Raw genomic sequence first — 72,089 nt, 5'->3', positions numbered from 1 at the left:
ATAGAATTATAAAGAATCATCATAGACTGTGATATTTCGAAGGTAAATTCTTCTCATCAAAACCGAACAGCAGCCAACAAATATATTTAAAAAAAAAACAGCAATAAGAAGATTAGCCTAGAAATAAAATCAGAACAGTTTATATTACCAGTGTGATTATAGAGTAAAGAATTAGGATAAATTGAAGAAATATACAAAAGAAGATGGAAGATGTAGAGATGGAAATACATGAAAAAAAATAATCAAAGTTCAAATCATATTTACTTATATACATCTCTCTCTCTCTCTCTCTCTCTATATATATATATATATATTATTATTTTAATATATATTAAAATAATAATAATAATAATAATAATAATAATAATAATAATAATAATATTTATTAAGTAATTAATTATAAATGTTTACAACAGATTAGTAATCGGACAATTTTAATGATTTGTGTTAACTTAAACCTGTCGAATTATAACCAACATTTATGAATACATCCCCTAAGATTTCGTCTTTAAGGTTTAAGAGAATGTGCTTACTGTCATTATATTTTTTATATATTAAAGGCTTCATATCTACAAAGTGTACAAAATTTGTTACCCGGCATGTACGCTTTATAAGACCCTAGTGTTTTCCATTTTAAATCGAAGGGAATATCTCTATCATTAAGGTGCAAAATATATTTTGATAAAGGTGTCTGGTTTTTCAAAGATAGATTTTTGAAGGAGTGCTTATGTGTGGAGATTATGTGTTTTATTAGCTCATTTGTGGACCCGAAGTAAATCGCATTTAGTTTAATACATTTATAATAATTGTTTACTATTTAGGAGTGGTATTAGTATGTAATACGTTTGGTTGTATTTCAGTGGGCGATGGGTTACTGGGGATGTTGACATTGATTAATTGTGTGCTGGAATTAGTCTGCAGTAAAATATTTATATAGTTGCTACTATCATAATTTACATTTGAGATTTTTGATACTGTGCAACTATAAATTACACGTTTCACTTTGCAGGTACTTTGTAAAGGACATATATTTTCCCTTCTACAGTTACAGCCTGCCATGGGTTTGCGTATTTGCATTTTGTATTTTCCTATTTTTTTTTATTGTTGGAACTAATCATTTTTTATGCAGATTGGCATTGTTGAGCAAGAAACTTTAAAGATTTTACTGTACCTAGGAGCAGCTTTACATGCTCTTTCTCATATTTTAAAAATTATCTGGCTATGTCTGTTTTAAGATTTTTAGAGTATGGAGGGTTAAACTATAGGATTTTCCTATGTCTGTTTTTACGGTTAATGATTTTGCTTGGCGGTTTATTTGTGTTAATGGCTAATGTGTGTGGTTTAATTTGTTTGGAATTGTGGTCAGATTATTTTTTGCCATTCTTTTGTTGGGTGACATAGACATGTTCTAGGTTATTATGTTTTTACAATTATTGTAGTTCTCTATGTAATTTGTGGTTTTATCATTTTATTTTGGTATTTAATTTGTGATTTGTGTCCTGAGTCTTTCAAGGTCTCATTGTAGTATTTTGTGTTTTTATTTAATATAGATTTGTTAGAAGATAATTTAGAAATTCTTAAAAAGATATTGGGAACTATTAATTTCAATATACTCAGGAAGATTTGATTCATTATGATCATATAGTGCAGATTATCATAGGATTCAAAAGTCGAGTTTTCAAGATTTATGGTTACATCCAAGAAATTAACATTTTTTATTAGGGTCAATTTTTATTGTAAGTCCATAGTTTTAAAGGCCCTCACCTCTAATTTTAATTGTTTGTGGAGTATATCATGGATTTACTCCAAGAGGAAAAGGCTAACCAGATCAGTGATTTGAGCTGAGTCGGTCAAACTTATTAAAATGTTGAAATGGTCAGGGGTATTGTTTCTGGTCCAATATTTGTTGTCAAAGGTTATTATAGACTTTATCGCTAATAGTATTAGATTAATTTCGCCTGGTGTTATGTCAGTTACTTTATGTGCCATCTAGAGGGGCTTATTTAATAAGATTGGTAATATCGATTGCTAATAGGAATCTATGTCGAAAGAGAGAAATTGAAGATTCTTTTATAGTGAATGTTTGAAAACCATTCAATTACTTGGGTAGATGAATGTCATAGTGAATATTTTATTACGGATTTAATCTTAGGGATAATTTTATCAAGGATATGTTTACGAACTAACCCTTATCTGATTTGTAGGGACAAATGAGTCTAATTGTGGGGTTATATTAAAGTATTTTATGTGATCTTTTTAAGAACATCTTAGGGTACCTGATACTGTTATTTCTGTGTGTTTACCTATTTCAGTTTAATTAAGATATTTTTTGCATCTTTATTCATTCTATGTAGTGCTGACTTATTTGTAGTTTTATAGGTTTTGTTATATTTCGTTACATATTAGATTTTTATGCTGCATAAAATCTACGGCATAAACATTTCTACTTTTATCTGCCGGGACTATCAATTTATTTTGGTGGCTTTTTTATATTAATTTTGAATTTTTTAAAAAAAGTTTTGTGTGACATATTTTTTTAAAATTTAATATGTTAAATTAGGTTAAGTTAGTCTTTTTCCATATTTTCAATATTCTTTTCTTTTTGAGGTTCATATATGTTTATAATCTTTAGTACTTGGTCGCTTTTCTTTGTGTTTCATCCTCTTTGAGATTGGTATTTTCAATTTCTTGGGGTTGCAAATCAACTGGTTGATTGATCTCAGGTGGTTATCTGATTGGACGATGCTAATAGTTGTCGATGTTGATAAAATTACAGATTCTGATTCCAATTAATTATAAATCTCTAAAGATTCAACTGAAAATTGTTACATTCTCCCGTTTACAGTAGAATAACGCATGTTACATGTGCAGATAATCTTCGCAAACGTAAAACACACTTGGAGGCAATAAAATTTATTATTAATTTTCATAGTAGTTTTAATTAATAAATATTGTTTTGTTTTTTTTATTACTACCAAGAGTGGAATATTTTTGTTTGAAACCAAATGACATTAAAAAACTCTAAAAATTACCGTTCTTTGTATCGCAAAATATGTACACATATTTCTGATTTCGATGGGTTATTTTAAAATTCAATTTACACCCCAAGCAAGCAACTGTGCCACTCTGATATAGGGGACTACTATCGTGGACATAACGTTCAAGGATACTATATAGGGAGTTGAGTAGCAAGATATCTGTTCACATTACACTCGAACTTCCGCATGATAATACAGTTAGGACAACAGGAACCCAGAAGGAATCCCAGAGTCTAGCAGTTCTGGCGAAGAAAGTATTAGAGAAGAAGTCTTTTTTTACATCTAGGTATCTGTGTACAGGTGGCATTTTGCTGATGTTCGCGTTTTCAAAGGTATTAACCTCGAGGGGATACAATAGCTTGTAATTCTTCAGAGCATTCACCATTAACATACTTATATAACAAGCATAGGGATTAACCAGTTCGTCGATGGGATAGAGACTAAAGCTTGGCGACTCTCTTTTGAACTCTGTCCAGAAGCGAAAGACTAGTTGCAGATGCTCGAATCCAAATGTGCCAACAATTCTCATTTACATGGGCAAATGGTTGACTTGCAGACGCACAGAATACTTTCAAGCGTTCCTAGCACAGTGGAGAGAGCCGGCCTTCCTCGCAGCAGCCCTTGAAATGCTCTCAATTTATCTGTTCCAATTCATGTTCCCTGTGAACGTTAAGTCGAGAAGTTTAAACGAAGTACTTTTAGTTAATATATCTTTAGCCATAGCGATTAGTGCTCGAAAAGTTTATGGTAGTTGTTGAAGGAAACAAGCTAGTTTTTGTCAGCATTGGATGTGACCATCCATTGTTGTCTCCATTCCATTACAGATGAGAAGTCCTCTTCTAGTATCCCTGCCATTTCCTAAGATACATGTTTATTTGCTTTCTCCTCGGTCCTGTTATAAGGCGTGATGTCATCAGTAAATATACCAATCTCAGGGATAAAATTGTCAAGGGGATTATTTATGAATATTAGGAATAATAACAGTCCCGGGATAGACCCCTGGGGTACAGCCGCATCTCTATCATATTGTTTTGAAGTACGACGTTGAAGGCAACGTGGATTCTTCTCTTATGTAAGAAAGATTTAACTGTGTTAAGAATTCGTCCATTGATAGCACATGATCTGATTTCTTTTAGAAGACTATCCTTCCATACCCTGTCAAAAGCCTTAAATATATACAGGGCTACACTCCACCTTCCCCTGTTTTGTTAGGGTATGGTATATACTTTCAGAGATTACAGTTAGGATATCTGCTGTAGAACGGGCTTGCCTAAACCCATATTGTTGGTCAGTCAGAAGTAGCTGCTGTAAGGTAATGTACTCGAGCTGTATTAATTATGGACTCAAATATTTTGGTGAAAAGCGGAAGGAAGCTAATAGAGCGATAATTTAATGCGTTAAATCTTTTTCGCCGGATTTCATGTAAACTAGTATCACTGAAGCAGTTTTCCAGCAGCCATGAAAGTAAGATTTGTTAAGGCATTTGTTGTAAAGTTTAAAGAGGACCGGAAATCTTCAGTACAGCCGGGGTGATATCGAGTCCATATGCTTTTAAGGTGTCTAATTTTTTTAAATAATATTATGTACCTGAGAAGGGGTCATTTTCAGATCATCCAGTGTCGCGTAAATTAGCAAAGGAAAGTCAGTTAGGGTCTGGTTTATTGGGTCCAATAGGGAGTTTAAGGCAAACCGACTCGCAAACATGTTAGCCTTCACAATTGCCGTGCAAACAACCTCATAGTTGTTGGATAGTGGTGGAATTGTTGATTGCTCATCATTTACTACATTGTTGTCGATTTTCCAGAAATCAAGATTTCCTAATTTCTGTGCTTCGATGTGTTTTCTTGTAGTTTCGGTATATTCTCCCTTAGCCGTCTCTCTAACAATTACGTCTCGCTTCTATATACTTTTGTCTGTATTTGCTGGACTTATGTCGTATACTTGCTGCCTTTGCGCAATGGCAGATGCACAAGTAGAAGTAAACGATTCAGAAAAATGAGATTTGCTATAGAATTTCCGCGTGAGAACATGTGATTCGATTGCCGCGTTGAATAATTCAGTGGTTTTATTTGCGCCCTGTTCAGCGGAAAGAGAAAAAGATATTTCCCCACGGGGCATATCTGAAGAGATCCATGATCCAAATCAGGCTTCTTGCAATGCATTGTAATTTGGAGCAATAGCTCTTCAGTTTTGGGTCGCGAATTAAGAGCGATTTCTACCATTATCGTAGCGTGATTAGTATTTCTGAGTAGGCTATGGGCATTCGTAAACAATTATCGGTAACCGTGGTCAGAAATAGATCTAGGTGAGTCTTGTTGACGTTATTGATCTGCGAAACGTATCGAAAACGTAAAGGTCTGTCCTTGTGATATAGAGAAGCTATATGTATAGCTCCGTGTTGCGGCTGTGTAAATAAAGCTTCCAATCCAATTATTGTTGTTGACATTGAAGTCACCAAATTAGTGTAATTGTCCGCTAGTTTTCGATACCCTTTATAGTATCGGTATTTTTTATTCTCGATACCAAATCACAAATAGTCATATCAATACTAGTATGCATATATATATATATATATATATATATATATATATATACACACACACACATATATATATATATATATATATATATATATATATATATATATACAGGGTGACCCCCCCCCAAAAAAAAACGGCATTCAATTGTTTTTCTGAGCATTTTACAGTCAACGGAGAAAAAAAGGCCAAAGCCCTAGTGTTTTGATGTGATGTTATGAGCAAATTTTCATTACATTCGGACAAAACACTAAGAAACGGGGCCTAATTAGAGTTGGGTCCGTTTTTTTGGGGGGTGGGGGTCACCCTGTATATATATGCAATACTATTTCGCTCTTTGGCGAGACAAGCCCCTTCTTCTAGCCAGGGATTGTACCTAAAACAATTGTCGGCAGTCGAACCCCTGTCACATATAAATGCAGAACAATATACAAAGGTGACACATGTAAATTAAACTTTGAAAAACCGTGTAGAGCAGTAAATAGGGTGATATATAAATGTTGGTTATCGTTAATTATACATAGAGAGAAGAGAGAAAACCATGTGCGTTTATTGGACAGGGAGAACGCTGGAGTGTAAAGTGACTAAAAAGAAGTGTATATGATGTGCGATTTTCACTTACTAAGAAAACAAATTATAGAATTAATAAAATAGCGGAACTATTAAATTCAAATATAATCGTAGCAAAATGTAGTAGGTAAAAATCAAGAACAAAGATAAGAAATAATCAGTTTCATCCTGCACCGCCCACCTCCAGAAAAGAGGGATTTCTTGGCTGTAATGGCCGTAGAGAAAGAAGAAGGAGACAGAAAAAAAAAGGCAGGAGAAAACTCGCTTCTCGCAAAAGGACAAGCCAACCGCCAGAGGTACCTACGTACAATCTGCACAACATTCGCTGACTGCTTCCCAGCGTCCTGTCTTTATAGCGGCCGGGAATTATATATTTGCATAATCACGCGAAGCACACGGGAGAGCACACACCAATACAAAACCATGGACGCCATCTTGGAACTCTCTTCCGCTCAGCCCGCAACACAACAACAACAGAAGTACCCGAGATAATCTCTTTATTTCCCTCCCATTTCGGTAATTGCCAATTCCGCTACAATAATGTACAAAAAACCTTAACGGACTCCCTTTCACCAACATCTGATCATTATTTAATAGTTGGTTAAAGCAAGAGAACGAATTAAATTGTCACACAAGAAATGTACGCGTAAACATAACAAGCGAATGGGAATTCGTACAAAATATTAATACATTAATATAAATTATATCTCCAAGCATGTCTAATGACATTACAAATTCTTTCTGTCGAAAATGTGAAGGCTTGATTAAAAAAAATTGAGGCTGACTCCAAAACCTTGACATGACTTGGAGAGTCAGCCCGCTGTAATACTCTGAAACATTCAAATTCATAGGCATTGGCACAAGTTAGATTTGCAATTGAAAAGATTCCAAAACAGAAGAGGGGTGAAAACGATGTGCCTTTCCCAGTTATATTTCTGCCGTAATATACTGGTTGACGCGGGTCTGCAAGTTTACAGAAGTTCGCCACGCATAGCCTGAAACACAGTAGCAATTAAAATCATAAAAATCATAAATAACATTTGTTAGTGTGATTTGTGCAAACTGAATAAAAAATACTAATACAAATATTAAATACTGCCATGTTAAACAATATATATATATATATATATATATATATATATATATATATATATATATATATATATATATATATATATATATATATATATATATATATATATTCCCCCAAAAGTCAGACCTTTTAGGAGAGGAGACTGAAATTGCCGCTATAATTTCAAATGTTCTGAAATAACAGAGGAGACTTGATTCCAAATATTTCTTATATGTTATATACCCCCTCTTTTAGGAATAGTGTACGATTATGAATATATCAAATATCAACTAATGTTATACACTGTCAAATTTACTTTATGTATGAAAACCAAAGGGGAGATATAACACATGACAAATATTTTGGAATCAAGTCTTCTCTTGGTGTTATTCTAGATCATTTGAAAGCATAGTAGTACGTGTTAGTCCCCGCTCCATCGAAACTAGAGGTTTTGGGGAAATATCACATATTTTAATTCGAATATCAAACTAAAGAAACTAATAACTATGATTGGAATACTGGTAGAGGTGCAGTATATTTGTTATATAGGGGTTTCGTTTTTATTAAGAGGGATGTTGATGTAAGAGAGAGATGTTGTTGTATAAGACTTAGAGAGATTGTTCGTTTATAAAGATTCTTATATATTAAATGTTCATTCCTTAATTGTGTTGAATGGAAGAAGAATAAGAAAGCTCTTTGAATGAGGACATAGTGTTCACTGTTCGGATATTGTGTAGACATGATGATGTTGAGACGTGTATGTAAATACATTTTATAACACACATATATAATACAATTTCACTTTACCTTTTTGTAAGAATCATAAGACAAGACGAGCTTTACAAAACACATGATGGTTTATTTCGTCACACGGCCGTGTTTCCATCACCAAGAATTCAAGTTTCACATTTTAGTTTCAACGTGACGTCTCGCTTCCTAGACGACTGTCTCCCTCCGAGTTCCTTCCCTGACTGACTAACTCTCAAGTTTTTTCTCTATTCCTAGAACTGTCTATTTTCCGTGACATCATACACATGATAAAAAAGTGCCTTCTTTCACGTGTTCTGGACATACGTGTCCAAAATTTTCCTATTTCTACAAAAGGAATTTTAACCTATATTCAATATGTTAAAAACATTATCTTATAAGCTGCATTCTTTCAATTTAAAATTTCATAACAACCTTGAGAGTTCACATTCTTTCCTTGAAATATTAATCTATATTCTAAACAAATGTTTGTTTTACATTTTTAAATTCTCACACGTAATCTATTTCTAAACTAAATTACGAGGTTCGAATTTGTCTATTGCTATTTCATTTTCATTTTAAACTAAATTCTCCATTTTTATACTTACATGAAAAGGGGACAGCCCTTATCATGTAACATATTTAAACTTACATTTTTTTTTATATTGCCACTATTAAAGGTTTCGAAAGTGCTAATTATATATTTAAGAAGTGGAGGATCAATTTTCTATATAAATTGTACGTAAAATAAACACCCACTTCATAGCCACCTCTTTTAGAGGGAGGCGTATGCTATTTTTTTAGGGGTGCTGTTTATTTGGTAATCGTACCAGGTAGATTAACACAAAACCTACATTAAGAAATTATTTTCTTTAGTTTTCCGGGTGTGCTGAAAATGATTATTGCATTAACATTTTCCGCAAAGAAGAATTTTATGGGTATTAAGCAATGTAATTTTTATGTTATGAGTAGCAACAGTTGTTGTACGCGCAAGGTCGCATATTTTTGCTTAATACCTAGAAAATTACATATCTGTGGAAAATTTAAATGCGATATTCGTTTCAAGAACAACCGAAAACCTATAGAAAACATGTTTTTTTAATGTAGGTTTTGTTGATCTACCAGGCACAATTACCAAATAAACATCACCCCTTAAAAGATAACATACACCCCCTCTCAAAAAGCACCCGAATACCTATAGAAAACAAGTATTTTAAGGTGGGTTTTGTTGGTATATCACGATACAATAAAATCTACTTTAATAAAAAATATAACAGACCCCCTAAAAGCTGGCCATAAAGTGGGTACTCATTTTAAGTTGAATTAACAAGGAAAAATGATACCTCACAATTGTATACAATGTGCGACCTTCACGGCAATGCCACATAACCCCCTACACAATTCAAGTCTATAGCTTCCAAAGAGCATTCATTTATTTAATTCATATCAATAGTTGCCGAGATTTCAAACCTATAATAATGCTAACAATATAGTATATCTATATACGGATATATCCCTACTCAGTGGCATATTGAATATTGGAATGCTCATATCTTTGGTGCTATGAAACGAAACTACATGAAAATTTGAAGGATTCTTGCAAATTATAATATATTCTATCGTTAAAATTGTATGACAATTGTTTGTTTATCTTATATTTCAAACCAATAAATATGTAAAAATTTTCCTACATCCGTATATATAATGTCCTGTCAAGCTAGCTTAAAAAACTCCGTTATAACTGACAGTTACCAACAGTGCCCGCAACTGGATAAAAAAAAACTATTCAATAGATGAGAGTGCATGTATATTGTAAATCGGCGATTTCATGTTATTGCACTAATGAGTCTCGACACCGGCAATTATTGATAGTGACTCACAAAGACAAGTAACCGCCTATATACGGCTCCAACATTTGCCATTTGGGACAGACAATTTAATTCCGGAGTAGACTAATTGAATTCGATACTGGTCATGGCCGAGAGTAAACGCCGCTAACCGCCGATGGTAGTCGTTAAAGACGCTAGTGTTCACCAGTAAACGCAAGTAACAGGCTCAAAAATGACTGAGAGTTGAAGATACGCTTTCAGGTCGGAGCAGTCCAATGAACTTATGATAGCCGCAAGTGACTGCCAGCTTAAAAAGCAGTTAGTATTCAATAGTACCCGCAAGAAATAGCGCCTAACCAACACTAAGCGTCAGTAAACCAATATATAATGAGAGCCAGTGATTTCTACTACCTACCACTGCCGAAAAATGCACAATCGTCGAATTTATATGAAATAATTTGGACACCAGCATTCGGTGCCCGCAGTTAAACAGGGCTTAAAAATGTATTTTAATCAATGTTCGAGAGCCGTGGAATTCCCAAATCTGTTCTGGCTTTCTGACATAGGCCTTACTGGCAAACCCGGTACACGGGTCCTGCTAGTATATATATATATATATATATATATATATATATATATATATATATATATATATATAGAGAGAGAGAGAGAGAGAGAGAGAGAGAGAGAGAGTGTGTGTTCTTGCAGAGCAGTCAAAGTTTTACTGGTTTTGGATCAATTTTTCTTAGGTTTTTTTATGTCTTCCCCTCAGTGGTCTTGCCAGGAAAATTATATATATATATATATATATATATATATATATATATATATATATATATATATATATATATATATATAGCAAAACAAGAAAAACACCTAAGCAAAATTTGTCCAAAAGCATTAAAACTGAAACTGGTCTGCAAGAACACTGTATATATATATATATATATATATATATATATATATATATATATATATATATATATATAAATGTAGCTAGACTTTTGCATATTTTATTGGTTTTAAAAAATATAGTATTCCTTGCCGATTATAAGAAAATATTAAACATAAAATAGTATTATAATCTTCAAAAAGCTTTCAAATGTTCATGTAGTTTCGTCAGAGAGTACCAAAGATATAAACATTTCAATATTCAATTTGGCTATATATATATATATATATATATATATATATATAAAGCTGAACGTCTGTCTTTGTGTCTGGTCACGAATAGGCTCCTACATGGTTGACTATTATAGAAAACTGATCACATATAATGATAGAACATGTATCGAGACAGAGGGATGGCTATGTTTGATCTAGCATAATGGTGATTCATTAAAATTGTGGGGCCTGCGTACGCGCCTGGTCAACAAAGTATGGAAATAAAAAATAAAAATGAAAAAAAAGTTTACAAGTGTTTTTGATATAGATGTACATAATAATAATTTTATAACTTAAATATGGATGGAATAATAAAATTGTGGTGTCTGCGTTCGCGTCTGGCCTCCATGGAATGGAAATAGGCACACATTTAATAAAGACTTTTCATATGTCTGCGTAAGTATACTTTGATAATTATGTTTCAGTTTGAAGAAATATGGTATAATAAAATTATGGGGTGTTTGTTCGCGCCTGCCGTCCATAGAATGGAAATATGTCACAACGTTTAACAAGGTTTTTTAATATAGATTCACACAATATTGTGATAAGTGTTTCAGTGTGAACGGGTATGGTATAATAAATTATGTGGTTTATCTATTTTATGTTTACTTTCATCATATTTTGCTTTGGTTTTGATACCCCCAAATTCGAAGCTATCTCTTTACAATCATTTCTTTTCATAATCTATCATACTTTCATAAATTAGAGTCCGTTTTCTGTAGACTGTTTTTGAAACCGGTCAACGACTGGTACTTTTGCTAGTATATATATATATATATATATATATATATATATATATATATATATATATATATATATATATTCATCAATACATTCATCATCAAGCTTTTTGGCAATTTAAAAGTTTCAAATCTCAGCGATTATTTGTCAAAATTTAACAAAGGAAGATTCGTTGGAAAGGTAATGAGTAGCATTGTGTTTTTATGGTCGAACACTAAGAGGATAATCCAGAGCCTATTTTGTGAACTTTTTAAATCTGTTTTAAACAAGCAACCAAACATTAAACTTTGAACAACGTTTTTGTATTTGCTTTTGAAGTACAAAATATCTGATATTTTCCCCCGAACCCCCTGATCTTTATAAAGGGGAGATTAAAACTTGTAAATATAATTTCAAATGATTCTTGAATATCAGCAAGGAGATACTTGAATAAAAGTTTATAGATTTGGTTAAATAAATATATGTGTCATTATTTCTCTATTTCAGTTGTATATTTAGCATATATATATTTTACCAAATATATATATATGTATGTATGTATGTGTGTATATGTATGCATACATATTTATGTATATATATATGTGTGGGTGTGCGTGTGTATGTGTGTGTGTGTCTGGTTGAGGTCTGGTGTGGACGTGTGTTTAAAGCACGCAGATGCCTTAGCGTCATACTGTGCTTCTCCCAGACAAATCAAGCCCCATGCATGTCGTGACAACTATCACACAGACGGGGCTCCGATGAACTTCGGGTCTCCTGCGCCGGATAACTGGACCTCCACTGCCTTGTGCACCAATGCTCTTTTAACCAAAAGCTTAGGGTGAGGTAACCCTGACAGAAACCTCCAGAGAAGCTTAGGGCCTGTCAGCTGCGGCATACATTATCCAGCAGCGTGTGGAGTATGTTCTGCTACTCAGCATCCTATGTTCCAGTCATGGATCAAATGGCATGATGGGTGGAGAGGGTTCCTGTAAGTCGTGGTGAAGGCGACCTCTCTAGGAAAAGGAAAACCCAGATATAAAACCTGCGGCGACTGCTACTTTCAACAATGTTGACTTGCTCTTCTTTTTGGTTCAATGTGGCAGTTGTTCAGAGAGTGGGATGTCTCGGTGCAAAGTCTTTCCTCACTATAAAAAGCTTCAAGCACAGGCATTACTTGATATGTAATGAAATACACATTTTACCAACAGTGTGTACGTTGATAACAAAAAGGCTGGATGTAGCCTAAAACGGCAAACGGACACTCAATGAGGACTGATGCGTTAATGAAAATAAAGGGTCCGTAACATCCAAGTTCTGATCCAGCAGGTGTTCAGGGCACCGCAGCCTGGACCCGGACATCGGCAGATTTGTAGGACTGTAGAAGGTGCATAGAAATGACCGTCTGGCACGTGCTAGTGGCGCTCATTTCTGCCTCATTTGAGCCAGAGATGTAATAAGTAATGACAACATTCGAGAACGAGTTAGCTTCCATCATATATATATATATATATATATATATATATATGTGTGTGTGTGTGTGTGTGTGTTAGTGTGTGTGTGTGTGCGTGTGTGTAGTATATAATGTCCTTATTGTAGTATAGTGGATTTTTCAAATAGAAAAATGATTCCTTATTTTGAAACATACTGTAATGGACGTCGTGTTGAATTTACGAACACTAAAACCATTAAGCTTGGAATTCCTTTTTTGTTATTAAATCGTTCTAAAATTAGTACATGTTGTTTGACATTTATTATTATATCAATCACAAAAAGCTTTTGGTATAAATGTACCGTGTTGAAAGCCAACAATACTTGAACAAAAAGGATAAAACGTTGTTTTGACAGTTTGTCATATTAATCTAAAGGTTAGAACGTTGACCTTTTCAATTTGAATATTATCTGCGTCTTTTGGTGCGGTCAGCTGAACGCCATCTATCAAACGGTTAACCGACTGGCTCAAAAAACAACCACACGCTGGTAAACCACAACAGCAGACGCTAATACGCAATCTAGTTTTAATTAACTTGCGTTTATTCTGTCGCATCTTGTTTTTTTTTTCTTTTCTACGTTTCTTAATATCTTCATTAAATTTACATACATTTCACACACTATATTTTCTTTATTCTCCTTTGCGTTATGTCTTTCTTATGTATTGTAGTTTTCTTTATAATATGTTTAATTATTTTTTAGTTGTTTTATTTGTTTATGTATTTTTCATTCGCGCCGTTCTTAATCAGCAGAGCGTTACCACAGTTCGCATATGGATATCTCCACCAGAGATATGTATGCCGAGTAACAATGGACAGTTAAACTTGCGGACATGCGTTGCAAAGATAGACATAACAGTTGTATTATACGATTTTTAAAACAAGCTTAATTCCGATGATTTCAGAAGATTTAATCTGAACATTATACAGATATGTTTGGAAAAGAGTAGATTTCAATGATATTGCGGCACTATATCTTAATGCCCAGATTGTGGTAGTTGTTAACGCACCCTCCCCCTGCATGGCCAGGTTGTGATTTGGCCGTAGGCGGAGGAAAAACAGAAATAAATTCCATAATACCCTTCCTTTTCTCTCTCTCTCACACTCTCTCTCTCTCTTTCTCTTTCTGTCTGGACCGTCATGAGTTGAGCACGCATATTTTTGTCTCTCCGTAAATGAAAGGGGGCATCCCCTCTCCTCCAACACTAGTTAAGATTGGTTGGTTAGATTTAAGTAAGTAATGGTGAAAATCAATTGTAAATTGTATGTTAATATTTATATATATATATATATATATATATCCAAAAAATAGTTAATTATATTTCATATATATTGCTATTGTGTCGTGTTGTGTGTTTTTTTGTGTCTGCCATAAATGTCTGCATTAAAGAATGAAGCGGGCCTGAGGCAAAGGAAGGTTCCACCCCAATTGCCGCCAAAGGTCAAGACGTTTTCCAGGGAGAAGAAGGAGCCACACAGCCAGATCCAACATCTCAGATATGCTTTTCCTCTTGATACTGAGACCCTAATGAGTGTCCTATCTTCACACCACCATGGGGCCGTTTCTAAGATATTATGTGTAACATGTGGGTCGGTCACACACCACTGACCGGCTGATCGTGTTATAATATTGTAACGCAAGAAATGAAGAATGCCTGTCCTTGCGTTGGTGAATGTGCAAGGATTGGGATTTTGCTTACAAGGTAAGGTTAAGTAAAACATGAGAAGAAGTTATAAAAATTATTAGAAATGCATTTTAGAAATTTGGTAATTAAAAATGTTATTTTTTCATATAAACAACACGCCTACTTCAGTCATATACACAACATGATCAATAATAAACATGTCATGGTTTTGGCCCATATTTATTAAAGGCATTAAACAATCAGAAAAATCTAAATATGCACAATAGTATTACTAGATTCAAAATATGAAAACGTTGTTCCGTGTAACGGCACTGTGCATAAACAACCTGTTGCAAACGTTTGGTTACTCCTTTACACGAGTAATGAATGATTTTATGTAGGGTTTTGGCCAATTCATCACTTTATTTCTTCTTCAGGACCTCCAAATTTGTATGGTAGGAAGCTGAGGTATAACTCTCCAAGATAGAACGTCTATCTTGATCTCACCAGTTTGATTTTCTACGTTTTAGTGCTCTCTAGGTTCATATTTAATGTCTCTTGCAGATCCCCGGGTTGGAATGCTATACAATGGTAATTCCTTTCGCCAAATCATGGCACATTTGTCAAAACTAAACTTCAAGTTAAACCTTAAATATATATAAACATACAAACGAAAATAAATTATAATTCAGAAACATACATAATAATAGAAAGTTTTAGCGGTAAATATTGAACACTCTGTAGAAATAATGAGAGAAAATAAGACCTCATTGATATCAACGAACATTTAGATTATAAATGAATGACTGTTTTCTTTCAGAAATCCTACGTTCTACTGCCTTCCTGTATTACAGATGTATTAAAAGAAATCATTCAAGTATTTTATTTACAAGAACATGGCTTATATATACGTACTAAATTGCACGAAGGTAGCGCACTCTTGCGATGATATCAATTATTTCTCAGGGAAATAAACCTTATTCTTACATATGTAACGACCATAAAAGCTTTATGAAAGTCAAATGAATATATTTCGATAAACTATAATATTACGGAATAACATAATTGTAAAATAACGTGTATCTAAAAGGGCAATATGTCGGTTTTATTGTTATGTCATGTGATTTATATTTCTCGTTTGAATCGCACCTCCTATATGAAAATAAAAATCCAATCACGAATTGTCATGATCAATAATATCCTTCTAGGGGGTCCACATCTTTTAGTGTTGTAAATGGTTAGTTTAAACGATCCAATGTCTGTACTAATACAATTTTTCGGACTATTTTGCTCATCTTAAATGTTGTTTTCACAAGCTTTCGGTTGATGTAACTTCTAATGTATCGAATGCGAAAATCTTCCTACATGGAATCATTCTTTTCTATCCTAACTTTCCCTCCATTTTTCCTACTTTCTTTTTCCCTTGTGTTGACATTTTTATTACTTTAAATATTTTCTGTGTTCGTTCCTATTATATTTTTCGTTTGCTAATTCCCCTTTATTTAATTTACAGAGAGAGCATGTTCTCATTTCGTTTGCAATAACTGGGTAGACACGATCTGTAATATACAATGTTATTTTGTGTGTCGTCCGCATTGTTCTTTAGAAAAAATGTGTCTTCTAATAAAATTAGTAGACTATGGCATTGTTTCCAAAAAAGTATACATCTTAAGTTATATTTTTTGCCCGAAGCATTTGTTCTGATGATAGGCATACTATATTGTGTTGTCGATTACTGAAGAAAAGTCTTTCCTGCTTGATACAATTTATTTATTCATTTATTTTCGGTACCCCTACAAAAGGCGGGTTGACCTGTAAATTTACCCTTGTCTGTTCGTCCGTTTATCCGTCCAAACTTTTCTGTATAACTAAGCCTTGGAATTTTTTGAAATTTTTCACGAACATGATACGAAAAAAAAAAAGTAACAGAACAGATTTTCCGGGAAAACTCCGACCCCTAGGGGTGCCTTTATGCCTACACTTTACACTTTTTTACTTTTTTAAATACATTGATATCTTTGAGTTTTATAAAACGTTCTATAAATTGTAACTAACTGATTTAAATATACTTTTATTTGCTTATACTTCGCGATAACACTTGGGTGTGCACCAGAGGCTATTTAGAGCCTATAAAACACTCCATTTTGGGGACTGATTTACCACATATGTCCAAAATCTTCTGTGTATGTCTATTTAGCAGTTTTGCATGGTACTGAACCCAACATTTTAGTATGTAAAGGCTTGGGGACTTTGGGGCCTAAATGGGAGTGAGGCAAATGATGATCTTAGTCATTTCTTTTCTAGCATGGTGTAGAACTCAAATTGACATATGGTAATGTCTAAAACTGCACCGTTTGTTCATTTTTACCAGGATTTGACGTCCCCGGAGGAGTTTTGGGGCTTAGGGTGAGGAAGGGCAAATGTTGAACTTCATTTTTATGCCTCGTTCACTGTGCACTTACGCGTGCCGATCCATGCTAAACTTGTTATTAAATAGTATCACTCCTATTTCTGTAAGCCATGTTGTCTTACATAGGAACTTGTCGTTCCGAGTGATTTTCCTCTTTGAACGTACGCGAGACTATTTTGTTTCTATGTAATTGCGTCTCCAAGACGCCTGAGTTATGCACAAGGTAAAGTTTAAGAAACTTAAACTCCCTAGCAATGTGACAAAAGAATAGGTACTGTATTAATCCTTATCATGGAGTGACTTTACGAGGCTTATCTTAATTATTTCTTCCCCTCCTTTAAAACTCATTTTTCTTTTTCCTTGTTTTCTTCTTTCTTTTTCCAATGAGGGTTTCTCGTTGTATTCTCTCTTTTTTCTAACGTAAGTTTCTCTCCAATTTTTCTGCTATTCCTTTTGCCTGTTTTCCTATCATCCAAGTTTTCTTTTGTTATTCCTTTTAATATTTATAGTGTTAGTTTCCACCATAAGGTTTCCTTTTTTAAATCTACCTTCTATTCTTATATTTCTTTCGTTTTCCCCCTCTTCTATTCCCTCCCTTTTTTTTCTTTCTTTGTCTTCAGTTATTTTCATTTTTCAGTTCTGATTTTATATATTTCTTTCATTCATATTTTCTCCTATGTGTAACAGCTTTCTTCCATCCATCCAAATTGGCTAATCTCCACCTGTTGCCAACCACCCACTGGCCTGGTCTCCGTTTATCGAACAAATATCACTAATTAACCATTATATCAATTAGTCTACCAAATTGACCATTTATAATCCGTAGACCGTGATATCAAGCTCAATTGTTCCAACAGATTGAACATCCAGTAATGTCGGTGCATGCCCAGTGCAACCATCATTCTTTTGTTTCAAACTACAAATCAACAGACGTTTTCTTTTTTATGTTGAGTTTAATCTAGAGATGCATCTAAAGAAAAAAAATAATAAAAAAAAAAACTTTAATGTCTCTGTTTTATGAAACTGAGCATGACGTCATAGGATGATTCTTTCATAACTTGGACTTCTTATATGTAGATATTTTATCACTTTTCTTTAATGCATTTTTCGCGGTTAACTATTTTATTTTAATTCTATTTTCAAGATTTATAGATATACTAGCTGACCGTCCACCGTTGCCCGATGGTACAATATGCTTAAACATGGTATTTTAGTTCAAGCAGATTGTATATTATTAGAGAGCCAAGGTGTTATTGATTATTATAAATTACAAGGAATGATTTGGCCGTTGAACATATTCTAAAAAAATAAATAAATAAACATAATAATAATGATAATGCCGCTCATTACATTCCGTCTGTGTGTGTTTACAATATTAGGTCATCTGATATTTGGGCTTGGAGATGTTTAAGTAATCATTCTTCTCTTATAAATAAAAACACATTTTTATAGGTGAATATTTCACGTTACACCGCATAGGTTACACTGCTGTTATGAAAAACACTCCCTTGTATATATTAATATTAAACTATAAAAGTAGAAATAGTATTTTTATCATCGGATGTTTTCGATTTTCGATACTTATCGGATGTACCCTGTACAAAACACATCTAAGAACATTGTCAAGCATATAAATTACCTTTTATGTGAAATTTGTAAGAGACAGGATCAGCCGTTTAGGAACCTATCAGAAAATAATTCACAGACACACACTAAGTGCCTTTCACAGAATAGTATATATTTTCTTGAAAAAGATGTCTGCCCCGATATAAAAATGTTCAACAAAGTGTTTAACTGGAAAAATTATTTTAACGAAAATTATTAATATTAAACTATAAAAAGGAAGATACTAGAATTAAAAAGAAATACTATTTTATTTATACTCAATCAGATGTGCCTTATACCTAACTTTTTTAAATTATATTTATCAACAACATAAACAAGAACAGAGATAATAGCGTTATATTTATTAATAAAACGTGCTAAGGATCACATGAAAAGTATCACATATATCAATATTTACAAAAATTATTAAACATTTCTGAGTTTTAATGATTCATAGGTTTTTCTTATGATTTAAAATTGTTCTTTTTATGTTTTATATGTAATTCATTTTATTTCTGCTGTCCAAAAATTATAATCACTATAATAAACGTTTTTTATAATGAGAAAATTTTTAATATATAAACTCTTCTAAAGTGCAACAAAATGCCAATTACATTTTTATCAGTGCATAAGGCACATGAGTGTAAATAAAATATGGCTTTTTACTTCTAGTATCTTCCTTTTCATAGTTTAATATTAATAGTTTTCGGTAAAAGGATTTTCCAGTTAAACATTTTGCTTAACATTTTTCTATTGACATCTTTTTCAAGAAAATACCTTTTTAAAATTAGATTTATAAACAAAATTAACAACAACAGAAATAATAGCGTTATATTTATTAATAAAACGTGCTAAGGATCACATGAAAAGTATCACATATGTCAATATTTACAAAAAATATTAAACATTTCTGAGTTTAAATGATTCATAGACGTGCCATCGTTCGCCTGCAGGGATGCAGTTACAAACCTATACTATGCTGAGGTAGTGGTGGAATTTTAAGGGAGAAGGCCAGCACTAATGTTTTTGCTATTTCTATTGGATATATGGCGTTATGTTTCTCAATTATTTGTTCCTGTTATATTTTTCAAAAGAAATGCCAATATTGTTGGATATTTGTGAATGAAAATTAAAATCATGGGAAATATTAGTGTCACTGATAATATTCCAATTGTTATTATTATTCCTAACAATTCAAGTATAATGCCCAAAATAAACTTTAATAAAGGTGTGCACAATAGCTGTTTTTGCATTGAAATTTGTGCAATCTTTTTGTATTTAAATTCATGGTACCCTTGCATAATTTGACGCGAATTCTCGTGATTTCCCGTCAAGCTCGGATCGGGCGAGACCGACAATCATCGCTGTCAGCCTAGCGTTGTTCAAATGTTGAAATACTAATTCGACTTTAAAAAGTGATTTTTCTTAATGTTTTTAGCAATTTTGTGATTTATGATTAGTAATTTTTAATGATTTATTTATTTACAAAATTTGAAAACGATCCCTTTGTCTCCATCATAAATTACATTTCCGAAAGCTACCCGGCTTCCTTCTACTTCCCTCTACCCATATCATCTCCCCCTTTGCTGTCGATGACCGATCAACAGTCGACCGAAGTAAAAGATTCTTATGGAAATATCCTCATCTTAAGAAAGTTCTTCCGCCGGCAATTAACAACAGTTAAAAAAAAAAACTTTTTTTAAATAAATTAAAAAAAAATCACTATTTCCTGAAAATAAAACATGTTTTTCTATTTCTGTGTTATCTCCCCCAACTAAAAAAACAATAAAAAAAAACAACCTGACTGAACAAAAGGCGTTGAAAATTAAAAAAAAAACGAGAAAAATATGGTTACAGAAAAACAAAACAATAGCACTTACAACTAACACTTATATGAGTAAACGACCTTTTCTTGAGGAGAACATATTTTTAAATAACTTGCTGTGGTAAATATTTTGCAATAAAATAAAATAAATACTAAAATAAATTAAATAAACATATTTGATTTTTTCAAGGTAGCTGTTTTGTTATTTTTTATAATTTGCATTTTTATTTTTTTTTTCGGTTTGTTTTGCTTTTTTCCTTAGTCTGAGTTTGTAACGCCGCTCGGCTGTCACCAATGATTGCCTGTCTCGCCCGATCCGGGCTTGACAGGAAATCATGAGAATTCGGGTCAAATTATGCAAGAGTACCAAATTCATAATTTCAGAATTAATTTGCAGAGGATTGTAATTTTCAAATATAAATCTACTTATTTGAACACACAACTATTTCATTGCAGTAGAAAAGTTCTTTTTTTTTTCTATTTTATTGACATTCATTACAATCTTCGAGAATTGAACAGTCAGTTTGGAGCAAACTTTTGAATTGTTTGAGTGTAAATAGTTTTTTTTAACTCTAGTATCTTCCTTTTTAAAGTTTAATATTGATCAATAGTTTCAGTAAAATAATTTTCCGGTTAAACATTTTATTGCACATTTATCTGTTGAAGCAAGAATCTGTTTTTCAATGTATAATGATTAAACGGTGCCATTGTTTGCCTGCAGTGATACAGTTACAACCCCATGCCACTCCTAGGTGAATGTTAAAGGAGAAAGCCACCACTATTTTTTTTTCTATTTAGATTGGATATATGACCTGTTTTTTGTCAAATTTTTATTTCCTTCATAATCTAAAAATAATCCCAACAATGGTGAACATTTCGGAAGGAAAATTGACATTAGAAATGTTTGTGTGACTGATAATATTCCACTTGTAATTATTTCTAACAATGCAAGTATAATGCCCAAAATCAATTTTAATCAAAGTGTGCAGAATAGCTGATTTTACTTTGAAATTTGTGCCAGAATTATATTTTTTATTCAAGTTTTCATCCAAAACAAGGCACAGTGCAACTTTGAAGTAGGGGTCTACTATCAGGGACCTAAGTTGCAGGAGTATTATGAAGGGAGATAAGTAGCAAGATGTTTGTTCACATTACACTTGAACTTCTGCATGTCATTACAGTTGGGAAAACAGAATCCCGGAAGCGAGTTCCAAAGTTGTGCAGTTCTGGGCAAGGAACTATTGGAGTACAAGGTTTTCTTACACCTAAGGATCTCTACTGTGAAGGGGTGAGATTTAGCTGTTGGTCGGTTTGCCAGGAGTGTTGACATCGAAGGTGTACAGGTACTTGTAGTTCGTCAGAGTATTCACCATTAAAATACTTGTAAGAATAGGCAGAGAGATACAACATTTCCTCGATGGGAGAGAGGCTGAAGCCTAGATGGCAGTTCACGAACAATCAGGTTGGCGTCTCTCTTTTTAATGCTGCCAACAAGTGAGAGAAAAGTAGCAGGTGCACCAGCACAAATGTGATAAAGGTACTTCATAGATGGGCGAATGGTGGCCTTATAGAGGTACATAATACTTTCAGGCGTAAGTAGTTTTCTAGTGCAGTAGAGAGAGCTCACCTTCTTCGCAGCAGCCTTGACAATGCTCTCAGTATATATATATATATATTCCAGTCCATGTTCCCTGTAAACGTTAGGCCGAGGAGTTTAAAGGAAGTACTTTCGGGTAATGTGTTCTTGGCTATTGCTATTACTGTTAGAGAAGGTTTCTTGTAATTATTGAAGGAAACAAGCTTAGTCTTGGCAGTATTGAATGTACCCCTCCATTTTTGTCACCAGTCCACTACAGATTGGAGGTCATCCTCTCGTGTTTCTGCCGTTTCCTTAGATAGGTGTTCATTTATTTCCCCCTCGTGTAGACCTCTTCAAAATTGACCTTTTTCTTCAAACATATAGAAACTGATATTATTCACATTCTCCAAGGTCTAAATTAGCTAAATATACCAGTTATTGTAATCTTGGACCTTGGCTATGCCTGCCTCAAGAGCCATGTAATTTTATTGTTGACGTTTTTCAAAAACGCTGCAAAATTTGGGATATCATGCCCTTATTTTCATTGTAGCTTTCTAGAGGGTGATGCTATAGCATTGAAAGTGGTACCAAATGAAAACTAATAAAATGTTCTTGCATATGGTAGTAAACACATGAACACCTGTGTAAATTTTAACTAATTTTAATGCACAAACATATATATTTTTATGCTTGGAAAGGATGTCATCATATAATACATAACTTTATCTCAAAAATGTTACTATTAATGCATGTATATAATTTATTATCACTAAGTATGGTTTATCTCTGCATTTCAGATTGTAAGTTAAAGCTGATTTGTTAAGATTTGTGAACTGCTGACAACATGGCATCTGGAAGACAACTACGCTGTCGGAAAGTGGTCAGCGATACGGGATGAACCAACTGAAAAGAGAAGAAAGGTGGCAACTCCTGCCACAAGGTCATTCAGTGATGTGAATCTCATTGGGAAACCCAGCTCCAGCATCAGGGGCTCTCAACTTCCTACTAATCGCCAGGTGTTCCAGTATTTCTTGCATTTGAGGAATGATACTCCCAACAGTGACAATAGGTCTTTAGCCCATGATACAGTGGATGTCGTTTTGCCATTCTGGAATATGGCAAGGATTAAAACACTGACTATACCAAATGCAGTCAACCGTTTCATGATCCTCCATGAAAAGTACAGGAAAATTGTTAAAAACGAGGGAAGAAATAACAAACCTGAGAAAGAGAAACGAGCTAACTTTCTGAAGGACTTAAACAAGTTATTTGATATTGGAGCAAAGAATGTTGTGGAGGGGATAATAAGCAACAGGCTGTTCACAAAGGAGACCACGGAAGAGGACATCAATTTCTACTTGGAACAACAGACCAATCGCCTGGCACACATGTCAGGTCATGATAAGGTATAAGGAGAATAGCTTCCGAGAAGAAAGAGAAGAGAGAATGTTATCATCAGTGACTGCTGCAGCAGCAGAAGTTGGGAAAATTTCAAGTGATGAAGACCCAGAACAGTCAAGTCTCTGGTACTAGTGAGAGTTCAGAATACACTGAGACAACACCAAGCTGTTCATCAAAACCAAGTACGATAACCTTACACTTTCCACACTCAGTTATGACCAGTGAAGAGATTTGTAGCACTGCAGATCGGTTGTCACTCTCTGACAACCAGACTACAGCCATGGTGTCTGCTATGGTGAAGGCAGGATGCGCAGATCTTGATGACTTTGTTATATCAGCCTCTACTACAAGACGACATAGGATAAACACTCGTCATAACTTGTGCCAAAGTTACATGAATAACTTCAAGGAAAGTCTGCCAGATTACTGCACACTACACTGGGATGGAAAACTTCTACGGGATGTTCTTGGTGAAAGATACCCAGTGGAAAGTCTTGCAGCGCTCGTCTCTGGTACTCCACATTATGAAGAAAGGAAGCTGCTTGGTTTGCCCTTCATAGGAAGTTACACAGGAATCCAACAGTGTAATGCTACATTGAAACTGATAGAAGCATGGGGTCTCACAGACAACATTGTAGGTTTGGTATTTGATACCACAGCAAGCAACAGTGGCATCAACAAGGGTGCAGCGAAGCTTATTGAAGAAAAACTAGGCAAAAAGGCATTCTACTTCGCTTGTCGGCATCACATATCAGAGGTAATAATTAGAAGTGTATGGGAGGCTGTGTTCAGCAAGGTCAAGAGTCCTGACAACCCAATGTTCAGCAATGGGAAAAAGAAGTGGGACAAGTTGGTTAAGGACTTCCCAAGAGTTCTGGGCCTAGTTGAACAAGACTTGAAACAGAAGAAAAGCACAATTGCAGTCTTAAGCAATTTCCTTGAGGAAGCAAGTCCGAGGGCAGATTACAGAGAGGTGCCAGAGATGTGCCTGATCCTGCTTGGTGAGGAACCTCCTCGAGGTATCCACTGGGCCAAGCCAGGTTCCATTCACCAAGCCCGCTGGATGGCCAGGAACATTTACTGTATGAAGATGCTCATATTTTCCAAGGAACTAAAATACAACACGGACACTATCTTCAAGCTGAAGAGGATGAATAAGTTCCTGGCCTTATTCTACACCAGCCACTGGGTGATCACAACATCTGCAGCTGATGCACCTATCCATGACCTCTAGCTTATGAAGCACATGCTGCAATACAAGCAGTATGACTATGAACTGGCAACCTCTGTTCTCAATAAAAGGAAGAAGCACCGCTGGTATCTGACCCAGGTACTAGTGCCATTCACCTTGTTCAGTTCACATGCCAGCATGACCAAATCTGCAAAAGAGAGCTCGCAGTCAAGCTGTCAGAAACAGAGAAACCTGAGAGTTACAGGAAAGGAAATACAGTGTTTCCTTTCATAAATGCAGCTACAGTCCTCACATACCTGGTAGGGCCAGAGTCTCACTTTCTGTTTGATGCTCTTCGAGTGAAATGTGACTGGCTCACTACTCCTGCTGACACCTGGGAAGACAATGACAGCTACCGGAATGCACAGAAGTTTGTGAGGTCAGTGAAAGTGACCAATGGTGTGGCTGAGAAAGGTGTGAAACTAATGAGTGACTTTGCAACTCAGATCACAAGTGACCCAGAGCAAAGAAGCTGCTTACTACAAGTTGTGGAGTACCACAGGAAAAAAAATTGACAGCTTCAAAAAAGCCAAATCGAACAAGTGATAATACATGTATCAGTAACATCCTATCTGACATTTTCTCATGCAATATATGTGTCGGTGTAGTGCTATCATACTACCAAACTGATTTTTTGTAGTGTCCCAGCTGTTTGTGCATTAAAATTAGTTAAAAATTACACAGGCGTTCATGTGTTTTATTGTGCGTACTACCATATGCAAGGACATTTTATTAGCTTTCATTTGGTACCACTTTCAATGCTATAGCATCAAGATCTGGAAAGCTACAATGAGAATAAGGACATAACATCCCATATTTTGCAGCGTTTTTGAAAAACGTCAAAAATAAAATTACATGGCTCTTGAGGCAGGCATAACCAAGGTCCAAGATCACAATAACTGGTATATTTAGCGAATTTAGACCTTGGAGAATGTGAATAATAGCAGTTTCTATATGTTTGAAGAAAAGGGTCAATTTTGAAGCGGTCTACCCTCGTGCCTGCTATAGAATGTGGTGTCATCAGCAAATATACCCATCTCAGTAAAAATTTTATCATGGATGCCATTTATGAATATCCAGAATAATAACGGTCCAAAGATAGTCCCCTGAGATACTCCCCGATTTATATATTATTGTTTAGATATACGACCATCGAGGACATCTTGGATCTTTCTCTAAAGAAGAGTTTAATTACATTATTTATTATCCAGTGATACCATACGATCTAATTTTTCTTAAAAGACCATCGTGCCATACCATGTAAAAAGCGATAGATATATCAAGGGCTACCGCTCTATCCTCCCCTATTTTGGCCAGTGAATGGTATATATGTTCAGAGATTACAATTAGGATATCTGTTGTGGAACGGGCTTGCCTAAATCCATATTGATTGTCGGTCAGGAGTTTAGCAGCTGTAAGGTGATGGACTAGAGCTTGTTTATTTAAGGACTCAAATATTTTGGCGAAAAGCGGGAGAAGGCTAATGGGGCGAAAATTTAAGGGGTCAGTTCTCTCGCCAGAATTCTTGAAAACTAGTATCACAGAAGCTGTTTCCAGCAGTCACGAAAACCATATTCGTTGGAGCATTTGTTGTAAAGTTTGGAGAGAACTGGAGCTACCTGAGCGAAGCATTTTTTAATAGTCCAGCCAGTTTCACATTTTTTTTTAAATACTATATTTTGTTCTGTTAAGACAATAAAAGTTTCTGGAAATTGTTTCTTTTTTTCTGTTAAATAAATAGTTATAAATATACGCACGCCAAGACACACACACACACACACACACACACGATACAACAAGTGGTCTAAAAAGAAAGAAAATAAAAACACGCTGTGATGTATTGCAACTATTTATACTACCATAACATACAATTTATCTGTCGGCTAAAACCATTACTACTACTACTAATACTACTACTATTTCTACCACTACTACTCTGTATTTCTATAACAGCGTCACTGCTAGAATTAAAGAGAGAAAGAGAGAGAGAAAGATAGAGAGAGAGGTGAGCGAGGAAAAAGCAGTATGTTCATATATACTCTCTCTCTCACAATCTCACTATATATAATATATAAACATACTATCTTTTCCTCGCTCACATATCTCTCTCTTTATTTCTCTCTCTCTTTCTCTCTTGCAAGCAGTGAGTGACGCTGTTATAGAGATAAAGACAAGTAGTAGTAGTAGTAGTAGTAGTAGTAGTAGTTTTAGCAGAGAGTTAAATGTTATGTTATGGTAGTATAAATAGTCCTCGGAAAACTCTTAAGACTTGATTTTGTAAAAAAAGATTTTGTACATCGATATTATATGAAATCATATAAAATAATATCTGAAATGAAACAGAATGACATGGAGATTATTATTATTACTATTCGAAAAAAAAAATCGTTAAATATTTGGCAAGGAAATTAAACATTTGTTTTTCAAGCAGTACCCAGAGTGTCATTACGCAATTGTAGTCTTGCAAGTATTTTGTTGTTGAGTAGTCACTTGCTTGTCTAATATATATATATATATATATATATATATATATATATATATATATATATATATATATATATATATATATGGCGTCACAAGCGATTCAAGAACGTTGCCTCCCTTCTGCCATTGATGAGGCATCTGTACGTCAAGTTGAGGCTGCCATTATGGAAAATCGGCGCATTACTATAACGCGTCGAGTCAGGAAGATGAGACAAAGTTTTTCAAAGACTGATTATGCAGAATGAAACCTGGGTCCATCACTATGACCAAATCCTAGTCAATGCAGTGGACGCACTTTGACATACCACTTCCAAAGAAAACAAGGTCATACTCACAGTCTTCTGGAACCAGGACGGAGTAGTGATGACAGATTTCCTGGCAAAGGGTACCACAATTACAGGAGCCTATTATGCTTCACTTTTGAGGAAATTAAGGGAATCTATCAAAATCAAGAGGGGGGGCAAGATCAGCAAAGGTACCCTCCTCCTGCAGGACAACGCTCCGGTCCACAACTCACATGTCACCAAATCATAAGCACGGGCGTTTGGTTATGAAAACCTTCCCTCATCCTCCCTACTCTCCTAACCTTTCACCCTCTGACTTTCACTTCTTCCAAGCCATGAAGTTGTTTTTGAAACGAAAGCGTTTCCCAGATGATGCCGCCTTGATTTCTGAAGTCACGTCTTGGTTGGAGGACCAGTCTGGGGTGTTCTACAAAAACGGTGTTCAGAGCTGCATAAAACTATGAGAGAAATGCATTACTCTGGGTGGTTCTTATACAGAGAAAGTCGAATAACTGTGCCAAGTCTCGTTGCTCTACTGCTATGGGAAGTGGGTCAGGGGCATTACTTATTGCACACCCCTCGTATTATTGGAACATGGTTTGATCATTCTATCGCTCCAGAACTTATCTCACTCCCGACGAAATCATTTATCTGTACAAGTAGTCCATAGATGGAGTATGTTGTCACATCTGGGGAGGGGTTCTGCTAAGATTACAGTTTCCTTTATTGATAGAGTATGAAAACCAGCTTCGAATTTTAGTCGGCTGCGTCATTTACGGCTTTGTACTTCGAGTTCCCCACAGAAAACAGGTTATATGTTCTCTCCTTCAATCTATGGCTCCTGTAACATTCACAGCAAATACTCGTCCAATTACAACATTTCTAAACAATTTCGCTACCCTCCATATGTGCCCAAAACGTAACGAAATTTACATGAGTTAAGTTACATTCCTAAAATATTCCGTCAGTGGAACACAATACGGTTAGGCTGCTTCCTAGCTGACTATAACACGATCGTTTTCAATCTAATGCATACACATCCTTAATAAATCAAATTCCACCACAATTATTCACGACGGTGTTGTCTCACCTCCACCAAACATTCATTAAATTTTAACTTTGGGTTGATTTTGCGTTGTAGCAAATGGTCATCGCTAAAGAAAAAAAAAATAATAATAATGAAGATCGAACGAAACGTTTTGAAAATAACAATCTAAAATTAGAATAAGAGTTCAATTAATGGCATTGGTTATTTATATTTATGGAAAACGATCAAGACAATGCATGACGCCACTTGATGTAATATAGACAACGAAAAATGCCAGACGGACAGATTTCAAACCGGACAATAGAATTCTTCACCCTTTGTAAGAAGCATATGATTATGGACTGTGAGGTTGTAAATAAGAGATAAGGAAACCGAGGGATGAGGAAGCTGATAGTAAAAAAGGACCTATTTCTACATAACTCCTAGTAATAACACTAACTATAAACCTTAACCCTAACAGTTACCCTATAAATATCATCATATCAATTAAAACATTGTATATTTCCTTAAAATTACTGTACGATCCTTAAAAAACAAAATAAAATAAAAATACTCGACTACCTACAACCACTATATATCGTTTCTCACATTATATATCTAATTTTAAACGCAGAGTCAACTGACAAAGCTTCTTTCCCAGAATTATCCGCATATGGAGCAGAGTTCTTCTCATCTACTTTCTGCATGAATACAACGGGTTAGCTGTTAAATCCAATATAAACAAGTGTGGTTGAGCCGTCCACATAAATAATCAAAGTCTACCGGATTTGCACTATAAACGATTACTACACTACCACCTTATATTTATTAATCCTTATCGTAGAATAAAGATTTGGTAAGCTGTTACTCCCAAGTAAAAATAAAAACAATACCAACAATACAATAATATTATGTATAAGTGGCATTCATCGGTTGCAATATTTTTTTCAAAAATTTTCCAAAAAATATTGCGCCACACGAGTTCCACTCTTCCCTGCAACCTCTTCCCGCAGAAGAGACATTGCGAGCTTGTCTCTGCTTTATCGTTATTTCCATGGAAGGTGTTCATCTGAGCTTCAATCTATTCCCCTCCCCCACCAAACTTTCACAAAAAAACACTCGTCTAGCCAGAACCACAACCAATAGTTTCACACACTCTTTTTTTATGTGCCTAAACCTAATTGAAGTTTCCATGAGCGGAGCTTTTTTTTTTACAAGGTGATCACCACTTATAAAGGCCCGGAAGTCACTCAGGGATAAGGGTTATTGCATGTACAGTACGTTAGTGTGGGGGTTTAATAAAAAGGTCTACTTAAGGGGGCGGTTCATCAGGAATTTGTTCACGTTGGACTTGAAGACATCCTGGTTGTAGTCAGGTGGGAAGCAAGCAGACGGAACAGAGTTCCACAGGCGTGCAGTTCTAAGAAAGAAGCTTTGTTCATGGAATCTACGTTTTGATTTAGGCACAGATAAAGAGTGGGGAAAATTTTTGACAGGGGTTTAAGCTAGACGGGTGTTTTTCGTAAAATATTTGCGAGGGGGGCTAGAGCTTCTTTCTTAGAACTGCACGCTCGTTAAACTCGCTTCCGTTGGCCTGCTTTCCAGCTGACTACAATCTGATTGTCTTCAAGTCCAACCTAAACAAGGTTTTGATGAACCGTCTGCCTATGTAAACCAACTTACAAAAATTCCATTACTTATGTTAACTACGCTATAATTACATTGACTAATGTGTACTCATACACCCTTATACTCGAGTGGCTCCGGACCTTTATAAGTGATGATACCTGTGTAAAAAATAATTAATTCTATGTTCTTAAAAAGTAGTCTAAACGTAATTTTGAGATACTGCAGAAGAAACAAGGAGGCGTATGTGTCTCGTATACGTATAGAGATCCGACGAGATGAATACCCTAGCGCTTCTGCTATTTGAGTATGACCCAAGCTGACGTATTTTGATAGTTTTAGCCGTCCGTATTTGGACAGGAACCATTTCGTCCAGCGTTGGTGCTGCCAAAAACATGATGTAATTGTGTAATTTCGCCTTTCCGTACGGCGTGAGCAACGCCGGAAATATTCCCTTCGCGGAGAATTACGATGGAGATGCTCCAAGAATAAGAACTAATAATGGCAAATCATTTCGCTCGGCTGCTGCATTGTAACGCCACATGGAAACATGATCGCACGCAAAATTATAGACACACTAGCACATATAAGAATACGTATATACATACAGTCACACGCACGGACACACCAATATATATATATATATATATATATATATATATATATATATACATATATATATGTATATATACATATATATATATATATATATATATATATATATATATATATATATATATATATATATATATATATATATATATATATTAGTATCATTTGGATTCTACGGACTACTGTATCCATATTGAGTGTCATTTTCGCAATGTTGCAGACGATGCAACCTCCGACCTTCTTCAGGTGTATCGTGTTGAACTTGGGAATCTTTCTGCCATACTCATGAATCCGCGCGGAATTACAAACGGAATATATGTTTTACTCTATTCGCAGTTTTAATCGTAGGTCACCAAAAGTGAAGATTAAAACGCTAGAAAGTGTAATTTTCCAATCAACATTTTCAAGTACCTGATCCATTATGCTCAAATTAGTAAGGATTTCTACTCAGTTATAGGCCGAGAGCATACTATCCCCGGGATTAATAACAGGTTTTCATATGAAATTCGGTACCGGTGTTGGAGATTCACAAAAAGATTCAAGAATCCCAGAGAAATATCTTAAGTGTGACCGGATTTAATCGATCGAATATTTGTGAGAAATTAGAATAGTAATCTTCAGAATCCAAATCATACTTACAATCCACCTTTTTTCCCAAATTTATATTCGTAATATCTCTCTCTCTATCTATCTATGTATCTATCTATCTATATCTATCTCTCTCTCTCTCTCTCTCTCTATATATATATATATATATATATATATATATATATATATATGTATATATATATAATTTAATGGGGATTTGAACGACAGTCTAAAGAGCAAAGTATATTTTAATGCATTAGTAAATTCATTAATACAATTGAAATAAAAGAAAACAGTGCTCGTTGTAATGTACATATATAATAAGCTCGATAGGCATGTATATCCTAGATCTATTTTAATATGTATTTAGATGATTGATAATTTTAAAATTAAAATTAAAAATTAAAAGTCGGTTTCACAAGGAAGAACAAACAATTTTTTTTCATCTTTGTGAAACCGATTTTTAATTTTAATTATAAATTACCAATCATCTTACTCAATATATATATATATATATATATATATATATATATATATATATATATATATATATATATATATATAGACAGAGAGAGACAGAGAGACAGAGAGACAGAGAGACAATAGGAATGGGAAATGAAGTCACAAAAACTATATATTGGTAAATATAGATTGGTTCATTTATTCAATAAGGGAATACAAATAATTAGTTAGGGGATAGAAGGGACTCTTTTTGCAAAGGCATTTAGAAACCTAATGCTTCTCATCAGAAGAGTAGAGCAGATGCTAGATACCGTAGTTGGGATGCGACGTCTACCGTGAGATTCATTAGGAACGAACTATATATATATATATATATATATATATATATATATATATATATATATATATATATATATACATAAACAAAATGTTGAAGTGTTCGTCTGTTCCGTGGGTTTTATCAAACAACTATTTTCAAATCTAACGTATATTTCTCCACCTTCAAGTTTATGTCGGATATTAAGAATAGAAACATGGATCGTTTGTCACCTTATAATTTTAGTTATCCTCTTCTTAAATTAGATGTATACTGTTGTTTTTTTTTGTGAAGTACTATAGTTCGGTTTCCAGATAGTGTTATGTCATCAGGAGAGAATACGCACTGTTCCAGGACCAAACTTTCGACAGCATTTCATGCATACGACTCCCCCTTTGCAGTGTAAAACTAATATTATCTTAATTCTAATAAAACGGACTCTTCAAACTTATAAAATTGGTCGTCTAATATATATATATATATATATATATATACATATATATATATATATATACATATATATATATATATATAGACGGAGAGAGAGAGAGAGGGGCTTTATATTCCAGATTTCGAAATGTTTACAACCTTAGCATATGTTTCTTTTAGTATTTATAAACGGTAAGATGATCTTAATATTTTGAATGTAGACGTTTATATTTCTTTGGAATATACTTCACAAATTAATACATTAGTATAAATAAAAGGGTAAACATAAAAACATAATTGAATAGTAATATTATATATATATATATATATATTACTTTTTGAGTTTTAGGATTACATATATATATATATATATATATATATATATATATATATATATATATATGTAATCCTATGACTTTCTCTGATGTTTTTGAGTGGTTTCTAAAATTCTTAAAGTTTAAAGAATCTACATAAACTCATAAACTGTATTGATAGATACGTTTAATTAGGAAAGAAACTAGAAATGTTTCTACGTGAACTAAATAGGAACTATATTAGAATAAACCATAAGGGCTACTTATAAAATATCCATTTTTATGAAATTTAAATCATTTGTATATAATTTCCTAGAAAACCCAATGGATGGAGGGCTGATTCTTAAAGTGTCTTATCTAGAAAGCTATGGTTGCCGCATCTCTTTCTTTAGAAAGCTTTGATTGCCGAATCTCCTCTAAAACTCCAAAAAGTATTCTTATTTTATGAAATTCATAAAAATGTATATAATAATATGTAGGGAAAACAATGGAAGTTGTTTGGAATATATGTGTGGATTTTTATCTATCGAATACAACTTTTAGGTTGTCCCTGGCGATAGCAGCTTTTAGACCTTTAAATAAAGATATTCGGGTTTTGATGAAATTTGCCTATAAATGATGTGACGTTATAGAAATTGTGGAAACGTGCACAGAAGTGATCGCAATTCACCATATATATATATATATATATATATATATATATATATATATATATATATATATATATATACTAGCTAGGCACCCGACATTGCCCGGTCGTAAAATACGCTTAAATAGTATGTTTTTATTCATGCAGATTTCGTATTTATTATTATACTATATTGGTTCCAATGATTTAAAAATTAAAGCAAATAAATGACTCATGCGTCATAATAGAGAATCGAAACTAAATCTTTTATGTTTTTCCTCAGTCCTTAATGACTGAGCTATGAAGACACGTTTTCTGCACGGATAACAATTAAAACATGAATTAATAGGATGCATATTCATGCATGCATATTCGTAATGCTGGCGTTTGATTTTTAATTTGTAAATTTCATTTTTTTTTTAGTTTTCACACTTTTTACCAGTTTTTTCTCGGGGTAAAACTTAAATATAAAGTTTTGCGTGTGTTCAAAGACCTTATATATGAAGTTTTATGCATGTAGATCAAAAACTCTAAAAGGAGTTTTGTAGGTAATATTTTTAAAACAAAAATATATACGTATACATAAATACATATGAAAAGGGTTGTGTGTTTACTATAACGTTTTTACCCAAATATTTAGTATTTATATATTATATATATATATATATATATATATATATGTATATATATATATATATATATATATATATATATATATATTATTAAATATGGTCATCTCATGAGAAAACCGAAAGAACTAATAGGGAATTAATTAAAATGATTGTTTAAGAGAATATGCAAATTTGCTAGATCTGTTGCTAGTGAATACAATTCCACGACCTCTAAATGAGAAAGTTGTATTCTTTTAATAAAAAAAAAACGCTTTTTTAATATGAATAGCAATACACAAAAACAAACATTTATAGGAGTATGTGTGTGTGTGTGTGTGTGTGTGTGTGTGTGGGTGTGTAAAATTGCCTTGTTTTTTTTCTTTTCTGTTGAATTAATTCTATCAAACTCCTCTGTCAATTTTAGATTTATAGACGTGATACTTACTTAAGGTATCCATTGGAAATGTAATGGATTTGAACTTGTTGAACAAATTAATTTTTTTTTCGCTAGAAAAATATTTAAGGGGTACAAATGATAAATAGCATGCGAATTAGAATTCTGCACACGCGCAAGTATACATTTTTATATTTAACAGCGTTAGTTTTTTTAGTATTTATTTGAAATTTGTATGGACGTAGCCCAAGGGGATATTAATAATGCTAGAGCGATATATGATATAGTTTCGATTCTAGCTGATGGGATCTGAAACATATTATCTGAAACTTGTGCATTTCACCCCTATATGGTCACAATGATTTTAAGCGTGACAATTGCCTGTGGATATTACACGTGAAAGGCTCTGCGTTGCTTAATTGCCATATATTGTAATTAATTACAATTACCCATAAAAACTTCTGGCACAAATTGTTATGAATAATATACTGGTGTCGTGCACGTGGGCGTAAATTGATTTTAGAACAATTTATTTTGAAATAAAAATAAAGCAATTTTTGTCTTCAGGAGCATGAGAATATTTTTTCGGACTATTATGCTAATCTTCATTGTTGTTTCACCACGTTTCGGCCAACTAATCCTCTGGCCTTCTTTCAGTTGCGACGGGATGAAAATGCTAAGTCTTGTAAATTATCCATAGTAATTACTGCCTTCCATAACTGCGTTTTGGCAAACTAATCCTGTTTGAATAAGATTGAAACCTCTATTTTCCAACAACGCTTAGCTGGAACCATAGTTACTAAACGCTCTATATCCTGCACCATGAGCCCCAAGAGATATTCATCCTCCTGCTTTCTTAACCGCAACTAGATTGGGATAATGAGTCTTGTAACTTACCCCCAGCAATTACTGACTGCCATAGCTGTTGTCTCATCACGTTTTCGCCAACTAATACCCTGACCGGTTTGGGTAGGATTGAAATCGCTATCTTTAGACAATGCTAACGTGAATGCGTAGAGACTCAACGTCTCTAGTCACTACGCCACGGTAATAGAATTGCCAGAGAAGTAGTTGACCGAAACGTGGTGTAACAAAAACAAGGAAGATGGGGATAACAGTTCGAAAAATAAATAAATAAATGCACAAAATAAAGCCTTATTTGAAAATGTTCGAAATATAAAATAACAAGGATATTAATGTCTGGTTAAGTATAATTCCTATTAAATAAAGACCAATCAGATTTATTTAGACAATCACATAATTCCAGGTCCATAACTTTAATACGTAATTTAGGTTATTGTGGTGTACCTGGAAAAAAGCCTAAATTTGTCTAACTAGCTTTTGATATCATAATAGATTATGTTATTAATCAATAAGTTCTTGTTGATACAAGAGACCAATTAAAATGTATCTAGCAAAATCGATAGGATAACTACTTCCAAATAACTTTTAGCAAACAACTTAATGTACGTATTCGTATTGGCGATTCAAAATCACAAGCTATTTTGATAATCACGTTCAATATTCACTAATCATTTAAACGAAACTATATCGATTACCGATTATCGATGAAAATTAACGTCTAGATTATAAATAAGGAAAATCCATTCAGCACTTAACCGTCCTGTGTATACTCAGTCCAAGTTTACTTAACCTTATCTAATGTTATAGTTGAACCGAACATATTTTCATGAAGAGAAGACGCGTTACAGCAAATATTTTTGTTATCTAAATATTAATTTACCTGTCCGTACGTTCAATATCGCAAAAAACATCATTATTGGAACACTAATTAATGTGAAACTAATTAGCTTTCATTTACAGGCGCTCTTCATAAGTTTAAGATAATTCAAGCCATTTGCTCTCTAAAAATTAAACAAAGCAAGTGAAGCATGCATGATACCCTACGAGTGCACAGTGGACGAGGCATAAGAAATGACAGTTAAGCATTTGTCTCCATCCAGTAAACCCCAAAGTTCCCTAGGGGACGTCAAATCCTGAAAATGAACAAACGGTGCAGTTTTAGGCCTTAACATATGTAAATTTGAGTTCTGTACCATTCAAAAAAAGAAGTCCATCAGTTGCCCCCCCCATTATGACCCCAAAGTCCCCAAGGCATATTTAAATTTGAGTTCGGCACCAAGCAAAACTGCTAAATAGACATACACAGAAAATGTTGGATTAATACAGTAAAATACTCCCAAAAATAAAGTATTTTTATTAGCCCTAAAAGAACCCCTGGGACAGACCCAAGAGTTAGCGCGAAGTACAGACAAATAAATTATAGAGAAATGAGTTAGTTACAACTTTTCAGAAAGTTTTATAAAAATCCAAGTCATCAATTTTGTTTAATAAGCACGAAAAGTGTCAATTTAGTCCATTTTAACAAACCTCCCCAGATATCCAGCACTCTCCACTTCCTTATACAGCATTTGCAAATAAATGTGCGTTATCACAACAGCCTTTCGCCATTTATTTATCACTGGCAGTGGGCATTGGTCTATATTGGAATTTGAGTGGCACTAAGCCTCTCCAAGGCCAAAATTCTCTTCTCTCTTGTCCAGCGAAGGTCTGGTCAGCGCTCTCTCCTCGATCTTTCCACCCACCTTGACCTTTCTCGGCTATTTGGTATCACTTTTTTTGTGAGGGGGGCGGTGATGGGACAATGAGAGGGAATGTGTGATAGGGATGTAGAACTTGTTAATATGCAGCTTCAGTGTTCTTCATTCCCTGTAACGCTCCTTCCTGTTTTGCCTCTGTAGCACTTTGTCTGGCTCACGCATGTAGTTCATGTGCATTATTCTACGCATTCAAGGGTTTCTTTAATATTTCAACCGTATTCAATATCGTTAATCGTTGCATCGTTGCAGCCATTTATCTAATTTAAATTTCTCCCATTTTTTTTCAAAGATTTTCGGAAGTGTTACTAGTGCTCCTACTATTATAGGTATCATTTTGATTTTCTTCATCTCCCATATCCATTTTAACTCTCTGGCAAACTCTGTGTATTTTATCCGTTTCTCTTTTTCTTTCAAACTCACTCTGTGGTCAGCAGGGACAGCCAAAACTACGATGTGGCAGGATTATTCTTCTTGCTTGGATGTGTTTGTCCGTATGTATGTTCATGCCCCACCGGATTTTGTGGTTCTCGTTTTCAAGTACTGTTGCGGGCTTCTGCTTGTACCATTTGTATGTACGTTCAAAATCCAGTTGTGTGCACAATCCCCTAATGTACTAGTCTCCGCACTTGGCCGTGCCTGTTTTTTTATTCCTTTTGCTGCATTTACATACTACTATATGGTTTATCGTTTCGTCTCTTTGTCTACATAGTCTGCATTTGCTTTTTGTTGTTTTATCGATCTTTTCATATCGGGTTATCTTGTGCTGCAGTTATTAGGAATTCAGTTTCTCGGTTTACATGTCCTTTTCGCATCCATGTTCAAGTGTTTTCGTTATTCTCATATTTTGTCATTCTTATGAATCTTCCGTTTAATTGTTTCTCTTCCCATTTTTCTTTTCTTTTGTCATTTGTCTCTCTGTTTTCTGTTTTTTTTCTAAATATGTTCAGTGTCTCTTTCTGCCATAATTATCTTTTCAGTATTTTGTATTATGTATTTATCTAGTTCTTGTTTTGTGTTATTCACACAGTCTTCTATGCTGCCCATTCCCCTCCTGCCGTCTTTCCTTTTCACGTAAGGTCTGACAATGTCATCCTTTGTGTGTAGTGCATTGTTTCCTGGTCTTCTGATCGAGCTGTCTCAGTTCTTCTTTTGTCCAGCCTATGAACGGTCCAGAGTATCTTACTAGTAATACTGGCCATGTATTTATACCTTTTATAAGGTTTGTGCTACATAATTTCGTTTCCAGTAGTTTTCTTGTTATCCTGAGGTATACCTTTCAAATTTTCTCTTTCATTTCTGCTGATTAAATGGTGTCCGCTTCTAGAATCCCCAAGTATTTATAATCGTATTGTTCCCCTAGTGCCCTAATTTCTGTTTGGTTGGGTAGTTCCATGCCTTCTGTCGTTTCCAGTTTTCCAGCTATATATATAAAAGCGAAAATGTGTGTATGTATGTTTGGATGTCTGCTAAAAACTTTCGACAGCCGCGACGAAAATTCACAAACTATGTATCAGAACGAAGCCCTATCCTTTGCTCGAAAAATATCGAACAATTGGCTAAAAACCTTAACATTTTCACCCCGAAATCGACAATTTTCGACAAGGGGGATCAGCAAAAACGGTCCCCTCGTGACAATGACCGATTCTACGAATGCGTCAGATGACCTCGAGTCCTGATTTACTTTAAATAGTTGGTTAAGGCGTTGGTTCATTATCTACACTTTTTGGGTTCGAATCGTGGTGTGATATGCTTTTTTTCGATTTTTTAAATTTTAATATCGAAAAAGGCTTAATAAAACCTTTTTTCACGCGTTCGTTTTTCTGTTTTTATCGTTCATTTGCCTTACGTTAGTTTTTTTAATGTTTTTTCTCCCGCTTAGTGTTAACGTTGTTTTCTTTTTTTACTTCCCTTATAATAAAAAACCTACGTCGTCGTCGTAACGCTCGACGACTTTTGGCCGCGCACCTGTCAACTTGGTTCTTAAATAAATTCAAACATCTTTCACTAACTCATTCTGGCTGACCGATTTTATTTTCAAACTTCGCCTCAGGGCTTCGGGTTCGATCCCCCCGGGTTCTTTTTTATTTAACACCACACACACCTGCAAACTCCCGGGCATCGTCGGGTACCCCCTTAGTTTCTAAGAAATAGTAGTGCGCACTTTTCCATTTCAAATTCCATTTGCATATGCTGGCTGAAGATTCTGATAGTATTGATTAGTGTCTCTAGGTTCTTGTTGATCCTTGCAAAAGGTTTTAACTCATCCATGTACATCAGGTGGATCATTTTCCCCTCTGTATGGGAGAAATTGTCTCCGGCGTCGCACTTTCTCAGAATACTATTCAGAGGCATCATGGCTATGATGAACACTAATAGTGATAAGAAAGTGCCTCTTTGTATGTTAATTTCGGTTATGTCTTGTCCATCAGCTGTCACCTCCAGGCTCCATGTTCCCATTGCATTTTCTATTACGTTGATGACCCCGCATGGTATTTTATACAATTTTTAAGTTTCGGAACTTGTCGTATGCTTTTTGTAGTCGATCCATGCCATGGCTAAATTCTTTCTCTTTCTTTTCACCTCCAATAGGATCTTTTGATCTATATATAGCAGATCATTTATTCCTATTTTTCCTTTTTTGTATCCTTTTTCCTCTTCGGGAAGGAGTCCACGATTAATCAGCGAGTGATAGATTTGGCCTCTCAGTTGTGCTGTCAATATTTTAAACATAGTGGTTATGTACATGATCGGCCCATAGTTGTTGGGGGCAGTTACCCTCTCTGTATCCTTCTGTAGCAGTGTAGTTCTTCCTTTTGTCATCCAAGCTGGCACGCTTGCTTTCTGTACACATATTCTCAGGTTTTGAGTTAGCCTTTTGTGTAAGGTTGTGAAGTTTTGGAACCAGTATACATGTATCCCGTCGTGCCCTGTTGCTCTCCAGTTTGCCATTTTTCTATGTTTTTTTTTTACGGTTTCTTTGCTGATTTCATTCACTCTTCCTTCTCTTTGTTGTAACTCTTCTTTCATACATTTCAGCCATTCGGCATTTCTATTGTAATCTCGTCGTTATTCCCATATTTTACTTCATCAGAGTTTTGTTTCTGTCGGGTTTAGTTATTCTTTTTTTGTGTTTCCTCCGTTCACATTTTGGTAGAATTGACTTTCATTATTTTAAAATGTCCTGTTTTGTTTGAATTGTTCAGATTTATGCCTATATCGTCTCAATCTCGCTCCTATTGCTTTTATTTTTTGGTCCAGTTATGCGTTTTCTTATTTAGTCTCTTCCTGCCAGTCACTTTTCCAATATTCCATCTTCTCCACATGACATTCCTCCAACTGATCATTTTGGCTTCTTTTTTATGTTTGTGTATTTGAGTTTCTAGTTTCATTTCCAATCCAACTTTTTTGTCGGTCCACTTTTCCCCCGTTGTTTTTCTGATTTGAAATTTACACTCACCATTTTGGCGGCTGCGTAAATTAAGTTGTTTTAATCTGTGATTGTATCTGTTGGGATGTGTGGGGGAGCTTATTAGCCTTCTCCGTTGCCGTTTTTAATTTTTTTGCCCTTAATTCCTTAACGATGGGAGCTTTATTTTTTCCTCGTTCATGAACTTTATTATTTTATTTCTTTCATCTACTTCCTTCTCTGTTAGTACCGTTTCCTTGTTTTCGGCTTGCACGTTTGTAGAGTTCGGTCTTCGTCGGAGATTTTACTTGTGGGGCTTCCTCTTGTAGGGTTTCTCTTGTTCAATTTCATCATTTATTTATCGCTGTGTTTCTGTTAGTTCTAGTTTAGAAAGCCAGCCTCTCTTGAGTATCAGTCTTGCTTAGTCCGAAATTCTTTGTTCTGTCGCATGGTAGTCATTGGACAAGTCCCATAGTTCTTTCATTCGTTTCCGATAATCTCCATATCTATATTTAGGTTGACTTCTATAATAGCATTCCATTACGAGTCTATTCTCTTTTGTTGTCTACTTTTTTCTTTGGTTTTTTTTTTCTATTTTGATGGTTATCATGGCGTTGCTGTCTTTGGTTGGTATCATTCTGTTCCTTGAAATTAGCGGTTATGATCACCTGTTCAGCGTCCGTGTTATTTGAGTTTCTGAAGTGAGAATGTTGGTCCACATTCGCAGGATGACGACCAGGTCCCTGGCTACCGAAGGTGCATCTGGCGATCATGACATTCAGATCTTTCTTCTGGGTCCCACAGTTTGGGTTATTTGTAATTGACAGTTTTTATATTATGGTGTGTGTGGCAAAACCGGACCCAAAACTATTTTACTTGTGGCTCTCATGCAGGGATAGTGTATAGCTCTCATGTATACAAGAGGTATCGGTCGCTATCACACATACATAAAGAACATAAGCAGACACAAACAAGACATGGAAAAAAGAACAAACAAAAAAGAAACAAACAAAAAGAAACAAAAAAAATAAAAATCAATAAAAAACATATTATTATTATTATTACTATTAGGAGGAGGATGAGGAGGAGGAGGAATTCTAATGGAAAAAAAGAACAAAAAAAAGAAACAAACAAAAATAAACAAACAAAATAAAAATAAATAAAAAAATTATTATTATTATTATTATTATTAGGAGGAGGAGGAGGAGGAGGAGGAGGAGGAATTCTAATTAAATGGTAGATGAATGCGCTGGCAATGTTTGGAGGAACGATGCGGGAATTTTCGTATGGCCTGACAAGGAGGTATATGGCATAAGGCAAGAAAATGGCAATGCGTTGTATATTCAACATTCAAAATAATGCAGGTAGATTATAGCAGAAGGAGAGAAGACGTTGGAATAAGTGTGAATGATTGAGTTAAGGAGATGTTGTTGAAGGAGCATGTGGTTAGAATTAAGACCTGGAGTCTCACTTTGTATCCAATGAAGTTGAAATCGATGAAACAAAGCCTAGTATGTGAAACGTATGTACAAAGAAAGACCAGAGAAATTGGCTGGTGAGGAAATTCATACAGAATATAGCAGACGTGGCGGATGAAAAATAATAACGATGGCTTAGAGCTGAGTATCTGGTTAAGAGTACTGAAACTTTTATTTGCGGAACACAGGAACACACACTGGGAATACGACTGTTCAAGGAAGTCCTTAAAGGCGACGATGGTGCCGGATTTGTAAAAAGTCTTCTGAGTCAGTTGACCATCTGGCAGCAAAGTATAGTCGGTTGGATCAAAGCGAGTACCTCAGAATGCACAACCGCATATACATAACATATACTGAGATGTTTGTGAGAAATTTTGCGGGTCAAGTTTGCGGAAAAGTTTTTTGAGAAAGAATCTAATCAAGTGACAATAAGTGAAAATCTCAATGTAAATGATGGGACAATATGATCTTGGAAACTGGAACATAATCGTCCGGGTTTGGTACTAATGATAAGGTATCAAACAATTGTCAAATCGTAGACTTTTCAGTACTTGGTGACAAGAATATGACAGAGAAAGAGGTCGAGAAGTGTGGCATTTATGATTGGTTAGATTTGGGGGAACGACGTATGCATGGAATTAATACCCAAGTAATCTCTGCATTCCTACTAGGCGTAGTATACAGTCCTCCGGAAGGAAATTTGACATAAAAACTACGAATAGCCGACGTGTTGGGTGGCCTTCAAACCGATGTTATTGTAGGTACCACTAATACTTTTTTTAAAAAACGCTTGATCTCTTAAGCTCCTGCTTTCCAGCAGGGATTGTATCAGGGTGTTCGGGGAATGGATTTCATCTTTTTTCAAGGACTGTTTCTTAAACGAAATTATGGTTTATTATTATTATTTTATTATTATCATTTTATTATTATTATTATTATTATTATTATTATTATTATAAATGTCTTTATTATTATTATTATTATTATTATTATTATTGTACTATGTGTTATATGTGCAGCATGTCAAATTAACTTGTCGTCTCGTCAGAACTGGAGATTTCATATTGAACTTGGTAAAGAGAACATAATTCTAGTTTGTTAAAGGATGTTTTTCTGTTAGACTAGACATTAAGTATGCCACCCACACATTAACAAATAAAATATCATATATCATAGAAAGAGACTCTGCTGGTATAGAACAACACGAGCAGGGAGGGGACAGTTGTGTAATGAAAACAGGGTAAGAGATACCGTAATATTTATTCAAGAGCTTCGCCTCTATATGTTCTACCTCAACTACCAAGGTGTAACGTGCATGTCGTCTCAGAAATACAGTACTAGGTCGAGAAAGCCAATATAGAAGCGAAACTCCCGCCGAATACCGTTGCTGAAAATGTAAAAATCTTTTCGTGTGGGGTGGCATTCCTGGCGGTGCACACTAAGGGTCGAATGGCGTATAATGCCAATGGAACGAGATTTTCTCAATTATCAATCGAACCTCCGTTATTTGAGTGAGCCTGTTGATCTGTCTTTCCAAAATTGCCGTTACATATTTCTCACTGATCATCACATTTAGCATTGTTGGGAGTTGTCCGGTTTATAACTGCTGTTCGTTTCTGTAGAAATTGCCGAAGCTGCTCTGACATGAAAGAAACCCCTCGTTCCGGATGTATATAGGCAAGAACTCCAAAGACGGCCAATAGTGAGCAGAGGCATTGTATAATTGCAGTAGCCGATATGTATGAGCAAGGGAAGGCAAAAGTTCTTGTTTTGCTTGGTAGCGTCCTTTAAAATCAAGAGTGAAACTTTCAACCGATTGTGTTGCTTTTATTAAAACGCCTGTTTTGGGTTTATAAAACCAAGGCTTTATTTCAGCACACGTTCGGTAGGAATTTGTAATTCTTTTTACCTTTCTCCACTGAGAAAGGCAAGTTTCTACACATCACAGCATGACACATTCCAATAATGTCCGAGTGACAGAGATCGTTATATAGCGTTCAGAGTTCGTCCCCGCTTGATGCCGTACAACATACTCTTGACAGTGTATCAGCTGTTAAGTTCTCTTAGCCGTGTCGGTAGCTGACGTTAAAAAATAGCAAAACAAAAAAAACAAACAAGCTAGTTCAATTCTCCACCTCGCTATTTTCCTTTTCCTTATTCTGCTTGTAGATTTAAAGTTGGACAAAAAAATTTTAGTCAGTAATAAGTTTAAAGTGGAATCCGCTCAGGGCAAGTTGATCGTTTTCTTAATGCCTAAACTATGACGTAGGTTTTCTGACTGCTGGAAAACTACTTCTGTGGTACCTGTTTTCAAGGATTCTGACGAAAGGATTGACCCATTGAATTAATCCTCATTCGCCCCCTCCCGCTTTTCGCCAAATATTTGAGTTCATAATTAATCAAACTCTAGTCCATCACTTTACATCTGCTAAACTTCTAACCGACCATCAATATGTACTTACGCAAGCCCGTTCTACAGCAGATATCCAAATTGTAATCTCTGACCGTATATACCATTCACTGAACAAACCAGGGGAGGATAAAACGGTATACCTGGATATATCTATAGCTTTGACAGCGTATAGCACGATGGGTTTCTTCTCTCTTAACATCATCAATATTCTAGTCCACATTTGGCATCAATTGAAATGAATGGCTCTCGTCTTTAGGAGGCCTCAAGTTTTGACAAGCTTCTGGGCTTGACCATTACTCCTGATCTTAAATGGAACACGCACATCAAATCTGTTGCCAAGAAAAGAAAATGGTGGGATCTTTCTATCGATCCGGTAAATATCTCACTGCTGATGCTATTCTCTATCTATATAAGAGCCGGGTACGTCCAAGGATGGAATACTGTTGCCACATCTGGGCAGGAGCTGCTAGAAAGGACTTGTCCTGCCTTGATAGAGTTCAAAATAGACTTCGTAGCCTCGTAGGAGATGTCCTTTTCTCTTCGCTGCAACCTCTATCTCACAGAAGAGATGTTGCGAGTTTGTCTCTGATGTATCGTTATTTTCATGGAAAGTGTTCGACTGAGCTTCAATCTATGGCCCCCCTCGCCAAACTTTCACAAGAAACACTCGTCTAGCTGTAAACACTATCAATAATTTCCCCCACTCTTTATCTGTGCCTAAACCTAAACGTAGATTCCATGAACAAAGCTTCTTTCTTCGAATTGCACGCCTGTGGAATTGTCTTCCGTTTTCCTGCTTTCCGGCTGACTAAAATATGGTTGTGTTCAAGTCTAAAGTAAATAAGTTCTTGATGAGCCGTTCCATATAAGTTATCAAATTTACCAAAATTTCATTACTAATGATTAGTATATTGTCCAATTTCTACTGTACACTCTTTAACCCTTATCCTTGAGTGGCCTCTGGGCCTTGATAATGTGGTGATGCCTATGTAAAAAAAAAAGATCATATACTGGAAGAATACATAACGTAATTAAATCATCCTGAAGTAAGAGAAAAATCCAGGTCGCCCTCAACGTCCGTACATCTAAATCTAAATGCGGGAGTATTTCAGGGGCTAGTCTTGTGCCTTTATTATTTCTAATATTCATAAATGACCTTCATGATAAAATCGTCTATGAGATGGGTATATTTGCTGATGACACCACGCTCTATAGCAGGTGGGAGGGGAAAACCAATGAACACATATTTAAGGAAATGGCAAAACACTTGAGGAAACCATCAAGTCTTTAGTGGAATGCAGGTAAAATGAATGGCCACATTAAATGCTGTCAAGACTAAGCTCGATTCATTAAATAATTGCAAGAAACCTTCTCTACTACCAATAGCAATGGCCTTCTCTACTACTAATAGCAATGGCAAAAAACACATTACCTGAAATTACTTCTTTTTAACTCCACAGCCTAACGTCCACATGGAACAAATACATTGAAAGCATTGCCAAAGCTGCTCCGAAGAATGTGAGTTCTCTCTACCGTGCTATAAAGCTACTTACGCATGAAAGAACCCTGCACCTCTATGAGGCCATTATTCGCCCATGTATGGAGTACTGTTGTTACATTTTGGCTAGTGCATCTGCTACTAGTGGCCCCCTCCTGTGTTGCCTCTGTCCCTGTTCTACAAGTATTTTAGTGGTGAATGATCTGACGAATTACAAGCTAAATCCCACCCCTACACAGTAAATATCCCTAGGTGTAAGAAACCCTTCTACTACAATAGTTTCTTCCCCAGAACTACTAGACTTATGAGCTCCCTTCCGGGATTCTGTTTCTCCACGGATTTGCAGAAGGTCAAGTGTGCTGTTAACATGTGGCTGCTCATCTCCATTCATAATGACCCGCAACTTATATAGTTCAAAGTTGCACTGTGCCTTGTTTGGGGTGAAAAATTAATAAGGAAAAACTCGGTGTGTCGTCGTTCAGCCGGGCTATGTAGCTGACGTCAAAAGAATACAATAAATTTCAATTCTCCACCTCGCTATATTCTCATTATTCATTTTGCTTGTAGTCGTAGAATTGAACATTTAATCGACTAATTTTTGGTCAGTAATGAGTTTAAAGTTGCGTCCGATAAGGTAGTGTCGACTATTCGTAGGCTTCCTTTTCAATTTAAAAGTGTAGTCATTCAGCTCGTGAGAGGGTCCTTGAGAAAAAAGGCTACGGAAAAATCACCCTGTCTCCAAGAAGCAGCAATAGCACAATCTGACGCATTCGTTTCAACAACTAGAGAAATATTTGATATATTGTTGTAATGCTGATTTCACAATATTTTTCAGCCCCTCGAATGCTTTAACAACTTGATGGGACAGAGGAAACGTTTCTACTTGTGTTAATGGATGTATCTTTTCTGAGAATGATGCAATACAGATGGAGTAAATGACAAACATGTACGTCGAATGGAAGGCTGATTGTAAAAGATATGTGGAGTAAAGGTTTCAATCGATCTGCTACAAAATCTTTGCTTAGGCTATAGACTGATATGGTTTTTTTTGTCCAGTCCAACCGGGCATGTGTCGTTGTTTAGGGTGAGGTTGTATTTGTTGACGGCGGACAGACAGGAACCATCGTCTTCCTTTTTTAATATGGCCACATTATTTGCCGTTGTCAATGTACCCAAATGTGCTTTCTAGTTTCTCATCTGTTATGATTTTGTCGACTATCTTTTGGCAACTTGCTACCCTAGTCGTTACGCAAAAAGAACCCTGTACAATTGATATAGTCGACCGTTCGCCCAAAAGCTGTGTATAGCTTGCCTCTAGGTCTAATAGCGATAACATGGTACTCACTTTTTTAGTCCAGAATGCTTAACATACGATATTTGGCTATTTCGCTTATTTGTCTATTTACGCTCATTGCATATCCTTGTTAGTGGGGAAGTGTCCAAAAGAATAAATCTTATTATGGTTTGGAAGTAATCTATAACAATTCTCTTTTTATGGTTTTCAGAAGTGGTTTTCCAGGGTGATTTCTGAGGCTCAATTATACCCTCCTCTATTAGTCTTTGTCATCTCAGGGTCATGCATTTTCTATTATTATTATAAGAAAACCGTCTGCTACTCTCTACAATAGGGTTTCCGTTTTCAGTTAAGTTTTCGAAAAGTGATGGGCATTGTTATTTTGGTGGTGCCAATCCACACATCTTCAAGACGGGCATTGAACCGCCAAATGAAATTTGAATCTGTAGGCGTTGCTGCAAAAAATTGTGTCCCAATATTATTTCACAAGAAAGGTTTTTCATTACATATAATTTAGTGGTTTTATAGGAGACGCCATTAAATAGTAAGTCCATCAAACAATAACTTATTTGTGCAGACCATGGCGCGTTTGTCATTGTTACACTTCTATTGCTTTTTTGCTAAAATTTCCGAAGCTCTCGATATCGATCAGAGCATACAGTGATCTCCCACTAATTGTCAGTTCTAAAATAGTTTTTGAAAGGCAGTTAGGGAAAGCGGCTAAATTTGCAGATTATTTTGAGGAGATACTGTTTATGGGGTTTTAGAAAACTTGCAAACATTTGTAAAATGACCAACTCTTCAACATTTATGATAACGAGTATCTCTGGTAGGACATGAAACTCGTAGATTTTAAGATAATCCGCAAAAATAGCAAGCGTCTCTTTTTAAAGCGGCAGTGCCGGATTGATTTTGAAGCTTCGTCGGACTATTGTCATGAGAGGGAGAGCAGTAGAAAGAGGTGGGTTTAGCACAGCGCTCGCGGTGTCTGGCGGTAAAGAAGAACTAGACTGTTGTATAGCACATTCGAAGGTCGTAATCGGTTCGAAGTGTAAAGGTCTTATTCTAAAGAAGTTGTCTTATCTGAGTGTGACGTGAGCGGTTAATGAAGGCGTCTAAAATGTGTTGCTCTTGGGCCTCTATGGCCGTCATTTGGCAGAAGATGCAATCTTTGCCTACAAGCTGAAGGTTCTTAAGGAAATGTTCCAATGTTTGCTCTGATTATTTTCGGCTAGTCGAAAGTAGGTGTCTGGGAAATACCTCATTTTTGGGGGTTTATGTATGTAGCGTTCAGTATATCGATTGCTTCTTCGTAGGTAAAGCAATCCGAGATAATTTCGTTAGATCTGTAGTTGCTTGCTCTTTTTGAATGTAGAATCGCGATGAAATTTGTAAACGTCTCCCGCACAGGGTTTTCATCACTTGTCGGCTGAATCGCTTTCTGGATCTGTGGTAAATCGCTCCTGTCGTTCCATTCTTAATTGAATAATTTTTTATGAAAACAGGACAAGGGGTTCAATTAAGAATCTTACTAATCGTCTACTTTACAACCAGAAATGCACAGTTTTATAGCTTGGATTATCGAAGAGGAGATTATCCATAGTCACAATGTGGCTCGGTTATTAACGACACACACTGAACATATTGATATATCAAGTTCGAAGACCGTTCGAACAATAGAAGCAGTTTTACATAGGGATGTTGGCAACCTATTACCTAACCTCGTCCACAAGTATCCCATGACTTTATAGAAAAAAACCCTAACGAGAAAGACATTGAGGAAACGAATGCCAGCAATAATCATACGAAATCACTAGATTATGTTCAACAACAATGCAACATCAACAGCTATTTACACATAATCCATCAGAAAAAAACGGGTTTACATTAAAAACACTATTTTAACGAGATTTTAAGATAGTTGCATCTTTAATAAGATTATTTAAATGGTGTTGCACCTAAATGTGATAAATACACAATGTTACATATATATTAATTTGTTTACATAACGCGAACCAAAAAATATGTACCAGTAACACTTGTTTTTATGCAGGTATATATATATATATATATATATATATATACATATATATATATATATATATATATATATATATATAAGAAAGAGAAAATTAAAACTGTAAGTTGAATATTTACAATCCAGTTTACTTTGTATTATATATATATATATAGACATATATATATATATATATATATATATATATATATATATATATATATATACCCATATATACTGTTATTTATATTAGTTTGAAGTTTACCATTGCGTATATCAGGTAAATACTACACCACTTTGTTTTCATATATATATATATATTAGTCGTAATATTTTTATAGAAAATATCTTCATATGGCGAACTTATACTCCTTTTTCCTTTTACTCTTTTGTTGTGAATTTCGTTTTTAATCACAGTTTACAACACTGATCGCCTGTGGCTGCTCCTATCATAGTATGTTTCAGAAAACAATTTCGTAAATTGCTCATGAGGATACCTTATAGTGAGAAATCATTTTATCAAAATACCACAAAATACAAGACGCTGATAGTAACATTTCTTTTTCGAAGCAGCACTCTTAGGTTCACGTCGTAATTAACATCTTGAAACGTTGATTGCTGTCGATGGTATCGCCCCAAACTATCACTAATCGCCAATGAAACCCAGATTATTTTATTTCGGCCACGGCCGCCAGTGTACGCAACTGTAAGGGGGGGCGCTTCCATCGGATAACGGGGTACGGATCTGCTAGTTTTAAATAAATCTAAGGATGTGTTTACGATTTTTTAGTTTCAGTTTTCAAGATTTAAGCGAAAAAGAAAGAAACTGCTTGGCACGTAATTTAACAATAGGTCAGAAATAGTGCGAACAGTAATATATCATAACTGTGACGGCTGTAAGAATTTGATTTATCTCGCTGCCTACCCAAACCTTGTCAATTAGACTTAACTGACAAATGGGTCTCGTCTGCGTTTTTAGATCAGTAAATTCGGTTTATTTTTGGATGAAAACTCAAGGAAGCGTCAGTGGCGTGTGTTCGTTCCAGAAGCAAAACATCCGTCTTTTTAAAATTCTTTGTCCAAACGCAATGTTCATGTTACTGTTTTTGCTTTTTAAATAAACATGTTTGTGGAGTCCGCGTGTTTTTTTTTCTGGCAGAGACCTCAGCTTACAATCATGTGAATGGTGTATAAAAGCTTATAAAGACATTATTCATTACCCTGACTATCACCCAGATCGAATATACGTGGGTACAGTGCCTTTATAGTTCAATTCGCGATCCACATGTAGCACAATTCAGCCCAAATCATTATCTCACCACCATCTTGTTGGCACTTTAAACGCTGATGACGATGTCGTCCAACAAGGATCCATCTCTTGCTCCAAACATCTGGGTCATCAAGAGTGACACGCACTTCATCCGTGTAAAAACCTTTGAAAAATCCGTTTTCATGTTGTCCTCTGCCAATTTAAATCGGTGTTGTATGTGATGTTGCTTTCATGGAGGGTTTTTCAGGGCTTAACATATATTGCTACTTCTTTCAGAAGGCGACATCGAGTACTTTTTGAGACATCCTTCAATCCGGCTTGGTCAAGGCTTGTCTGCCCAGGGTTCTTAACAACTTCATGTTTAATTTAGAGTAGAGAACGGCGTGAAACAACTCTAGATTTACCTTTATCAGCTCTCTTACTTACTTTGGTAGGGTCCTTGACAAAATTCTTCACAGTTTGATGGTACCTTTCTATCATTTTCGATATTTCGAGGGTAGTTTTACCTGTTGTTAGCTGTTCTGTAATAGTACTCTTTTCAGAACTACTCAAACCACTTTACGCCCCATTTGATTGACGAAGCAATTATTAATTTGACACACTTCAATTACCGTGAATTCAGCAATTACTACAGCAAGTTGTTTACATTGCGTGAAGCAGCACGAAAATTTCACAGTACGCATAGCTCAGCATTGCCAACGTTTTCGAAGCTTTGGAAACGAAACTACCGGTAAGTTTCTTAAACTGGTCAAATAAATATTTCTCGTTAATAATTTGACACACAATGTAGTTTCTTTCACTGGGGCTTACCGCTTTTTTCTACTACATGGCCAGCTGTCCTCGAACGATTTTTAATAGTAAATTGGAGAATGAGACTAAAACAACATAACAAATGTCCAATGTACTATGTATGGAGTGGGTTATGATGCAAACATTGTACGGTTTTAAGTTCGAATAAATTTCCGTGTGCGTTTGGTGAGGAGAATTGATTTAGGTTCGAATGAATATCGATTGTGTTAGATGAGGAAAACCTGCTGCATAGAGACAAGACGATTTATCTGGCTCCGATTAACCAATGTTCTGGATAATTTTGTACTTCGTATGCGCAGTGGATTATCGATTTCTGAACGAGATAGGAATTGATATTGAATAATTTACATGGAAATTAAGGTATTGGATCTGATCGCTTTGTCGATTTGCAGACCAATGATTAGCCGATGATTAAACCATCAGTCAAACCCGGTTGCCCCAATTAGTGCAACTTTCGGACAATACCGCCAATACAAAGCCCATGATAAGGGACAGGGGGTGGACGGCACGATTGGATGATCAGCCGATGTTGTATCTCAGCCGATGATTTTTGTCTAGATTATCCGAAAAACAACGAGGCAGATTAATTTGGTAGGCGATTCCAAATCGGGGTTTATGATTAACGGAGCGGGTGGTGATTGTAGTTTATGTCGAGTTAATTATATAAAACAAGAGGTAAACAGAGAGGAGGGGATGGAGATAGGTGGGGAGGGGAGGTTGGATTCGCTCGAAGATGAAGATTCACTTAGACGTAATTATGATTATTGCTTAGACAAATGCTTGGAAACTGGAAGTTGGAAGTAATTAAGCCATTTTGTTTATTACAAAATGAAGTTGGAAAAAACAAAAACAATTATAATTATATATCGCATAGATATATAGGGGAGGTCAGTCACATTCTCCAAGTTAGACTTTGATAACATTGCTTCTAACAAATTAGTATGTAATTTTGCCTTGCAAGGAAATTATGAAAAATTTCTCTCTCATTCACTAACTCTCTGTATGTATATATATATATATATATATATATATATATATATGTATATATGTGTGTGTGTATCTCCCCCTCTCTCCCACTTTATATATATACATACATATTTATTCATATATATATATATACATATTTATTTATATATTTTTATATAAAAAATCCCAATCGATTGTATCGATTGCATATTCTATCAAACCATATATTTTTCAACAACAATTTCGTTTTAGTGTCATTGCATAATCAGCAAAGATGATTGTCTAATTAAATGTCTGTAAATTGTAACACAGAGTCAAGAATTACTATTGTTTATAGTATATCTCTAGGTAGTAATATTGTGCAAATAAAAGTCTTATGATGAGTTAAGTTGACCCCCGTTCTGTTGAATAAGAAGGTCATTTCCTGATCAATATAAGTAATAATATTGCAGAAATAAAGATGAATCATTACGAAATCATTTAGAAAGAAAATAAGTTATAAATAATTGATCATGATACGTTTAACTAATATGACTACACATAAAAAAAATTAAAACAGTTGAAAATGCCCTTTTAACGAAACGGTACATCTTTTGCATCGACCCGATAATTTGTCCAATATTTTTCAATTGGCACACAAAGCTTATATTGGGAGATGGAGTGAGAAAAGAGGATTATAGAAGAAAGAGAGAGAGAGGAGAGAAAAAGATGAATGTAGCAAAGCGACGCGTTCTTAGTGTATTAGAGTGAGTACGGGCGCTTGTGAGAAAATCAGCAGCAGCCTATAATAGCGAACTAATAGGTGTGTCAGAAATTTCGTGAAAAATATTGAATAATTCCACCCCGTCTTTCCAAGCTTATAACTCCTCGAAAAATGTAATTCAAGCCCTATTTTTTTCAATTAAAGGAGAAACGACAAAGGTTTCATTAAAAAAAAAAAAAAAACAACAAACTGTTTTTTTTTCAAGATGTCAAACTTCGGATTTTACAGATAAATTTCTAAAAAAACACTACTTTTTTGTTTTAAATTTGAATATATTATTTATTGATCTTTTATCTTCAATTTGTGATATGTAACACTTTGGTGAGTAAATTAATTATTTACTTTTTAATAGACATTTAAAAATCGGAAGCGTGAATTATTCGACCCCCTGTCTTTCTAAGCTTATAACTACTCGAAAGATGTAATTCAAGCCCTAATATTTTTTCAATTAAAAGGAGCAAGGACCAAGGTTTTATTAAAAAACAAAGAAAAACAAACAGTGTGGTTAAAAAAAAGAAGGTTTTAAGCTTCGAACATTACAGGTAAATTTCTAAAAAAACACTACTGTTTTTTGTTTTAAATTTGAATATATTATTTATTGACCTTTTCTCTTCAATTTGTGATATATAACACTTTGGTGAGTAAATTAATTATTTACATTTTAATAGACACTTGAAAATGGGGGGGGGCGTGAATTAAAAAAAAACGTTTGTCTAGAATATTATATTCGGTTTATTGGAGAGAGCATACAATTTCACATTGACCCTGAAAATATCGTAAAAATAGAATCAATAGGAAAATTTTGATAGATTTTTAAAGTTTAAAAATTGAAATATATTGAGTTCGTAAAATTCATTATTGTTTAAAAAAGATATAGTTTTATTACTTTTAAAATAACTTTAATAGTTTATTTTGGAAGTATAATCCATAAGTAAAATAAACAACCCACTTTTAAAAGAGAAATTACGAGTTTTTAATATTTTATTCGCAGTTTCGTGTTAGGGGTGTCAAAAATTCCTACAAAAATTCTGATACACCTAGCGAACTAATAGCATATATATATATATATATATATATATATATATATATATATATATATATATATATATATATATATATATATGTATGTGTGTGTGTGTGTGTGTAAATATATACACATCAGGAATTTTAGCTCTGTGTGTGTGTCTGTGTGTTCCCTATGGACTCGAGTTTTTTTTCTCGGAATGCATTTGATAAGTATGGATAATCGATTATCGAAATAATCCGACGTTACACAGCTTAACGTCACAGTTGAATTTTAGAAGTTGTATTGACAAAGGAGTTCTAATAGCTGTGATATTAAATCAACACATGGTTATTTTATAGGATCGGATATGTTCGAAATGAATATTTTTATTTAAAACACAATTGCACCATGATACTTGGATTTTGCATGTCAACCTTTTATTCAAGCAATCATATATAAAATATGATTTCTGAAATACACCGACTGCCCTCCTGCAGAGAGGAAAAGTCCCTCAATGAGGCCACTTGTTGGCCGTGGGTGCCGACCCGTAATGCTCTAGGATATTCTCAACAATGCAACATTTACTGCAATATGAAGGCTCCTTTCGGTGCAGCGCGTTGTATCACCAACTGGGGCAGGCAATCAATCTATTTGGTTGAAAAATGGACCATTTTTCTGATTCCAATGTGACACTGCTAATGTGAGAGTGTGAAACATTTTTCTCATTCAATCCTAGGCAGCGCCGGGTGTATTTGCTATTGCTAATATATATATATATATATATATATATATATATATATATATATATATATATATATATATATATTATAAAGAAGTGAACCATCGCGTAAATTCAATCGACTAAAATAAGATGGAAAACGGGGTGACGAAAAGGAAAAAAAAATGGGGCAAGTTACATGTAACAAATGTACAATTCAATAAAATAAATAAGTCGATTAAAAACAAGATCGTTAAAATACACCCGAAGCGCTTTTCGTTCAGACTAACTAAAGTGCTTCGGGTGTATTTTAAAGATCTTGTTTTTAATCGACTTATATATTTTATTGAATTGTACATTTGTTACATGTAACTTGCCCCATTTTTGTCCTTTTCCTCATCCCGTTTTCCATCTTTTTTTAATCGATTGAATTTATGCGATGGTTCACTTCTTTATAATTATTCTAAAATTTTGCCAATTGAATAAAGTTGTATATATATATATATATATATATATATATATATATATATATATATATATATATATATATATCCACGTTAATAATTTCAAGTATATATTGTCTATATACCCATCTGTCGATGTTAAGTATGCTAATGTTCAAACGATTTTATAGTTTGTTTGTTTTTTTTTTACGAGGTTACATTTTTTTTTCTATAGCGTCAATTGGTTCAGGGTTGACTGACGAAGGCTCTTTGACTGAAACAGATGGCTGTTTGTAGAAACCAAGTCCCACTGTTTAGCTTCGAATAAACATATATATATATATATATATATATATATGTAGGTACATATATATATATATATATATATATATATATATTATGCCTAATTAAATATGTAGTTATACGGTTTCTTCAGAAAAGACAATTTCTTGTATATTATATGCCATCGGACTACTCGAACAAATCAGTTGCGTACGGAGATCCAGACGACCTGAAGGTTATGCCCCGTCAATCACATCTTATATCCGATTGCTACTGACCAATCATATCTGAATCTAACATTAGCGCATACTAGACAATTTGAGTTCACTTTGGTATATTTAATGCCCTGAGTCAATCATGAAAGTAAATACATTCCTTAAATACTTTTATAGTTTATATAGTTTATGAAACAGATGATAGATTTTAAGTAATGGTATAACTATTTATAAAATATTTCTTTTTGTAGTTTCTACTACACGTTTTCTATAATGAACACACTAATTCCTAATTAAAAAATAGTAAAAAAAATATTTTTTGTGGGGAAATTGAAATAATTGAACTGCTTAGGAACAGAATGAACTCACAATTAACTTCCTTGACGCTTTCTTTCACGTTCTTCGTCACATGTCATTTTGGCTCCGATTGCTATTCACATATCGGTCTTCTTAAATTCCCCCGACATCTTCCTTCTTCATAATATTCCTCTTCTAATTCATCATATTTTCCTCTTATTTTTCTTTCTTCCTTTTCATATTCTTTTCTTCTATTTTACATGTGGCTCATCTACTTTTCTACTTCTAATTATTATTTACACACTAGGAGTAATCACACAGGTAATTTATAAAATATTTTTCTTTAAGAACAAAATGTGGTTTAATCTGGGGTGTAAGTGACAACCGGTCTCCCAGGATTTCCAATACTCTTCACCATCTTTCGATAACCTATGCAGATTAATTTGTGTTATCGCGACAGCCACTTACTATTGTGTAATCGGGGAACATAACGTAAAATATCTAGTACAGAGAACATGGCCAGATAACGACATATTATAATAGATGGTACACAGTTCATATTTATAATAGGAGCTTGATAAAAAGAGAGACGTAGACAATTCATTTACCACGGGGAGATTTTTTTTATCTACGAGATAGGATTCAGTTACAGTTTTGAGGGGGTGCAGGCAGTTAACACTTTGTAAGGGTGTAACACAAATTCCATTTACAAAGACGAATCACAAAAACACATTATCTTTTTGGTTGAAAGATGATAAACGAAGGTTACAAATTACATGATAGTATTTAATCTTCTAGCTTGTTATTATATGATGATCAGGGATTCGATACTTTTAGATTTCTACATTGTCTTGACGCCCTTTATGGTTCGTTTCAAAATCGGTTTCAGCTAATTAAACTATGCTATATCTTGAGTATTCCACCTGTGACTCCCAGCTGTGTCTTTTAAATCTCTGACTGATTCCGAAGCTCTTAACTTGATATATTCACAATCTTTCTTTGTGACATCAGAAAATGTGTCCAACTACGTGACTGTTTTCTTACATGGATTTACATACACATGTCCAACACGTTCCTGGCCCAAAAAAAACATTCCTTAATTAACATTGTCTGATATCCGCCCTAAATAATGCTATCGTTTTTTTTTAACACAATGAACAATGTTCTACATTCCTAAACTCGTATTTAAATAGCAACACGTATTCTTCAACTCTTGAATACTTGGTTCTATTCTAGCCTGTTCCTTTAATAAATCTTATTTTCAATTGTATTTAAATCGTTCCTCTAATTACTATGGTCTGCCCCCTTCCATTTTGCCATTGATTTTTCGTTGGCTGGGACTATTGGTTCCTCTAAAATTTATGCTGCAATAAGATCCTACAAGGTCCCAGTTCTCTTTGAACTTATGTAGTGGAATTTTTGGCGAGTGTTTTCTCGTCGGGTCTTTTGATCCTCCTTGACTCCAGTCATTTATTTATGGTGCCATTTTATGTTGGCATATACATAAAAAATAAGGGTGCAGGTAGGACTGCAAAAGGAGGCGAATTACAATTATACAATTTCAGTTTTCCTGATTCCATTTGATTCTTTATGTGTTTTACATCTGTAGTAGTTTCTTTGTAGACTGCTTGTAGCTGTATCTAATGGGTCTCCGCATTCAAATGTTTTCCTTAACATTTCAGACGTTTTCATTTTTATTATTATTCATAGTATCTTCTCAACCATCCTTCTGATTCCATTCATCCCATTTTTTCATGTTTTTTAGATACTGTTCATAACACTCCTACTATTAATGGTGTTATCTTGATTTTTTCATCTTCCTGGTTAGTACTGTGTCTTTGCTCCGCTTGTCTATCGCCTTGATCCTTACTCTGTGGTCTGGTAAAACGAAAATATACAATCTGGCAGGACTGCTCCTTCTTGTTAATTCTTATGCCATCCAGTCTTTTTGCTTAGATGGCGTTTTCAGTTCGGCCATCCACGCCGACAAACTCTCGTGACTTTCATTTTCATAAACCGCTGCCGGTTAGTACTCGTACCATCTGGGTGTCCATGCTGCTTCCCCAACTTGATCCTGTCTACCTATTATTATTATTATTATTATTATTATTATTATTATTATTATTATTATTATAAACTGCTCCCACTTTTACATAGTACCTAGTAATTTACGCTAAATTGCAGAGCCCTCCTGTTTATTCCATTTTGATGGTTTTTTTTCTATAAAGAAAGAAATCTTTTGATGGATCGTACATCCATAGATAAACACTATGTAAAATCGAAATCTTTCGTCGACCTAGCTCTTTACAAATGCAACCTTTCGGAAAAGCGTCGGAAATAAAGGTATTTAGTGTATCTTTAATAATATATGACTAAACCGTCGGCCCTCCAAGATGTTTCAACCTGCCAACGGATGCAAATAGAGCTCGTTTATGCATACATACATACATACATACATAATACATACATACATACATACATAAAAATATACATACAAATATATATATATATTAAGTGTTATTTTTTAAATATTGTTAATTTAACTGTATACCGTTTTCATTTTACGGGTTGTGGCTGTTACGATAAAAACTGAGTTTATTTTGAGTAAATCTCAATGTATCTATTTTATAAGTTCATAGCATGTATAGTACAAAACCTTGTTGAAATTCAAAGATTTACATTTTTTTCTTTTTTATACTTCTTGTTTATTTAATTCTGGATCACTTTATAAAAGCCGTTTCGTTAATGGGATGTCAATTTTATAATTAATGTGTTCATAAAAATCTCCTTAGTTACCAACTCGTCAGGTGTGATTTCCAATCGATTTTAATAACAATATGTGTACCTATGTGCATCTACACTATCATGAAAGTATTAGAAAAATGATTGAAAGTGGATGCTTTTTTAATCCTTTTTCTTGTAGAATAGGAGTCATATACTAGGTCCTTGTACGCATTTAGACCATGCCATTTCAGAGCTAAGTGCCTCCTATCAGAACCCGACAGAGTCAGAATTATATATATATATACATATATATATATATATATATATATATCTTTGTTATTTTTCTTATTGTAATGATGGTATAATAAGGTTATATCAGAATTATAGAACATGTATATATACATATATATACATATATATATACATATATATATATATATATATATATATATATGTTATTTTTCTTATTGTAATGATGATATAATAAAGTTATATCAGAATTATACATGTATATACATATATACACACACACACATATATACATATATACATACATATATTTATACGTACAGATATGTATATATACATACATATACATTTATATATATTTTGTTATTGTTCTTATTGTCATTATCTTATAATAAAGCTATATCAAAATTATACATGTGTATATATACATATATATGCATATATTTATATTGATACATATGCATATGTATATACATATATATATATCCATATGTCATGATGTTATAATATAGTTATATAAACTTTTACTTGTTATCTATTTTTAATATTATATTATTCAAGCTGAAAACGTTCTTCTAGCGCTGCAATATTGCATTAATGTGTACGTAAAGTGAATGTGATTTGATATATTTCATAGCGCCTATACCTCCTCCATGTTTGTATTTCGGACTACATAAATCAACAGCCAAATTCCACCTTTCACTATTGAAGCAACTGCATACCGGAAGGCCTCTTTACTCTTCTGGTTTCTTGTTACTACTTGCATAAACCTGCAGAAATTAATGGTAATGTAGACAGAAATGTCTCTGCTTCACTTCTCGTAGCCCCCTCTTAGACACGATCCAACATAGTAGGCCTTTACATCCAAGCGATAATATTTCCTTGGGGGTTAAAAAAAGTGTAAAATAAGAAGCAGATTAGTTTATCGCTATTCGCCTGAAATGCCGCTCTCAAGAAATGCCAACAGATTTTCTAGAAACTATGACTAATGAACTGACTGTTAACTTTCTCGCCTGACCTTGTCTCTAACTTCATGGAGAGGTTGGTTACAAGACAATTTTATATCAATTAAAATCAGACGTTTTCGAAAATTGAATCACGCTGTGTTATTATTCTCTCTCTCTCACTCTCTCTCTCTCTCTCTCTCTCTCTCTATATATATATATATATATATATATATATATATATATATATATATAATGCCATTAGAACAGCATCTGTTTCAGTCAATGAGCCTTCGTAAGGCAACCCTGAACCAATTGATGCTATAGAAAAAAAATGTAACCTCGTCAAAAAACAAACCAACTATAAAATCGTTTGAACATTAGCATAATTAACATCAACAGCTGGGTATATAGACAATATATACTTGAAATTATTAATGTGGATATATGTATATATATATATATATATATATATATATATATATATATATAATGCCATTAGAACAGCATTTTAAAGTAATGAAAGCGATAAGTAATTATTCTTACTAGAAGAAGACAAAAATAACAGCATGCTATAGGATAGAATTACTCAAAATGAAACAAATTCGATAATGGAGATAAAAAAAATAAATACCTGCCCCATCATCATCATCATCATCCATCGGCGGTCACTCGTGTCCGAGTAAGACTGTCCTCCGTTGTTGCTTCTGTGTGTCCTCAGGTGAGCATAGAGCCCAATCCTAGACCCAATTTGTCTTGTGCAATTTGGGCAGATAAAGGTAGTGGTGGTGGGGTGGGGTTGGGTGTGTCTGGTTAATAATCTGTCCTTTCTGTGCTTGCGTTTATCCTCAGCAGCTTGATTTAGGTCACTACTATAAAGCGCCGCACCTTTGTGGACAGCGCTCCTCCATGCCAACCTGTTTCCAGCCACGTCCTCCCATGTCTCAAGGTCCATGTGAAACCGCTTTAGATTTGCTTTGATGTTGTCCTTATACCTCATCTTTTGGCCACCCTTGGCACGCTTTCCCTAAACAAGCTGAGAGTAGAAAATCTGTTAGGGAGGCGGAGATCCGGCATTCGGACAACATGACCAGTCTATCTGAGCTGGCGTTGAGCAACAGTAGCGGTGGTAGTGGGAATGTCAGCCTCACTCAGGACGCTGGTGTTGGTGCGTCGGTCCTTCCAACTAATTCTGAGGATTTTTCGGAGGCATCTTTGGTGGTACGTCTTCAGGGTTTTTACGTGCCTCCTGTATGTGGTCCAGGTCTCCGATCCATAGAGAAGAGTGGGCAGCAAGACAGCTTTATATACCATGATTTTGGTCTTTGCGAGAAGGTCACGGTTCTCAAATACTCTCTTCCTTAGCCTTGAGAAAGCCCCATTGGCACAGCTGAGACGGTGTTGTATTTCATCATCTATGTTGGCTTTTGATGATAGGATGCTGCCTAGGTATGGGAAGTGGTCCACATTTTCCAGTCTAGCGTTGTCGATGGAGATGTTTGGGGGTGAGACTGGAGTACTGTTTGGTGGTGATTGATGGAGGATTTGGGTTTTTTTATATTAATTGTTAGTTCTAGCTGTTTGTACGCCCTCGTGAAGGAAACCAGTGTACACTGTAGGTCCTCTTCTGAGAGGGCTACAAGGGCGTTATCGTCTGCATACTGTAGCTCCATAATGGATATGGTGTTCGTTCGACCTTTGGCCCTAAATCTGTTGATGTTAAAAAGTCGCCCGTCAGTTCTGTACATAATCCGAACTCAACGGGGAAGATGTTTGTCCGTGAGATGGAGGATAGCAGTAATGAAGATGGAGAACAGGGTTGGGACAATGACACATCCCTGTTTCACTCCCGTGTCAACCCTGAAGGGCTCTGTTTCATCTCCACTACTACTGAGGACTGTAGCTGACATATTGTCATGTAGCAGTCTCAGTACCCGAATGTACCTCTCTGGGCATCCAACCTTGCAAGAACCAGCCAAAGGGCTTGACGGTTCACAGAGTCAAAGACTTTAGTAAGGTCTATAAAAGCCATGTATAATGGTAAATCTTGCTCCCTGCACTTTTCTTGGAGTTGACGAGCAGTGAAGATCATGTCCATCGTGCCTCTATTTGGTCGAAAACCACTTTGGGACTCGGGAAGGATGGTTTCTGCAAGGGGTGTAAGCCTGTTGGCCAAAACCCGAGCTAGGGCTTTCCCTGTGGTAGAGAGGAGAGAAATGCCCCGGTAGTTCCCAAAACTCCCCCAACAGCCCATAATTGAGTCTGGAAGAGGTGCGGGATGCAATTAGGAAGATGAAAAACAATAAGGCGGCTGGTTCTGATGGCATCCCAGCAGAAATCCTGAAGAAAGGCGGGCATGATCTTCTCAGACACATCCATGCCCTGCTGCTCAAAATATGGGAACAAGAGAAAATCCCTGCACAACTTAGAGATGCCCTAGTGGTCTCCATCTTTAAGAAGGGAGACCTGCCCCACACACGACTAAAATGCTCGTTTTATTTTGGTGATCACCCCCCCCCATTTTTCCTGATGAGGAGGCATTGTTTTTAAAGAACAATTTTTTGTCATATAATTGTTAATCTTCAATTTAAATAAAATGAACATAGTTTCTGAAACGATCGTACAATGTATTGGATTTTGTTTGTTTTGTTTTCCTTTTGAAACTGATTTTTGATTTAAAATTATTAATCATTTCCCTCTATTTCTCTTTATATATATATATATATATATATATATATATATATATATATATATATATATATATATATATATTGTCAGTTTAATGACGCTTGCGGTATCTCGTCGCCTTGTTATGCATACTGTAGAATCGAGAGCTATATTACACTATTTACAGAAAAAATATAACGCCCCTCTCCACCGTTGAAGTTAAAAAACTTAGTAAGCAATACACAAATATACCATAGAAGCAAGGTGAAAAAATAAACATTTGGAAGCGGTATACACAAGAATTTTGAAATCTATCCTTAATATGGTTACATATCAATTCAGCCAAAACATTTCAAAATGCCTATCGTAACCGATTTCTCCTTCTTGATCCTGCCCCTTACTTCTATACCTGACACCCCATCTCTACCGACTGGGCACAAACAGCTTCGCACGCATTTATCATTCCGACTATTTCCACAAAAATCTTACACGACCTGTTGACTATCTCTTAACGAAATATAAAAAGCAAAATATATATAAAATGAAAATAAAATAAAAATTACGACAGGTTTTGAAGAGATAAAATAATATAACATTTATTCATACCGTTGATCTATACACAAATAATATCATCACAAAAATTGAAAATATAAAAAAGGGACAACTATATATATATATATATATATATATATATATGTATATATATATATGTGTGTGTGTGTGTGTGTATAAATATATATATATATATATATATATATATACATAACAACCTTTTATGTTTTATACCAATATCAGTAAGTGTTTTTTTAAATTCGATTGAACTAAAAAAAATCAATCAATATTTGTGATCTATCGATATCCTCGTCTTTGTATTCGGTTAGATTTTATTTATATCAACTGCGAATTGGCACGCTATACTCGGATGTTGACCGTCGAGTATCGATTCAGATCACACCGATCCGTTTCATAAAATTCAATCAAATCTTTATTCCTCGACACCAATTGATATCACCCACCGCCCATTTCGAAGACTAATATATTTTTTGTAATGACCTATGAATAAATCAACCAATATAATTATGGTCCTCAGTTATTAGATGAAGCTTGATAATTCGAATTACTTTGAATAATTCGGACTATTGTTCTAATCTTCAGTGTAATTTTTACTATGTTTTGGTTAAGATAACTTCAGTAAGAACACGTGACATAACTGATAATATACCAGATAAAAATCATTATTAAGTTCCACTCAATGAGAGCGATACTCCAAACACAATTGTGAATTATTTCAAACAGTTACCTTGTTGTGGCTGACGGAATAAGAACACGAAACACTTATTGATTCAATACAAAAATTGAATTGGAGATTTTCGCTCAGGTTCCCAAGTTCACCATAAATATTCTTGTGTTCCTGGAGAAACATCTGTGGATGGTCGGGGTTAAACTGACTGAAAAAAATGATGCCCCTGTGTAAATACTCCTGACTACACCGAAAAGCAGCAAACTCCCGCCCTGGCAATTTGAACCACCTTTATACCTAATGCCTTTTAACTCCATTAGCTTATTCTATCAAACTGTAAAGCAAAAAAGATCGCGATATTCTTTGGATATAAAAATCTTTGGAACGTTTATTAATACGTTTTATCTATACACGAATAACTTCATCAAAATAATTGAAAAAATAAAAAAAGGTATAACTAATGTATATATATATATATATATATATATAATCAATAAACCTTTCATGTTTCATATCGGCATCAGTAAGTATTTTTTATAAATTTGTTGAACTGAAAATTTATCAATCAATATCTGTGATCAATCAATCGATATCGTCGTCTGTGTATTCGGTTAGATTTTATTTACATTCCCTGGTGATCCGCACGCTCTACCTGGATGTTGCCCGGCGAGTATCGATTAAGATCACACCGATCCGTTTCATAACAGCCAATCAAATGTTCATTTCTCGACGCCAGTTTTAGCCACCCGACACCCATTTCGAAAAACTAATACATTTTTGTTTCGAAATGACCAATGAATAAAACCAATACAATTATGATTCTGATTTTTTTAGATGAGGATTGTATAATTCGAGAATTGGATAATTTGGACTACGGTTCTCATCTTCAGTATTATTGTTATTACGTTTTGGTTAATATAACCTTCGCAAGAACACGTGATGTAGCGGATAATGTACAAGGTACAAAGGATTAGTAAGTTTCACTCAGTGAGAGTGGAACGCAAAATACAATTACGAATTACTTAACACTTTTACGGAACCAGAACCCACAACACTTGTTGATTAAAAAAATGGTTCCGCTTGAAATTATTGCTCAGATTCTTCCGTTCGACAGAAAAAAATCCTGGAGTACGTCAGACGTTTCATTAACTGAAAAGGTTATGGCACTTTCTCTATTGTTCTATGACCTCTTGGTCTGTCTTTGCTTTATCGTTATTTTAATGACAAGTGTTCGATTGAAGTTTAATCTATGTTCCTCCTCGCTAATCGTTCACAAATACATTCGTCTAGCCAAAATCACTATCAATAAATTATCCCATGTTCGATCGGTGTTTAACCCCTCAACGTAAAACTGCCTGTCTGGAATTCTGTTCCGTTCATCTGCTTTCCAGCTGACTAGAATATACTAAAGTCCAACGTAAACAAGTTCTTATTTTACCATCTTCGTAAATAATCGGATTATAGAAAATTCCTAACACAGACTATTATACGCTACTGACCCAATAGGGCAGGTCGATTTTGAAACCTCGGTCAGGCAATGGTGATGATAGTTTGCGTTTGAGATAGAAAATACCTACACGAAATATTTTTCTCAAAATCGTTATCTTTGCTTGAGGAAATGATTTTAAAAGTTGAAAAGTTGAAGCGATTAAAAGTTTATCGGCCAATTGTTAAGAACGTCCCGTCATCCAAACAATCCGTACTGTTAAGAAAATGGAATCATTTTTTAGAATACATTTTAAACTACATTTTTAAATAAAATAAGTGAGGATAATAATTTATAAAATAAATATTAAGTGTAAAGGTAAAATTATGTTTTTAAATAATAACGACCAAAGTTCGATTTTTCATTCCAGGAACTTTTTTTGAATCGAAACAGTTTAGATTTCACCGTCGGAAAACACGCTCGTTATTGATATTGAAAATAAACGCTTGTTATTTGTTATTTAATTTGAAAACATTACGATTTAGGCTTAATTATTTCGAAAGGAAAAACGAAAAAGACTTGTTTAAAATATATATTATTATATTTCAAGTGTCTGCAGTGAATTTAAGCATATTCGTTTAATTTTTTTTTTATTTGTTTTTCTATTAGGTTGGTGAACAAATAATGGCATTTTTTGGATTGTTAAACGAACGTCAAAAACATTATTGAGCACCAACCTAATATTTCACATCAAATTCCATTTGAAATTTTTATTAAAATATGGTAATACTCCAGTTTTATATTAAAGCAAAAAAAAAAAAAAGAAACAACAAAATAGTGCAATTTTGTTCTACACATTCTTTACGAAACATGATCACGTAAATGTTTAAATTTTTCTACTTAATATAAAATCTTTTGCATAAAATTAGTGTCAAATTTTAATTTATTTTATTTTTAGGGAATAATTGTTTTTAAGAAGTTTTTTCTTCTAAAATTATAGTTTTAAAATTAGATAACCTACAAAGATTAATACGAGTAAATAAGGAAACACCTTTAAAGGTTTTTCATTATTTGTGCATCTATTTTATTGTACTAAAATAACTTTGTTATTTAGAAAACCATTCATAATATGGGAGGGAGGTTGCATTGTAACAATTCTGTACTTTCACCTGAAAATTTAATAAACAGAAATTTCATAAACATTAAATTTAACTTGAAAATACTATTAAAATAGCATAGTAACATAGATGCACAAGCACTGTATTTTTTCAAATTGCAAACGCACGTTTAAAATGACACAGCTACATCAAGAATGAATCTCTTTATGGATAAATTCATGCAATCGAATGAGGAGCTAAAATCTGCTAAAAATTACCAAACTAAACACTACTATGCCTCTGATTTAGTTTGGCTCTCTCTCTCTCTTCGATACATCTAATTCAACTTTACAAAGTTTTTCATTATTTCTTATAACTAGCACTTATTTTTTACGTATGAAACAAGAAGATACCCTAATACAGTTTCCTTCAGTTATAATCCATTTATTTATTTTACTTTTCAGATCAGAATATCAGTAAAAACACGACGTTCAGTTTTAACTTGTGGTTCGCAAAATTTGCTTGTCCACCTTGTCATTTGGATGAAACATCACCCCCAAATTAAGGACACGCCATCCAGTTTAGTTATTTCCTCGAAAAAAGTTATCCTTACTTAAAAAAAATGGTGAGATTTCTAAGTTAATTGCCAAAGAAATCATTAGTATTCGGAAAGCAGTCAATCCACAATTGCCCTTGTTAAGGTAACATTATATAGGACAGAAGGTCAATATATTTTGCTATTAGAGGGCCAAACAGATTGACAGAAAATCAATTGCAGTAATCAAAGTGAAAAAATGCAAGAGCAGCTAAACAAACCGTTTGATATTTCTATTTGTAGCTGTAAATTTTCTGTCTTGAGATGTGATGACTTTGAAGTAAAGTGCAAGACTGAAATTGTCAAACAAGGGACATAGTCTGCACTTGTCCTAGGTAAAGTTAATTCTATAGATTCACCTGCAATTATGTTCCTTTTTTGTGGAAAATAAAATTATATATTGGAATTTATTATGTCAACAGACTCTATTATTAAACATGCAAATTTTCCAATTTTCAGGTTCAACTAGAAGAACTTCCATTTACAGCAATTTTTAAATGAATTGATGGAACAACAAAAAGCATAACAACATTTACTGGACCTTTGGGTGGAAACTTTAATAATTATCAAGATTTGCCTCAAGTAGAATTCTAAAAAATTAGTGTCCCTCCCGATCATCACTATCTGACAGCAGAAGAAACAAATAATTTAAGTGTGAAAACCAGAGGCTACTTTTTAAGTATGCTATGGCATTTCTTGTGTAGAAGTTAACTTAGAAAATTGGGCTCTTAAATAAAGGAAGATGGCTAACATAAGCCACAAGGTGAATGTCCTTATTGACCAGAGATGTCTATCCTCAAGCACTATGATAAATTAAACATTTTAGTCAAAATTATCATCCAAGTGTATGCAGTTAGTTGGTTTGAGATTAAAACCGACATTTTTTTAATCAACAGCAATATATTTTAATATGATTCAGAGAACAAAACAGTTAACTGAAATCCAAATTACTATTTTAAACTGTTCAAAATATGGTGCTTTTGCATTACTTCCGGAAAATATAATATCGATGATAAACTCAGATGAATTGGATGTGAGAGAAGAGTACGTTCAAACGATTTTGTCCATTAGGTAAATAAATATTTATCCATTAAATTGTATTAGTTTTCTTAATTTACCCAAACAATAGTTAGTTTTATTCATATTACATCGTAAAAATATAAAAAATAAATGTTTTCAGCTAATCGTTTTTTTTGTGTTGTTTTTTCCAGAAACAGTAAACAACTAAAAAAAAAAAATAATGAAACAGATTACTGCTATCAATTTTGCAGCAGCAAAAATTTGATTGATTTTTTTTTTTTTTTTTTTTTGCTCATGAGTGTACTGTAACAGTAATGTATTCTCTGAGTAATAGATCATGGGGTTAAAAAGTCTCAAAGTTGTTAACTAATAATTGTTGAAGTGTGACCCGTACTCGTCCTTCGGAGTGACACCTTTGTCACGTAAGAGTCAATCCTAGGTCACTAACCCAAATGTGATCCTGTTAAGGTATCTCAGTATTGCAGGACCCGTCAATCGATTAGGTTAATCTTAACTTCGCGATCACGTGGATATGTCGCCTCTTCGTTGATCTGTCGTGCTGGAAGGAAATAAATCTCATGCACACAAAAGAAAGACAAACTCAATTCGGTATTCAACTGATTAAATTCACGATAAGATATACAATATCTATACTTATATACAATTGTCCGTAGTTCTAGTGTTGGTTTGGACAGACTCCACTGAGCCAAAAATATAAAAATAGATTAATTTCTCTCTCGGTATGGCGGTGGAATAATGCAGGAAGAGATGGGTGGCAAATCTGCTATTGTGCTAGATTCTCCCCAAGACTCTGTACGATTCTGCCAGTATAGTGAGGTGAGGTGTGGGCTTGGCCGCTTAGAACCAATCTCGTCTTATTACCTCACCCCTAGAGTCGGCCACATCTTCTCCGATTGCACCTGTGGGTTGTAGGCACCGTACTCACGACCAAAAATGTAAAGCCCATTACCTCAATGCGGGGTATTTGTACTAAGAGGCTAAACATTTCTCCTCTACCCCAGATTCATCATTTGTTGGCATGGAAAACAAAATTATGATTTAATTAACTCTTCTTAAAGTGGCATTGGGTTGTCGCCTTTTCATAAAACAATGAAATTTACAAATCCAAATTTTCTCTCAACAAGGTCGATTGCCGTTGCCCAGGAACACATATGATAGTTAAAGAATAAAGTAAATTATATTTGCCTGGCCTTACAGCATTTCGAGCGTCTTGACCTCTCCACAGTGGGGAGCCCAATCACCTCCTGGGACGGTCAAATCACCAAGAGCTATGAATGGAAGTGGTATTGACTCATTGTTAGGCATTTACACGCTGGACGTAATGTTACATATTTGAACACGTGAAGTATTGTAAGAATTATAAACACTTACAGGTATTGTTAAACATGTAAACATTTGAAATATGTATGCTATGTTTTTTTTTTACAATACCAGCCTTGTAAAATTTCAGAAAATTTTCTTTCAGTAACTCAATATTTGCATGTTTTAATTTAAGGGCTTCTTTATACAATACGGAGGTGTAAAACACAGATAAGTTTTTTGGACAGTTCTTAGGGTTCAAGCTTGCACTCTCTCGATTGACTTATGTCTTTTATATTATAATAATAATAGTGTATTTATGTGTCACCATATCTTTTTAATCAGGTCTTAAATGATAAAGTTTCCATATATGTAGGTTTCTCCATGAATGCATAGATTAGTATTTTTCGTTTGATAAGTTCATTAATTTTTATTTTACTTCATACTTCAAAACGTAATCTACTATTCAACTACTATTATTACTAGAAATGATCATGTTCAGATTGCTCTTATAAAAATCGCATTGATAGATATAAAGTTGCTGCCATAAATACTAAGATAATATATAATTTCAAAATAGTTTGCATTTTCTAATAACTATATCTACTTTCCTGTAGTTTGTTGTATATGACATAGCTAAAGCTTTCGATCGAAAGAAATGGTTGTCAGATAAAAGTTAAAATGGATGATCTCAGTGAGTAAAGAACGCAACATGCATGCTGTCATTTGAATGGACGTTGTTATTTGTCTGTTTTCTGTCAGACACTGGAGATAAGCAGTCACAACAAATCTTCCCGTCTCAAACATAATAATGCAGGAACATGCACATCAAATCCGTTGCCAGGGCTGCTGGGAAACTGGTGGGATCGTTCTACCGTTCCAGTAGATATCTCATTGCTGATGCAACTCTTTACATTTTGTAAGAGCCAAGTGCGTCCAAGGATGGAGTACTGTTGCCACATCTGGGAAGAAGCTGCTAGAAGAAGCTCATTCTGCCTAAGACATAGTACAAAATAGACTTCATAGCCTAGTGGGGGATGCCCTTTTCTCTTCCCTGAAACCTCTTTCTCACAGAAGAGACGTCGAGAGCTTGTCTCTGCTTTCTCATTATTTTCATGGAGAGTCCTCGTCTGAGCTTCAATCTATTGTCTCCCCCCCGGCCTGGCTTTCACGAAAAACACTCCATTAGCTGAAACCAGTATCAATAATTTTCTCCACTCTTTATCTATGCCGAAACCTAAACGTAGATTCCATGAATAACGATCTTACTAAGAACTACAGGCCTGCGGAACTTTGTTTCGTCTCCCTGCTTTCCAGCTGACTAGAGTATTGTTGTTTTCAATTCCAACGGGACCAATTTCTTGATTCCCCTTAAGTAATCCAATTTACAAAATTTCACTACTAACGGTTACTGACATGCTCCCACTGGCCACTATACACTTATTAACCCTTATCCTCGAATGGCTACCAGGCCTTTATGAGTGGTGACTCCTTTGTAAAAAAATAATGTGAGCTTATATAAAGTGAGGGTGTTCCATTGCTGCGTGTGTATATAAACCGGGTCTATTAAGCGAATGCCCCTTTAACGTTGTGACGTGTCGATAAATGTATATATGCGAGTGTTAACATTCTCTGATCATCAAGTTTTCAGAACGTCTTTAGTATTCATGTGTGTGGATATTCTACAACAGTGTATATAACACCTATGCGCAATAACAACTTATACAGGCAGCGATTGATAATATAGTCGGTGTAGACACATCCCATCACAAAGACAAAAAGACATTCCGTTACAAAGTTTATTTCGTGCTTCCCGCAATTTAAGATGTATTTCTTTCGAAAAAGCAAACGCAAAAACGTATATTCGGGTCTAATTATTAGGGCTATGACAACAGCATATTCTTTTCCTTGTTTTGATTCTCAGGTACATACCCATTGATATCTTATATGTTTTCATGTAGAGTGATGTGGTTCTCAGTTGATTAATTGTGCTTAACTCTGTCAGATATATACTCGAGACTACAGACAATGAAAGAATATGATGTTGTCATAGCTCTACTAATCATTATTTGGGACCACTTTAGACAAATCTACATTTTAGTTCTGCCCCTTGGATTTCCGCATCCGTCAAGTCCAAACACTAGACCACAAGACCCCTGTTCATTCGCTAAGACCGAATTTTCTCTCTACGTGAATTTTTAAAGTATATTTTCTTAATTCTTTGTTTAGGTGACCAATAATTAACTTACTTCGCACAAAAAGAACAATCACCTCATCTTTGTCACGTAATTTTATTTATGGTTTGAAAATTAAACTTTTTTTTCACTACGTTAACCTTCCTGGTACATATTTTAACATAAATATGTTATGTTTAAATGACTAATCCGCTTTGGTAACATCCTTTCTGTTATTCAAACATCCCTTTTTGTTATCGAAACTGTTTATACTAACTAAGCACTGACAATCGCCAACGATCGCAATCTGCCATTTTCCTGAGAACTAATAAGGTAACGAAAGTTCAAGTCGTCTATGTATTTCTCTTTCGAAAATAGTGATCAATCTCTGATGTGTAAATTTCTCTACGTATTTTCTAGCAATATTTTGACACTCTTTGAAATCTAATCAATTCTACTGTGTCGTTGTAAACAATATTAGACGACAATGGCAACCAGAAACGTATCTTTAACGATACCAC

This window comes from Euprymna scolopes, chromosome 39 (assembly GCF_053919585.1).
Source record: "Euprymna scolopes isolate OS-2025 chromosome 39, ASM5391958v1, whole genome shotgun sequence".
Taxonomy (NCBI): domain Eukaryota; kingdom Metazoa; phylum Mollusca; class Cephalopoda; order Sepiida; family Sepiolidae; genus Euprymna; species Euprymna scolopes.
Note: the sequence above shows the minus strand (reverse complement) of the source record.